General features: G+C 37.4%; 1 protein-coding gene, 3 long non-coding RNA genes and 2 pseudogenes across 19 annotated transcripts; 2 read left to right on the top strand and 4 right to left on the bottom strand.

Moving 5' to 3' along the window:
• The first annotated feature begins 6,774 nt into the window (after positions 1–6,774).
• LOC110896027 lies at positions 6,775–16,074 on the top strand (annotated as a pseudogene).
• Positions 16,054–19,057, bottom strand: LOC110896028 (annotated as a pseudogene).
• Positions 19,058–23,103: 4,046 nt separating this feature from the next.
• LOC110896029 lies at positions 23,104–26,048 on the bottom strand. 6 transcript variants are annotated; one of them, XR_002567582.2, is made up of 8 exons: positions 25,972–26,048; positions 25,415–25,487; positions 24,409–24,640; positions 24,156–24,273; positions 23,885–24,030; positions 23,712–23,795; positions 23,515–23,604; positions 23,104–23,428 (listed from the first exon to the last, which is right to left on the bottom strand). It is a non-coding gene; the product is annotated as an uncharacterized LOC110896029 (long non-coding RNA). The 6 variants fall into 6 exon arrangements; XR_004873936.1 differs by having other exon boundaries at positions 24,156–24,640; XR_002567580.2 differs by having other exon boundaries at positions 23,885–24,273.
• A 77-nt stretch (positions 26,049–26,125) lies between these two features.
• On the bottom strand, positions 26,126–28,873 carry LOC110896030. 11 transcript variants are annotated; one of them, XR_002567589.2, is made up of 9 exons: positions 28,431–28,869; positions 28,294–28,342; positions 27,701–27,857; positions 27,557–27,626; positions 27,438–27,466; positions 27,244–27,352; positions 26,823–26,953; positions 26,358–26,733; positions 26,126–26,224 (listed from the first exon to the last, which is right to left on the bottom strand). It is a non-coding gene; the product is annotated as an uncharacterized LOC110896030 (long non-coding RNA). The 11 variants fall into 11 exon arrangements; XR_002567594.2 differs by having other exon boundaries at positions 27,244–27,466; positions 27,709–27,857; positions 28,431–28,871; XR_002567588.2 differs by having other exon boundaries at positions 27,244–27,466; positions 28,431–28,870.
• A 4,589-nt stretch (positions 28,874–33,462) lies between these two features.
• On the bottom strand, positions 33,463–34,564 carry LOC110897152. The gene is made up of 4 exons (XR_002568490.2): positions 34,269–34,564; positions 34,056–34,196; positions 33,875–33,955; positions 33,463–33,604 (listed from the first exon to the last, which is right to left on the bottom strand). It is a non-coding gene; the product is annotated as an uncharacterized LOC110897152 (long non-coding RNA).
• A 590-nt stretch (positions 34,565–35,154) lies between these two features.
• LOC110893590 lies at positions 35,155–38,225 on the top strand. The gene is made up of 3 exons (XM_022140687.2): positions 35,155–35,298; positions 35,725–37,120; positions 38,089–38,225. The coding sequence occupies exons 1-3, from the start codon at positions 35,155–35,157 to the stop codon at positions 38,223–38,225; spliced, it is 1,677 nt and encodes a 558-aa protein (XP_021996379.2).
• Positions 38,226–54,563: the final 16,338 nt, after the last annotated feature.

The raw sequence follows: 54,563 nt of genomic DNA, 5'->3' as shown, positions 1-54,563 counted from the left end.
TAACAGATAAATACTCTATTTTGAATACATGTTTGTTTTTAACAGAACTTATACGGGAATGTCAAGGAAAAAAATAACGAAATTAAGTTATTAATAAAATATCTAATTAACTAAAAAAAGGAAATATAATTTAGAAAGAGAAAAAAATAACTATTAAAAATAGAAAATAAGTAATAGAGGAAATGTGGTTTAAAAAAAAAAGAAAAAAAATGAAAATACGTTAAAAGGTGAAAATCAAATATAAGTATTACACTATTAAAATAATAAATAATTAAAAAAACTACATATTATTATAAAATTAAAATTACTATTCATGAAACTTTGTCAACAATATATATAATGGTTCGACGAGTAGTGATGGTAATAATATATAAACCTATAATAATTATTCTATTGTATAAATATTGTATAAATAATAATTATGAAAATGGGTGTTAAACTTATCATTCCATTCACATGTTATAGGTAGTATGGAATTTCACGTTTTTCTTCTTGTTGTCGTTCGAACAAGAAAAGTAAGAAACGTTTCTATAAGAAAGTGTTTACTTTATATGTTTTTTTGTGTGATCCTCATTAAAATAAGAGAAGTAAAAAGTGTTTTTGTAAAAACTAGTATAAAGTCGTTGCGTTGCAGCGAGGGATGTCACCCTATGGTAAATGATAACAACAATTACTTAAATACGAAACATACAATCAACAATAACAACAAACTATATGATGATCGACATAGAGGAAGGGTGGAGCGAGTGGTCAACATTTAGGGAGTGGTAAACTAATTTTCTAACCAATAATATCATGTATTGTCCCCACTCCATTCTCAATTTTGCACTCAATCACTAGCAATGGTCAAACACATTGAGAGTGGTAAACAATTTAAAAAAAAAAAATATGATTGGTTGAAAGGGGTTAAGACCCACCATTAACCCCCTCTCTCTCCCACCTCTTTCCTCTTCCCCACTTGGTGACTACTCACCGCCTACACCACCTCTCTCTTCTTCCCAGATCACCAAACATCAACCAGCAATATATCCCCAATCGGTAAACCCCCCTCCCCGAAGCACTCCCCAAAACCACTCCCTCCACCCTAAATCACACCATTGAGTGGTGTATACACATATACCCAACCAATTTACATAAAAAAAAAAAAAAAAACAAAGCACAATATATATGTTCATACCAAATACGTTTTCCCAAATTTTTTTTACATCTATAATAATATATCAACGACATTTAGGTTATGTTTGGGATCCTATTTAGAATCTCTTTATTAACTTACTGATTTTTCTAAAGTCAATAAGTAGAAATTATGTTTGGATAACTCAAAAGAACACTTGCTTAAATGTCTGGTTGGTCTCTGTGGTTTGCAGAAATTGCAGATTTGGTCTTAAGGCTTCACTAATTAAAGTGTTGTTCACAGTGGTTGTAATTTTTGCACTCGGGTGGTCCTTATCACTAACTCATGTTAGGTTTCTCAGTTAAATTAAGTATATGTGAATTGACTAAATTACCCTTTGTTAAATTTGGATGTGATCAGGTCAAATAAATCTTTGGTTTTCTTGAAATCTTGAAATAAAACTCACATCTTTTTATACCCAAAAAGCACCGTCGTCGCCTCCCTTGTAATAAATCCACCACCAAAAACCCTACTTTCTTCCACACCCTATTGGCCTATTCACTTTCATTACCCTAAAAATTTTCTTTACAAACCCATATCCAAGATTCACAACACATTGCTCACAAATCCACATTATCAGATCTAGTACTCTGACGTTTTCCACACCATCGCCACGGCCATCATCAAATCTGGTTGAGGAGTTTTGGGGGCGAAAGATATGCGGTTGCGACAGTAGAGTTGATGGTGGTGAAGTGGTGGTTAGTTGTGATAGGAAATGTGGTTTTGGTGGTGATGTTGACGGAACTAGATCTGTAACAACTAGATCTTGGTCAGATGGTGGTGTTCATAGTGGTGACAGGTGGGGGGCATGGTGGTTGGTGGCGGTGGTTATTTGTATTGTTGAAAATCGAGATTTTTCTGGCTATGGTAGTTTGACTGTTTGAGGTAGAAGAAGTGGAGGTGGGTGGGACCCATAAAAGATTTATTGCTTTAGTTAATTATTTTTTTTTGTTTTTATTAATAAGGGTATTTTGGTCATTTAAAAAGATTTAACTAAGAAATCTAACATGAGTTAGTGATAGGGACCACCCGAGTGCAAAAATTACAACCACTGGGACCAACTTTGTAATTAGTGAACCATTGAGACCAAGTCTGCAATTTCTGCAAGCTACCAACCATGCATTTAACTCAAGAACTTTTGTAAATAACCTTTTGAATAAGGAGTAAAAGTCATTTTGAAAAGTCAGGGATCCCTAACTTTTTGAAGCTCCTTGTGACTTTTAATCAAACAATTACAATATACTCAATCACAAGCTAATCCAAACAACTTATTGACTTATAAAAGAATATCTTTTTTGGTCATTTTACATGAATAAGCTAAAGGAAACACCTTTTAAAAAAAACAACTTATTGACTTACCCACCACATAAGCTAATCCAAAAACTTTTTTAAAAACTCCTTTTGAATAAGTTATAAGTCATTAAGTTCTTTTGACAAAAAGTCCCTTTTAAGTTAAATAAGCAAGGAGAGGATCAAATAGGAAGATTGGTTTGGGTAGGAATTGTAGGAAGCAATAATAGAAGGACATGTGTCAAATAACAAAAAACATAGGGAGAGGCATTATAATCAATTTCATCTCACCTTTTCTTTTTCTCTTTCTCTGTCTATTCAAAACCTACCATCTTTAACCTTTTCTTTACTTTCTCTCTCTATAATCACTACATTATATTGCGATTTTCTTCATCAATCAATGATTCAAACACTAAATCAACGTGTTCTTCAACTTTTTTTGAAGAAACCTAGTTCGATTTCACACAATTTTCATGTTTTTTTTTCTCATGTTTTTAAGGGAATCAATCGATTCATTCGATCGTTAGTGTTTCTAGCATTCAAATTTCGCCAATAGTTGAAGAAATCGACTTCAATATGTGTAAGAAATCTGAAGAATTTCGGCAATCCTTGTGTTTTATGACCTGGGTTTCTGAATTGCGTTTTATGTTCTGGATTTTCGAATTACGTTTTACGATCTGGGTTTTACCTTTGTGAATTGCGTTTTACGATCTAAGGTTTTATCACTGTGAATTGTGTTTTACGATCTGGGTTTTATTATTGTGAATTTCGTTTTAAAATCTAGTTTTACCATTGTGCATTGCTTTTACGACCTGGGGTTTTGAATTGTGTTTTACGATCTAGCTATTCGATTTTTTTTCAAAAGTATAGCAATAGTATAGTCTTTTAAAGATAAAAAAACGCTCGTTTTTATGGTGCATTTTTTTATAAAAAAAATAACGTTGTATGAAAGAGTTATTAACGTTTTAAAAACGGGAGGAATTGGAGTAAAGAGAAAATGTTGACTTTGATGGACTAGAATAACCTTAAAATAACTTACGCACCTTTTTTTTTGTTCAATCTCACCCATTTAATCTTAGCCATTGATTACTTAACAGATGGTCAATATTCATTCCTAACCTTATTACAGAAACAAACTTCCTATAATATTATAACCTTAAATAAGCAATCCAAACACCCCTTATTGTTTTTAGAGTGAATTGCAAATTTTGTCATTTATCTTTGTACCTAATTTCAGACGGTGTCTTTTGTCTTTAAAATTGATGATTTTTGTACTTTATGTTTTAGATTGTTGCATGGTTTGTCCTTTGGCCTTAACTTGGTTTGTTTTTAACGTTAAATGAGATCATGTGCGGTACTTTTGTAATTTTACCCATTTAATTAAAAAAATTATGTTAATTAAAAAATCAACCAAATAAAATATATATAAACCTAAAAAACTCTCTCTCAACATCCTTTCTCTCTCTAAACTCTTTGCCTCTTCTCTCTTTTCTTCAAGACATGAAACTTCACCAACCACCCTCCATCCACTATCATAAACTGCCATCGCCGTCGCTAGATTTGCTGGTCTGTGATGTTTCTCGCCAGTCATCATATGTTGTTGTATCTGGACTCAAACCCTGAGGCATCGATGCTCAAAGACACTCGAAACCATCATCGTCTCCTACACCCTTGTTCAAATCTGGTTAAATAAGGAACGTAAATGGGTAGATAGGGTGGATATGAGGTCGGTGGAGAGGAAAGAACAATGGGCATAGGATTAAAGGGGTGGTTCCGATGGTGGTGGAGAAAAGATAAAAGGGGATTCAGTAGGTGGTAGATGGTGGGATGTGGTGGTAAATAGATGAGAGATAGTAGTTATATATGTATATATAATATCTTTTTTTAATTGGTTGGGTATTTAATTTATTTACATAACTAGAATTACCACCCGCCGCAATGCGGCGGGGATGCGTTAGTTATATATCATATTAGATGAAAGACAAATTTTTCTTACATGACCGCGAGCCTATGTGTAAAACATAGAAAATAATAATTGAGTCGATCTATGACCCACGCATTGCAACAGACCTATCGAACGGAGAAAAATAGACGCGTTGTGTCGGGCCTGTCAAACAGGATAAAGTAGATGAAAAAATGTTGAACTCCACACGCACGTTGTGGCATGTTAACTCGGAAAATCTAGAACGAAACGTTAAACACAAAACTTGCGATAGATGAAAAATATACGGGGTCGAAGTTGCAAAAGTTGAAAAGATTTAGGTTAAAAGTAAAAAAATCAAAGTGGTTAAATCGTAAAAGATGGAAACTTTTGAATTAGAAGTGAGAGTCCAAATTAATCAAAGGGGTTAAATTGTATAGGACGGAAACTTTTGAAGTAGAAGTGAAAAATCAAATTAATAAAGGGGGTTAGATTACCAAGAATTAAAACCTTAAACTAAAATTGTCAAAGGTTGATACTTTAGGGTTAAAAAGAAAAATTCCAATTATTTTTTGAAACACTCCCAAAGCTAAAATTACAACATATCTATGCATAAATAAGTTACTAATTATAGGTTTATAATTAGTACCTCGAAAGATGAAATGACAAAAATACCTTCATGTGTAAGTCACATGACCAGATTTAACAGAAAAAACTAACTAGGTTAGGACTAAATGACATCATGTATAAGATTTTAAAAGATAAAGTACAAAATTTATCAATTTTAAATATAAAAACACCGAGAATCTATATTTATATAATAAAAGAAACCTGATTTTGGACACGTGTCATTCATTAAAGTTGTCTACATTTGTAATTTCCTATCTTTTCATACTTAATATTATTATTTACCAAATTAACACTTTTTTATTTAGTTTACCCTTATCTCTTATTTTATGAAAAAAAAATATCGATAACGGTTTGTTACAACTTATCAAAGTTTTAAACAAGTATTGTTTTTTTTTGTTGTTATTGTATTATTACTTATAAAATGGTTTAGATATGAGATGGATGAAATAGATTATCTTGCAAGGGTTTATGGACGGTTAAAAAGAGTTGAAAAAAATTGATATGACTTTAATACGAAGGAAAGAGAATTTAATAGAATTACATTAGAAAATATAATTAAAGTAAAAAAAATACATTGAAAGTCCATAATTTTTATCAATGGTAAAAGAGCAGGGAGTGGAGCTATGGTTTGGAGCGAGATGACACCCAAGTGAGATGGGCTAAAGCCGAAGGCGGGAGATGATGCAGGTTAAAGGGGATTAGAAACAAAGAAGTGGGACGGAGGCTCAAGATGGAATTTGATGCGACTATTCGAGATAAACTGAAACATCATCTCACCCTCTTACTGGTGAAGCTTTATTGGGGCCTACTTTTAATAAAGGATTCCAATTATTTCTACGTGAAATTCATAAAGACTTTTGGTTATACACTTAATTTCATATATAATCTAATCTAACTTTTAATAATGTATATATGTGTGGACGCTAAGAGGGCAAAAGTGAAATTGCACTAATTTTAACGTTATTTCACTAAATTTGTGAAAATAACGTTAAAATCGGCGGACGGTTAATCATGCATCATCATCATGTGGTGGCGTTGATAGCAGAAAGACAAAAGGGAACATGCACTAATCGGTCTTTGTCCCGATTGCTGAGTGTTATGTGCCTTATGTCCAAAGCTTGATGCAAAACTACTATCGAGTCAGGGGTCTTACTGAAAGCAGCCTCTACATCTTACTCTCCTCAGACCCTACCTTAGCTTTGCTATTTGTGGGATTTACTGAGTATGATGATGATGATGATGATGATTTAGTATATGTAATTAGATTTATTCAACACGTAGAATACACGGGGTTTATAAAAGATATAATTTATTATTTAGTTTATAAAATTACATTTATCCAACCCGTGTAATATACAAGGTTACAAAATTACATTTATTTAACCCGTGTAATACACAGTGTTTTTAAAGATATATTTTTTTTATTATTTAGTATATATAATTAGATTTATTCAACCTGTACAATACACGTGTTTTTATTATTTGGTATATAAAATTACATTTATTCAGTACAATACATGAGGTTCTTAGAGATATAATTTTTTTATTATTTAATATATAAAATTACATTTGTTCAACCCGTGTAATAAATGAGATTTTTAAAGAATGATTGTTTTAATTTAGTATATAAAATTACATTTATTCAATCCGTGGGGTTCTAACCTAGTTTTAAGTATAAAGATAAAAACAAAACTTGTAATTCACTCTTTATTATTTTTAAAATTGTTAAAAGCAAGATGGGTGACAATGATGAGAACCCGATTCGAAAAAAAATCTTGAAGGAGTAACAAGCGTATCATTGGTTTCCACTTTTTTCACAAAACAGAAAGATATCATCATCCATCATCTGTGCGTATTTGTTAGGCAGAAAGAAACAATCAAACTCACACTTTCCATCCTCCCCTCCTTACGTTAGGGTTCACAATGACGGACCAAAACCCCACCGCCGCCACCCCTTCTCCGATCAACGGAGCCGCCGTCAATGGCGGTGGAACCATCTCCTCTGTTATTCCCGGTTGGTTTTCAGAAATTAGCCCAATGTGGCCTGGTGAGTTTCTTTTTTATTCATATATTATTCATTTATGTTGATTGTGTTGTACTGATTTTGTAGCTTTTTTTAGTTTTATGTATTTGTTATTATTGGTAGTAAAGCTATAAAAATGGTTGTGTGAGTCATAAATCATTATGCTGGAACAGTTTTTGTATTATGTTATTTTGGGTTTGATTATATTTTTATATTAAATCAAATAGCTAGTGATTTAAGAAGGGAATATTGGATTTTAATAATCCCAACTATTCGCTGTTGGCCGACAACAGTCCCAACTTTCAAAAAATAACCAATGGCAGTCTTAACTTTTAACATATTGGCCTCCGGACCTTGACTAACAGAACCCTAACGCCGTTAGTCTTCGGTTGCCGGAAAAACGTTTTTTGGTTGGAAAACTCAATATTTTTGTCCTGAACCTCTTTGTAACCTTATTATGGACCTTTGGGAACCTTTTTCTAGTAAAAGCTCCAATTATTAAAGTCGCCGGAAAACTCATTTTTCACCAGAAAACTTATTTTTCGCCGGAAAACTCAACTTCTTTTGGCCGGAAAACTCAACATTTTCATCCCAAACCTCTTTGTAACCTTAGATCGGACCTTTAGAAACCTTTATCTGGACAAAAACGGTTTTCAGGCGACCGAAGACTAACGGCGTTAGGGTTCTGTTAGTCAGGGTCCATTGGTGGCCAACATGTCAATAGTTGGGACTGCCAGTGGTTATTTTTGAAGTTGGGGCTGTTGGCGGCCAACGACAAATAGTTGAGATTAATAAAATCCGATATTCCTTTAAGAAAATTAAACTCTTTTATAATTTGTTAGATTATTACTGGGTCATATGTTAATAATTGTTAATGTAGCTTCTTGGAATGACATTCAAAGTAGCCTGAATGATGACTGTTTCTTTATCTAAGATTGTCAAAGCAAAGGACCTTGCAAATCATATAACTTTACAGCTATAAAAGTTGCGCTAGTCGTTATAGTTTTGTTAAAATAAAAAAATAATATGTGTGGAGTTTTTAGCTTACACATCGAAACAATGACATTGCTTATGCCATAGTTGTCAATAGCGAGCGTAGCAATCACTATAGCGCGCTACGTAGCGTATAGGTCTAGGCTCGCTATTAGGGTTGTAGCGATAGATAGCGATAACAGCGACAATTTTTTTCTTTATATAATAGAAATTAAATACAGCTATAAAATAGCTGGATTTTAAATATTTTTTTTTAAATATACATGTAAAATAGGATATATACCGGGCATTTTGATATAATATACATATATATATATATATATTTTTTTTTCAGTGTATCGCTATTTATAAAATAACCGCCCGTTATTTATCGCTATTCGCTATGTAGCTTATTGGTACCTTATCTCGCTGTGTAGCATATAGGTACCTTATCGCTATTTGTCGCTATTTGCCATTAACAATTGTGGCTTATGCTAACATGTTGGTTGATCGGTTATTTCGATGCATGCATGTTCGATATCCGTCTCATGTGGATGCAAATAATTATGCAATGGTTTGACAATAATTGTTGGTGGCCATTTTTGTTTAAAGAAACTTTGAGAGTTACATGATCAACTTTTATAATTTACATCATTTAAAGCGCCTTAATTTGCATAGAAAAATCTACTCATATGCTATTTGACTTTAAATCTTTAACGTGTTGACTTTCAAGCATCTTTATATAAATTCAAAATTTGAAAATATGTGCACTTAGTGTGTAATAATTGCTTTACAACATAATCTCAGTATTACATGCGATTAAAAAGCTACAATGTCAATTCAGTTGATCATGTGTTAACGACTTAACGTTGTGCAAAGTCAATCATTCATGTTTTCTGGTCGTTTTTTACAAGCTAAAAAAGTTGAACATTTTTAATGAAGGTGGATTGTTTTCATAGGCATCATCATATCATATATTTGATTTTTCGGTTTGTTGTTTCGGCAGTCCATGAAAATAGTAATGTTTGACTCTGTACATGGTTTTAAGGGAGTGGTTTGACCGTTATTCAAATGTCTAATATATTTTTCTGTTTTTACCAAAACGGGAATCGTGTAAACCAACATTAACATCATCATTTTTTATAAGGATGACAAACATTATATATTTAGTTATAGCTTTTATATTAGGCTATTTATATTATAAAAGAGTTAATTGTCATTTTTCGTCCCTGTAGTTTGTCCACATATGACATATGCCAGTTCAAACCAAATTTCATATTTGTACCATTTTCATCCCTGACATTCTTGAGACATGCCATGCCAGTTCCGTCCAAAAAAGCATGAGTTAACTGCCATTTTCGTCCCTGTGGTTTGTCCAGTTATTCGATTCATCCTTAGTTTTTTGGATGGAACTGGCATGTTTCAAAAATGTCAGGGACGAAAATGGTACAAATCTGAAATTTGGCCTGAACTGGCATAATTGAACAAATCACGAGGACGAAAATGACAGTTAACTCATTATAAAATGTTGCACTTTTATGGCACATGGAGTTAATAGCATGGAAAGTTTAATACCATGACAAGCAATTTATAAATAAATTATTTATATTTTTTCGTTGACCGTTTTCTTTATTTTATTTAGGAGAAGCACACTCTTTGAAGGTTGAAAAGATACTGTTTCAGGGCAAATCCGATTACCAAGACGTTATGGTTTTTCAGGTATTTTGTTTTCTAAAATCTAATGCAATCTTCTGTTACTAAAAGCTCATAACCATGTTTACAGTAAGGTATATTGCGACAGTTGTCACTTTTTTTAAGAGTGAATTTCAAGGATTGTCCTTTATCTTTATACCCATTTTCAGGCGTTGTCCTTTATGTTCAAAATTGACGAGTTTTGTCCTTTATGTTTTCATATCCTACACGTTTTGTCCTTTAGGCCTAATCCAGTTAGTTTTTTCAGTTAAATTTGGTCATGTGCTTTGCACATGAGGGCATTTTTGTCAATTCAAAGGTAAGTTCAACGGCAGATTTACAGCTCAAAGCTTCTGCAACCTTTGAATTGACAAAAATGCCCTCATGTGCAAAGCACATGACCAAATTTAACTGAAAAAACTAACTGGGTAAGGCCTAAAGGACAAAACGTGTATAATATGAACACATAAAGGACAAAACTAGTCAATTTTGAACATAAAGGACAGCGCCTGAAAATGGATATAAAGATAAAGGACAATCCTTGAAATTCACTCCTTTTTTTAATTTGTATTGTATTATTATTAATGTGGAATTATTTTCTATCTGACCATTGAATTATTTGAATTCTGTTTGTTTTAGTCTGCAACATATGGAAAGGTTCTTGTGTTGGATGGTGTAATTCAACTTACAGAAAGAGATGAATGTGCGTATCAAGAAATGATTACTCATCTTCCACTTTGTTCAATTCCCAACCCTAAGAAGGTTTGTTATTACAGTTTTTTTTTATTGTCAATTCTGTTTTAAAACTTTTTGGATATGTGGTCGGGTGCGGTGAGTTTTTCGGTAACTTGTTCTCATGGTTACCAAAAAAAAAATCTATTATTTGGATTAATTTTACTCTACACGTTGCAGGTTTTGGTTATTGGTGGAGGAGATGGTGGTGTTTTGCGTGAAGTGGCTCGCCATTCGTCAGTTGAACATATTGATATATGTGAGATTGATAAAATGGTAGTTGATGTGAGTTATCATATGACCATATGATCTTTAGTATTTTTAATGAATATATTTATAAGTTTATCTGTTTATGCTAAAAGTATTAACTTACTTTTAAATTGTCGCGTTTTAGTTGCTGTGCTTTTTTTTTTGTACAAAATATAGAAAAAAGATGGTTTAGTCCTTTAGTGTATCTTTTGGGTCATTTTGTAGCCAGGAGATTTAACTTTTTTCTTGAATTATATATAAATATTATCTTTTGCCCTACTTGCAGTGTGCACATATAATGTGTATACGTGTGGGCGCTCGAGGGGCAAAAGTGAAATGGTACAAACTTTAACGTTATTTTACTAATTTCGTGAAAATAACGTTAAAAGCGGCGGATGGTTAATCATGCATCATGAAGTGGTGTTGATAGCTGAAAGACACGGGGGTACATGCACTAATCGGTCTCTGTCCCGATGGTTTGAGTGTTATGTGCCATAGGTCCAAGGCTTGATACAAAACTACAATCGAGCCGGGGGTCTCACTGGAAGCAGCCTCTCTACCTCTACGGGGTAGAGGTAAGGCTGTCTACATCTACCCCCCTCAGACCCTGCCTTAGCTTTGCTATTTGTGGGATTTACTGAGTTTGATGATGATGATGATTTGCATCCAAAATTTGACCTTTTGACGGCCATTTTTTTGCATATAATTATATTATAGTTCAAAAAGGTATGTAAGATAATGTGAATTATTTTTATTTTTTGCAGGTTTCTAAACAACATTTTCCTGATGTGGCTGTTGGATACGAAGATCCCCGTGTCACCCTCCATGTTGGTGATGGTATACACATGCAACAAAAATTTGTTTAATAACATCAAATTTTATATGCAATAAGCCAATAATATATAAATACCTTGATTTTCTTGTGATTTTTAATCTATTAGGAGTTGCTTTCCTAAAGGCTGCCCAAGAAGGAAGTTATGATGCTGTTATAGTTGATTCTTCAGATCCAATAGGTATACCCCCATAGAAGTTTTTTTTTTATATTAGAGTAAAATGTCATTTTCGTCCCTGAGGTTTGACCAGTTTTGTGACTTTCGGCCAAAGGTTTGTTTTTTTTTTTTTTTCGCATCTGGATCCGAAAGGTTTGAAATCTTGCCATTTTCATCCAGCTCGTTAACTTCATCCATTTTTCTCTGTTAAGTCAAGGGTATTTTCTTCTTTTTTGTTAACTTAAAGGCAATTCGGTCTTTCGAATACTTGTACATTATGCTAAATGCTTGTACATAAAGTGAAAAAGACCAAATTGCCTTTTAATTAAAGGATAATTCGGTCTTTTGAATACTTGTACATTGTGATAAATGCTTGTTCATAAAGTGAAAAAGACCGAATTGCTTTTTTAAGTTAACAAAAAAGATGGAAATACTCCTGACTTAACGGAGAAAAATGGGTGGAGTTAACGAACCGAATGAAAATGACAAGATTTTAAACCTTTTGGATCCAGATGCGAAAAAATAAACATTCGAACGGAAGTCGCAAAATAGGCCAAACCTCAGGGACGAAGATGACATTTTACTCTTTATATTATAAGGTAATATCTTTGATGACACATCATCATGTTTTAAAATGTAAAAGGTAGCCAATAATTGTTAATGAGCCAGTCTAACCCGACTCACGTATTGAATAAACTTGATTCAATTTGGGAAACTTAGGCGGTGTGTTTTCTAACTTCAGGGCCCGCAGAGGAATTGTTTAAGAAGCCGTTTTTTGAGTCAGTTGCAAAATCGCTTCGTCCAGGTGGCGTCATGTGTACTCAGGCTGAAAGCATATGGCTGCACATGGATATCATTGAAGGTATTGTTGAAAATTGCCGTCAAGTGTTTAAAGGTTCTGTTAACTATGCATGGACCACGGTTCCTACATATCCGAGGTATACTCTTTCTCTTGTTCGCTAGTTTCCAAGATCACTTGAAAACTTCATGTTTGGATACTCTTTTTCTAGTTCGTTTTTTTATTTCGGCAACAATGGTATTTAGAGGTTAATGAGTCAAAAAATGTTTGGGTTGAAATATCATTTTGTAAATATGTGGGTGTTTGTTTACCTCTTAATGAGGCTCTTAATGGTTCAGACTGTTTGTTTCACGAACAGATGTCTGAATGGTTCAGACATTTGCCTCTGAATGGTTAAGATTTATACAGAGTCTGAATGGTTAAGACCTCTAATCTGAATTGGTCAGACATCTGCCTCTAAACGGAAGCATTATACAGGGTCTTAATGGTCCAGACCTCTTACTGGTTCAGACCTCTTACTGGTTCAGCACTTAACCATTCGGATGTTGCCAAACGCTGGCTGTGATAGGGGTGTCGAGAATTCGATTCAGATTCGAAAAATTTGAAATTCGACTCAATTCGATCCGATTATCAAGAATTCGATTCAATTTGAATTCGAGTCCACTAAACCGAATACGAAGCAAATACAAATTGTACATATTTTTTTATTGTAATTATACACACATATAACTTTAATTTGGGCTATAGTATAAATTAATCCATAAGTTTTATCTCAGTTCTAAAATAGCCCATTTCCAAGCCCAAATAGCCCATAATGAATTTACATATTTTAAATGAATCTGAATCAAAATGAATTTATCCGATTCGAATAATGATCGAATACAAATTGGCGTTTTAATTTGAATACGAATTCGAATCGAATTGAACAATTTTTTATCAAGTTCGAATTGAATATGAATTCAAGCAAAAATAAAAATTATTCGAAAAACTCGATTCGAGTAATTCGAAAATTCTTTATATTTGATGAACACCCTTAGGCTGTGATAGGTTTCGTTAACCCTTCTTATTTCATTTAAAAATTGTAACCATTTAACATGTTTGTTTGACTGTGAATACAAAATCATTACGATAGTAGTTTTATACCTATGAATGATGTTAGGCGGTTGAATCATGTATGCATAAAAAAGTAGACTTTGGGCGACTTCCAACCTGTATGTCCTGTTTTCTTTTTAGCAAATGTTTTTATACGACTCACATGACCTGTTTGAGATAAGATACGGCTCTACCCAACCTTCATAATTTACTGGGCCGGAATTGCCACAGCCCACTTGTAATAACGGTCAGATCTTCCATTTTTTGATGCATTTGTTTCTCTTAGTAGACCCACAAAATGAAACCATTAATCACCTGAAAGGATTGAAGCAGTATTATTTCTTTTGATGATTGTATTTTTTTCCAAGTTAAATGCCATTTTAGTCCCTGTGGTTTGGGTCATTTTGCCAGTTTAGTGCAAATGTTTCATTTTTCGCCTTTGGGTCCAAAAAGGTTTAACTGTTGCCATTTTAGTCCAATGGGTTAACTTCATCCATTATTTTTGTTAACGAGAAGGGCAATTCGGTCATTTTATATGGCCGAATTGCCTTCCTAGTTAACAGAATTACATATAAAATGACTGATTTGCCCTTCTCGCTAACAGAAAAAATGGATGAAGTTAATCCAGTGGACTAAAATGGCAACGGTGAAACCTTTTTGGACCCACAGGCGAAAAATGAAACCTTTGGACTAAACTGGCAAAGTGGCCTAAACCACAGGGACTAAAATGGCATTTAACTCTATCTTTCTAAAAGTTCAAATTTTCATTTCATCATTCTAGTTTTTTTAATAACATATGTCACTATATAAACGATAAAAACATTATCTGATAAAATGATTCACAGTAACAAAGGTGTTTTGTATTGTTTATTTAATAAACAAATTCCCATAAGTAGCTGGTTTTCTTATTTATTGTGGAACATGTAAATATTATATGAAAACTTTAGTGTTCTGAAATGGTAATTAAGGAGTTAAATGTCATTTTAGTCCCCCAGTTTGGTTCAAAGGTTTGAAACGTTGCCATTTTAGTCTAAATAGTTTCAAACGTTGCCATTTAGTCCACCGAGTTAACGTCATCCATTTTTTCGGTTAACTAGAAGGGCAATTCAGTCATTTTTTATGTAATTCTGCTAACCAGAAGGGCAATTCGGCCATATAAAATGACCGAATTGCCCTTCTCGTTAACAGAAAAATGGGATGAAGTTAACCCAGTGGACTAAAATGGCAACGTTTCAAACTCTTTAGACTATAATGGCAAGGTTTTAAACCTTTGGACTAAACTGGCAAAATGGCCCAAACCACAGGAACTAAAATGGCATTTAATTCTGTAATTAAGATATGAACTTTAGAAGAATATATATGAGTGAAAATGTACTGCTCAAAAAACAGAAGCAAGATTCGTTCTTTCGGACCCTGTATTTTTTTATAATTATGTACTTATTTTTCTTTTTTATTTGCAATTATTTTAACCATTTTGAAATATTTGAATTTTGAATTTATTTTTCAGCGGGGTCATCGGCTTCATGTTGTGTTCAACTGAGGGACCAGAAGTTGATTTCAAGAACCCAATAAACCCGATAGATGTACAGGAAAACCAAATCAAGTCAACGATACCCTTGAAATTCTACAACCAAGAGGTATTTTCTAAATCATTCTTAAAAAACATATTCACACTTAGAGTAAACTTCTGTTTTGCTCCCTGTGGTTTGGTCATTTTAACGGTTTTGCTCCAATAGTTTAAAAATAGCCATTTCCCTCCCTGATCTTTCGAGTTTGTCGCCAGTTTGCTCCCTAATCTTTCTAGTTTGTCGCCAGTTTCCTCCCTGATGGAGTTAGAGGCTGGGAGCAAAATGAAGATAAGTTAGAAAAATCAGGGAGGAAAATGGTTATTTTTAAACTATTGGAGCAAAACCGTTAAAATGACCAAACCACAGGGAGCAAAACGGAAGTTTACTCTAACAGTTAAGAGGGTGTTTGGGATTGCTACAATTGGTAATAAAATGCAATTTGATGGTTAAAATCCGTATGAAAATGCAAGTTGTTTACATTTTGCACTTATTTTATGGTTGCTAAAATCCAGATAATATGAAATTAATTTCTGTTTAGTGCCGCTTATTGCGGCAATGAAACACAAGAAGCAGATAAACAGTTAAATTAGTAATCACATTTACCCTCTTAATTTTTCATCGTCTTTAACTCCGTTAACACTATTCAACGGTTTTCCGACTTACAGATTCATTCAGCTGCTTTTTGTTTGCCTTCATTTGCAAAAAAAACTGATTGAATCCAAAGCCGAAAAATAAAATACATAAAAAAAGAAGTTAGCGAAAGAAGGCAAAATAGCTCGTGTGAAGTTTCTCCCGGTTGTTGATTGAAGATAACCATCTTAGATCGATCAAAATCAGAATTCAAAATAATTTTATGTTTTTGTTTTAGTAATATCTGATTTTATTTAAAATTTCCAGCCCATGATAATCAAGATGCATAGTATCACTTATGTTTTGTGCACAATTTGTTAGCCCGCATATCATCACCGAGAAGAATGTTGGATGGTTTAAGATCTCTATGAATAAAACTTTGTTGCGCTAACCCATGTAAATACTCGACACCTCGAGCAACATCTAAAGCGATAATCAATCGCTTTGTCCATTCGAGCGGTTTGAAATCTTCTTTTTGCCAATCGAATAAAAACCGACTAAGCGTCCCTTGAGGCATATACTCGTAAACAAGAAGCCTCTCGTTTCCGTCTAAACAGTACCCGAGAAGTGCCACCAAATGCCTATGTCTTAACCTTCGTTAAAACTGCAATCTCGGATTTAAACTCATCAAGCCCCTTTTCACTCATGACACCCGATTCCATCCTCTTAACCGCGATCTTTGTCCCATCGTGCAACTCCCCTTTGTAAACTGTCCCGAACCCACCTTTCCCGAGTATGTTATCTTGACTGAAATTGTTCGTGACGTCTCGCAAAACCTGGATCGAAATCACCATATTGCCCGCTTCAACAACATGAATATCACTCGGCCCACCAGTTGTGCTTGAACCTGCGACAGTAATCTTAACCCCATCACCATCCGAAGTCGAATGGCGAGGATGTACACCACTAGCACGCTTCCGTTTACGCGTGTACAACACGCAGACACCTAGCAAGGGATTAAAAAGGAGAAGTGATGTACAAGATTGTAATTTTGACACGTGTATAAATTTTAATGCGTTACGTACAAGGGATTACAAGCCTTTTTAGAAGAGGGGTAAATTAGGGAAGTAGACAAAATATTAAGACGCGGTAGGGGCTCTATAGGGAATTCATCCATGGAATACATTTATGTGAGTGGCTCGAACCGTCCATCTGAACATTCAAAGAAGAGAGGTTAGTGAGTGAAAGGGCGATGGGAGAGTAGGGGAAACCAGGCACGGCCGGTAGTTCAAAACCCTGGTCGGTGAACTCGGCTGGAATCGTGAACGAATGGGATGCTAGTGATGGTGTCACTTGGTCGGTGAACGAATTGGAACGGTAGTTCAAAACCCTTGGCTGAATTAGGATGGTGCTCGGATGGAATCGTTCCGGCGGTCGTACCCTGTTCGTCTCCTCCTCAGGTGCTCAATTCATTATTGGTTTCATCAATATAGATGGGTCATTGGATTTCTCTTTAATGGGCCGGGGTTTTGGCATACTTATGGTAAAATAAGGTTAGTTGGATTGTGATACTGTGGTGGTAGCTATTCGATTGTGTTTCTGTTGTGATCTGTAAATTGTCATTGTAAAATTTAATGGTCTTTATTTGGGAAATTAATTTTTGCCTGGTTCATGACATGGTGTTTGTCTGCAATTAGAATCTCAAGTGCTGGTACTTTGGTGAGTTTATATGAATAGAATGCTATCAAATTATTACTTTTTTTTTTTTGTCTAATGTTAATAATAAAATTAGGATGTACACCACTAGCACGCTAGCAAACCAGCGACCACCACCAACCCGCCTACAACCAATCCCACAACCACCCCAGTCTTCCCACCACCCCCACGATCACCGCCTTTTTGACCACCAGCAGGTGAAACCGGAGTCGTACTAGGCCCGTCCTTCTCAATATCAACATTCCCATCGGTTCTCACCTTCACACTCTGCTTAAACTCAGGAACCCGCCCATAAAGCTGATTGTAGGAAACATCAAGCTCTATCAAAATCGGCAAATCCTTAAGCTCATCTGGAATCATCCCCGAAAGGTTATTGTCCGCAAGAAGCAACCTCTGCAGCGACTTAATGGCCGCGAAATCAGGAGAAATACACCCGGTTAACCCCATTCCTTGTAAATTAACCACAGTAATATTCCCACTAGCTGAACATTTAATCCCTAACCAAGGTTCACAAGGATCATTCCCCTTCCAATTTTCCGCAAAAACCTGCGGATACCCAACCGATTCCACAACCGCAAGCAACTTATTAACCCGATCATCACACCCAACACCCGGATCGGGCAAACAAAAACTATTCCTACCTGATATATCGACCTCAACCGACTTACCAAAACTCGGTTTCGGTCCCTGAAACATATTATTAGTCAAATTCACAACTTTAAGAGACCGTAACTCGGTTAACGACTCCGGAACCGGACCGATTAAACTATTATCTCTAACACTAAAGGTCTGCAAGTCATTCAAAGCCGAAAAATCGGGTAAGGTGCCGGTAAACATATTCCCGTGAAGCCAAACTTCAGTTAATTGAATCATGCTTTCTAAAACATCAAGGGTTCCGTTTAACTTTGACCGGCTGTTTTGACCGTTTAACCGCAAGCTTTGAATAGAAGAACCAAAAAACGAGTTGGGTAACCCGCCCTCAAGCGAGTTAAATCCTAAATGAAGAGTAGTGAGCTTGGAGAAGTAGTCGCCGCCAAAGAAATCTGGGATGGTTCCGGTAATGTTTGCTGACGTGGCGGAGAAAACTTGTAAACTTGATGCAGATTTTAGAGTTTCTGGAAGAACCCATGACGAAAAGGTGACGTAATCGAGGTAAACATGTTTTAACGAAGACATACCGGTGAAGAAACCGGAAGGGATTGAGGTGAAATTGTTGTAACTGAGTAGGAGGATTTGAAGCTGAGTCAACCCGGAGAGACTCGGAAGCGGACCAGTGAGTTGGTTGTTTTGAAGCTCGAGAACTTGAAGTTCTGTTAAGGTGTTGAGGGTTCGAGGCAGAGTGCCTTGGAGGTTCTGGTTACGGAGTTGGATCCAGGTGACCCGGTTGTCTCTAGAGCATTGGATTTGTTTCCAGTTGCAGGGGTTGGGGTCGGACCAGTCGAGTGATTTTGGAGTGAGGTTGGTTTTGAGGGCTTGCATTACAGCAGCATCGTTGGGGGCAGATTGAGATTGAGAGTGTATGATTGTGGGTAAAATAATAATAATAATTAAAGAGAAGAAGAGATGAAAGGGTTTGGTCATTTTTTTGAAGATGGGGGGAATTAGGTTGATGGGGGGGGGGGTTGAGTTGAGTTTTAAGAGAGGGAGAAAGAGAAAGTAGTTAGTAGGATGGTTCAATCATCTCGGAACAGAGTTATAACTATTTATAATTGGTAAAACGAATCAAAGCTAAAGTATATGAAATTTGTCCAATAAAAAATCAACAGAGAGTTGTAACTTTAATAGTTGATTTTTTTTTTTTTTATATTATTGCTTTAAGGATCCTCACCTTAGGCTCAAGTCACCAACATTATTATTGATGCTATCCATTATTTGCCTTTATCTATTTGTGGAAAAAAGTAGAGAAAGTAGATCTCAGCGGTAATAGCAAGTGGGAATAATGTCTGTTTTTGGTTGGATTGCTGGGCAGGCTCAACACCCTTCTATCTAATGTTTCCAGATTTGTTTAAAGTTGAAAAGGACAAAGATTGTGTGGTGAGTTGAGTTTTAAGAGGGAGAAAGAGAAATGACAGGAGTTTAACTGGGAAGATTGGAACAACTTTAGCTTATCTAGTTTGGAAGAATGTTGATCACCTTTATTGTCTCCAATTATTGATGCATTAACCCACTTATATATATTCTGTAATTATTATTTTCATATTCATTGTATTTATCCTTAAATTATGGGATTGATAAAAACCCAAAGAGGGAGAAAGATCAAATTAGTGTTCCTTGTTTCTTTTGTGTTTTTCTTTTCTTTTTTAACCAACATATTAAACTATTTTTTATATTTCTATTAAATTAATCAGGTATCTTTTTTATTCTTTAACAATTTATATTTTAAAATTTTTTAAGCCAGTCTAATATTTTTTATTCGATATTATGTTCTGTTCTTTTCCTTAAAGAAATATGATGGGTTTTTTTTTTTTTTTTTTTTTTTTAGATGTAACTGTAGGAAACTTGTTGAATTGTTTTGTTTCATACAATTTCCGTTGTTTAATATGTATTTACAAATTAACTAATTATTATGCTTAGAAATTTAAACTCATTATCATACTTCTTTAAAACTAAATAAATAGTTTAATAGTAATCCAATAGAAAAGAACCTAACATAATATTTCGTTAAAGAAACAATATTGGATTGATTAAAAGAATATAGACCATTAAAGAATGAAACAAAATAAACCATTCCACGAATTATTGCCTTATTGGATTGGATATTTATTCTGCATAGAAATTCAAAGAACTGAACGTAATATGTAATAAAAAACTGAATTGATTAAAAAATAGATTATTAAGGAATAAAAAATAGATAATTGATTAATCTAATAGAAAAATAAAAAAAAGTTTAATAAGTTAGTTAAAAAAGAAAAAAGGCAATCACAAAACAAATAAATAACACTATTTTGGTAAATAGTATTTATGGAACACCATTTAGGTAAATATTTTTTCCCTCAACACTAGTATGGGAAAAAACTCCAAGGATTCTATTATTTCATGGCATCAGAGCAAATTATGGGATTGTAGTTTCTATATAATGAAAACCCTAAGAGGAAAAAGGATCAAGAATCCTATTGTTTCAATTAGCCTTCCCAAAAAAAAAAAAAAAAAAAAAATTGATGCATTAACCCACTCATATATTATAATCACAAGTTCAACCAAAACACATACGTGTCAGATTTTCATTCCTGCATCAGTAGAGCTCCAATCCCAATTTGACAGTTATTTTATTAATTTTCACAAAAGCAGACCTAAATTAGGTGGGTTTGTTTTTTGTATTTACCCTTGTTTTGGTTCTTGTCATTCATAGGCGAAGCTTGAATTTTTTTAACGGAGGGGGGCCAAAAACGTATATACCAAAAAATTTCTATAGAACCGGGGGTCGAAAACGTGTATACCAAAAAATTTCTATACGAAAACTACATATATAACACTACTGACCGAAAAATTCGGGGGGTCGGGCGCCCCTCCCGGCCCCTTCAAAGCATCGCCACTGTTGTCATTCATTCATTATATAAAAAACTAGTTGATGCCCCGCCCGTGTTGCGGGGCGATGACCGAATAATTCTCAATCAATTAAAAAAAGACTACTATAATTTTGCTAGAAAAAAAAACAAAAACGATGATAAGATCGTATTTTTGGGCTCAGGGCAAAACTGTAAATTTTCAGGACTAATGAGCTAGTGTTAGGCAACTCCTTGACACAGGAAGAAATTAAATCGAGTCAACCAATTAAAACAAAAAACCTTTATAGTTTTGCTAAAAAAACTAAAACATTGGGAAAAACGTAATTTTTAACCGAGGGTCAATCATAATTCTAATTCGGGGATAAATCGTAAACTAAATGGACCAACGGGGGAGTGTCAGGAAGCTGCCGGCAGGACTGTAATTTTACACTGGGGGCAAACTTGTAATGTCACCAGGAAAACAAACAAAAACGATGGGGGAAAATGTAAATTTAAGTTGAGGGCAAAATCGTAACTTGGCTATGAGAAAAAAAAAACTAATGGCAAAATTATAAATTTATACGGGGCAAAATCGTAATTTTGAACTGAGGGCAAAATTAGAATTTTTAGCTGCGAGTAAAAGCGTAAATTTATTTTTAAGTGGGGGTAAAAATATAATTTTGAACTGATGGGAAAATCATAATTTTAAGGGAAAAAACTAATGGCAAAACTGTAAATTGAAACGGGGCAAAATTGTAATTTTTAACCGGGGGCAAAATTGAAATATTTACCTGGGAGCGAAAGCGTAAATTAATTTTAAGTAGGGGCAAAAACATAATTTTAAACTGATGGCAAAATTGTAATTTTAAAGCAGGATAAAATCGTAAAATTGTTAAGCTAATAACACTATATCTTTACCACTCATTTAGCCCAGTAAAGGGCGAATCGTATTCCCTTATCGGTACCGATACTTAGAGTTTATAGTTGTTGATTATGCTTATCTTCATCATAATTGCCCTTCTTTTTTAATAAATATATGGATGGAATCTTTGGTTTCAATGATACTCTAAGTAGTATAAAGCTTAAAGTTGAAAAAAAAATTTGTACAAAGGTCTTTATACTCTTTTTTAATTTAATATGATTTTAGTTGATTTCAAAAAGATGATTTGTAAGAGATCTTAAGTCTAAAGACTAATAGTTAAAATAAATTTATTTATGGAGTTTTATATTAGATTAGAGGTATAGAAAGATTATATTTCCTCGCTGAAATTCTCGTTTTCCAAGTAGTTTAACTAGAAAAGGGTTCTGCGTTTAATTGTTTTCATTATTCATTTTATTCTTCTTTGATTAATAAAAAATTCGAACAAATTGTTAAAGTCTATTGTGTTTTCGTGTGATACCCATTATGTTTGATTCAACAAATAGAAAGTTTAACGTATTAATTAGTTTCATTAAATCATGTAATATACGAAGTTTTTGTAATTTATCTTATATCTCTTTACAAGCCTTTTTTTTTTTTTTTGATGTGCACGCATGCTTTCTAGTTAATAAACGATTTACATAGAAGAAGCATTTTTTATTAAATAATAATTACAATGTTACGATTTATCATCATTTAAAGTAGCCTCTCGTATGTATCTTTGTTGGTTTCAGTACTACACGTTATGCATGTTTTAAGTCTTATAGTAAAGAGAAGTCTCTTGTTGGAATGCGGGAAATAATTACTCTAACGATAGTTCACATTGTTATGGTTATTTAGTTGAATTGTATCTCTTAAATTGTTTAACATACTTAAACCATGTCTTACTTACATAAAGAATATCAATAAATGACCATGTAGAACACATTGTTTTTCATTCATAAATCAGTTATCATTAGTCGTCCGTTTTTATTATTACTAGTGGTAAGCCCGCGCGCGTTGCGGCGCGATAAACAGATTCTTTTTATAATTCTAATCGGCAATACAGGGCGGAAACATAACTCAAACCTTAAAACGATAAATAAATCATATATAAGTTGTATATCTATATTACCGATCCGATAGGTGTAAAAGAATACCAATCCGTGTTAATAGAAAACCAATGACCAAACATTTAATTAAGAAAGGGTTAAATGAGGTACTCCATTGAAGATGTGAACCAAAAGTTGGCCACCAGTACCAGCCGACTAAAGAAAATATCACTCTTTTCTTTCAAATTAACTTTTTTTTAAGAATTAAACTCCATTCTTATCATACTTTCTTTAGCATAAACATAATAAAAAATGACAACCTTTGATCTAACTATTATTTGTTAAGGTTTGATCATAATTAACCATACATAGCGAGTCAATCTTATTGAATTCCAAGATCAAAACTAAGCACCACCCACGTGCCTGTGACATAGTGATTTACCTCCCTCATGTTAGCTGTAAGATCGACTGGTGGGGGTGCTTAGCTAACATCATCTTAATTATTGAATTTCCAAACACATAGAGCCTGACTGCACCAAGATGTTAAGCTCCTCGGACTCTGCTCAATAGTGACAACTAAACCAATTGGTCAGTACTGTCCAGACACATATATATGTATTTTCTTTGTTTGTTTATAGCCGGGGTTTGTCTAGAATATATACCTGAAAATGATGGCTAGGCCTAGTGATAAGGAAAGTCCATCATACAACTTGGTTGTGAGTCTCCGACACCATGTTCTACTTGCCAGCCCTCTGTTTCATTTTTAACAAACCAAAATGTAAATCCATCAAGTGCTCCAAAGAAATCATCTGAAACAAACACACACTTATATTCTCTAGTTTTTTGTTTTTTAATGTACCTGAAGGAATACAAGTCACCTGATCCACCTAATGTGCGCATTGGTGCATCGTCCCGACGTAAATCCGACATAACCTCGTTGTCGCTTTCATATTAATGAGTTCCATGATCAGAAAAAGTGTCACCAAAAGAACTAATTCGAAATTACAATAAAATCATAATAAAAATACTTACTTCAGGCACAACAATCTGATTAGTATCAGAAGTCTCAATTAACGGCGTATTAGTCATAAACCATGGTTGCTGAGAAGACGCCTTTGCGGCTATCTTCCCCTAATTCCACTCTGTTTTGATAACGCCCTCAAACAAACGTTCCGTCACTGAAATCGCACAATTCATAGAGTAATTGCCAGGCTTCAAACATAAAAGCGACACATGCAAAAGCATACAACACTAAAAATGAGTATAGTAGGGTAGAAATGTATAGTAGGGAACCGTTGTTCACCACATTCACTGATAGTCATCCGAAGATTGGGTAGAAATGTATAGTAGGAAACCCGCGCGTTGCGGCGGAGCCGAGATTGGGTAGAAATGTTTCGGTCGGAATAGGAACGGGTGAAATACTGACCAACCAATTCAAGAACCGATGCAGTTTGCACAATTCATAACGAAATTATATATATTTAGATAAAAAATAAAGCATACATAAAGAGGAAATCATTCTTATAAAGAATAAACTGGCATAAGCAAGCACCAACCTCATGAAGTTTACTCCTTCTCCCTTTAGAGTCTATGGGGAAACGTCGCAGCATGATATATAATATAAAGGCGTTGAATATACAAATAATCCATGAAATTTGACAAGGCGAAGAAAGAAAATCGAAACAGATTAACTAATAATACATGTTAATATAATATAAGCCTAGAAGATTTACAAGATTCACCTCCCTCCATAAACCAATAATCCCATTGCTGTCATGAATGACACAACTGCATAATACAGCATAAATGAGCCACACAAACCACATAATGAGACTAAGTGGGAGTTTGTATGAGTGTTTGGAAGTGCCTCTGTAGTTTGAAGTTGTAAATATCAGATGGTCATGTTTGTGAGTATTTGGGAAATTTTAAGGAATTAACTTATAAAATGAGGAAAGAGGACATTCTCTATGCAAAGAGTAAAATTCTATTAACTAAGGTTAAAATCAGGTTTAAACATAGATAACCAACTTTGTTTCAGCTTCATACGATACTCATTATATGATCCATAAAATAATGAAATAATCAGAAGCCAAATTTGTTTATCTAAATATTAAAAACTGTTTATTGCGGCTACAAGTTGCAATAATCAGATCATCAGTTATAAAACATGAGTCTAAACCCCTAACTAAATCAGATCAAAGACTCAGTTTCATTCAGTTCTCAGATATTACAGTTTGGCGAAGGTTCAAAATTCTTTGAAAACTTATGAGTTTGGTCCACTTGTGGTTTTAACAAAAAAATGAAAAAACAACTAATCTTTAATCAAAAATATATATATATTCTCTATTGTAATATTTTTAAATATAATCCAAGTTTCGTTTGAAAACAAATAATTAGTAACTTGTTTTTAATGCTACTTTCACGGTTCCAAGTGGACATTGATGTATCAACACAATTTATTTATTAAACTAAGTTGGTTTTAGAGATGTTGAAAAGGGAGTAAAGTTTCAATCTCTAAAACACAAGTTTGTGATATTAAACAATGAATAGAACTACACAAACCTGCAATAAATAGCTTTCTCACAAAATGAACCGTGATGCTGTCATCTACCGAGAGGTATATCCAAATACAAGCCTGATAGATATAAAACCATAATTATATAAACAATTAGATATAAAACCATAATTATATAAACAATTAGATATAAAACCATAATTATATAAAACAAAATAGTACCGCAACTCAAATTATCTTTTCTAGAGGTGGCAAAATAGGCATGTTATTGAAGAAGTCAAAATAGTTCCAGTCAGGTCGGTTTGAGTTGGGTGGGGCGGGCATGAACGCATTTTGTTAAAAAAATAAATATTTTATGATAAATAATTTTTAAAAGTCATATTATTTCAATGATCTAAGTTTTTTAATAAAGTGATCTCGGAGACTTTATGCTCTATGCTCTCAAAACATACGCGTTGGTCAACATTTGACACATTTGCTTTTGAGGTAACTTTTTTTACCTGTTTGACCCGCTAAGGCAAAACTTAGCGAAATCATGCGGTTTAAAAGTATATGGGTCAAAATTTCCAACTCAAATAAACATGAATGTGTACATGTAGCTAACCTGAATGACATAAACTCCCACATTAACAGACACATAAGTCATCCTGAGTTTATCTATAGGCCAACTTCTAGACTGCTTAAAATAAAAACAAAACAAGATTATATCAACAAATTACATATAAGACTGAAGAAGATAAGATAAGTTTCACATTTTCACATGCCTGATGATATATCTCAGCCCAGTATCGGACAAGGAGAGTATACGTTGACAAAAAAAGTAGTCCCGGAACCTCTAGAAGCACCCAGATGCAAACCTAGCCACAAAAATTTGTAAATATCACGTTATTGTTTAGTGTTCGCGTTTTGAAACAATTTTTGTGACTTGTAGTTGCATTTTATAAGTTTTTATTGTTTGGATAAACTTATTATCAAATTCAACATGCTCACCTTAGGATGCAAATGTAACACTATTATCGCCAGCAGCAACCGCCAAAAGGTTTCCTGTTAAAGACCAATATACCCTCCAAACAGGAACCTTGAAGTCATACAACACCTTACCATTCCAATTGTCACCTTCTTTTTTAATAGTCCATATCAGAACAGTATCATCCACAGAAGCGCTTCCAAGGTTCAGGGCCCATACAACAACACAGACCCAATCAGTGTGCATTTGTAAGGCAGGAATACAGTCCATTTTCCAGATCCCGTTACACAGTTTCCATACTTTAACTGTGTTATCACACCCACCAGAAGCCTGTTTAATCTCAACCCGTTTGTAGCTCAGTTGCTGCATCCCCTTCCCATATGAAAGTATAGGTCACACCTGAATATAAGTGTCCAATTAAACAAAAGATTAATTCATAAGAATAATTAACAATAAAAAATATAACATATTCTAATGAAAACTCATACCATGCGGGCGTACGCCTTTCAACTCTAGGATCCTCGCCATAATATTTATCTGAATTCGGCTCGTATTTGTAAGTCGGTGGAAAATTTAATGCGCCTTCTGTCGACCCGTCAAACGCAACTCCTGGTCTTAGCTTCAAATTTATGGTAACGTTATTAAATAATCTCAAAATTTATAAGGAAAAACTTCGATGCGCTCGTTAGCTACGGTTCTCAATTTCTTCCCACTTACTTATGAAAGGGTCAGGTCGGTTTGTATTTTGTTAGCTAACGGGTCAAATGGATAAAATCTAAGAATTTTGGATAAAAATGAAACGGGCCAAAGGGGTCAAAAGTTTTTCAACGTGTATTTTTACGCATACAACCTCATAATCGATTTATACAAGAAAATCAAAGTTACGAATATAGTAATATCATAACTTACTTGATCACTCTCTAGCAACTTGGACCATGCACTTTTGGAAATCAAATCGCGTGTTTCCTCGTACGACAAATTAAAGCGGTAATTAAGATCACCCAGCCATATAATTAGTCTAAAAATTACAAAATCAATTTGTAAGCTTTACACATGAAATAAGCAATAATAGAGAAAACAAACCACATATCTAAATCCTGTACTTTCTCGTGATCCTTAATGCTCCTCGGAACTGCAGCATTTGACAGTGAATTAAAACGCGTTCTTTTATATATTTCATCCACATCGGCATTCCTTTTAACAATATCAATGTCCCTCTCACCAGACGTTAAATGAGTGCATATGAAACAAAAATTCGTCTGATATATAGACATACTCACTGATATGGACCCCTGAAAAAAAATCACCAATAACTTTTATTTCGAGAAATTTATGCTAAAAGTTAAAAAAGAAAGAAGAAACGAACCTTGTTACCTATGTAGCCCATTACACCGACGCCAACGGTTGATACATGCACGTTCTGTGTATGCTTCCGCAAGCTTCTATGGACCCAAATTGACTCCGGTCAGTAACACCAACATCAATCCTTCTAACATCTATCTCTGACATCTATCTCTGCTTGTCTACAAAAACAATCAAAATACATAAATCTCAATTTCCCAAGAAATGTCATTCAAGCATTTTCACAAACACTTGGTAGGCACTTGAAAAAGCTATCACATTCTCACAACCAGACAGCAAGCACTTATAATTTCAAAACCACCCACCCTGATTTCTTAAAATGCAGATCTGAATAATTTCACAAAGATGTGCTTTATATAATCTCACCATAGAAAATTAGAAATCAAGGGATTTGTTGCTTACTAATGTATGATGAATGATATAGTGAATATGAACTATTAATCTTGCAGTTTCAAGCTTAAGCCGCTCAGGTAATCAGTATAATTATTCATAAAACTCTGATGAATTAGTTCAAAAGAACTAACTATTCAAATGTGAATATACTAACCAACTAATTAAGTATAAACATTACAATCATAAGATCAAAGAACAACATACCTCTGATTAAACACAAAGAATGACTTTGACGCCATTGTAACCAATAAAACTATTAACAACATACAAAGATAGATTTAGGGCTACAAATTATCGATTTAAGGCTTACCATCTTCCGGAAATCGAATTAAAGAGAAAACCTTTTTGACAGAGATGGCAGTCTTGCACTGAAAGGGCTCGTCGGAACCCTAATCGTCTCGCCAGAAATCTTCACAACGCCATGTTAGTTTCTGTCGCCGTAAAGTCACTCCAACTCGACCTGAATCAAACATGTGAAACATGTGAACCACAAGATTCATCTGCCCGAATCCTAATAACCCTGACTTGCGACAGAACCCTAAAGCCACCGTTGTTGGAGGATGACGCGTAGGGTTTGTTCTATAGATGGTTGAACACACTGCCATGGTTTCGATTACACTCAGATGGTTTCATTCTTCAGGAGGTTTGGAAGAGAAGGAGTGACAAAATGTTTCCTTCCAAGAGAAACCATCGGTCTCTCTAAGTTGTAATACCTGTGAGGAATAGTCGAAGAAGGAAGAGACGTACAATGGGAACCGAAAAGCTTTAGACAATTAACGCAGGAGGAGGTTTACTATTATACCCTTGTGGTGTCTTAAAATGTTGGTTTCTTTACAACTTTGCCCCTATAAAACAAGCTTACATTAGTTGTACATATTTCTTTAAGAGTTGGACGCAATATAAAATTACATTTGTGTACGTCACTTCTCCTTTTTATAATAATATAGATATAGATTATTATTATTATTATTATTATTATTATTATTATTATTATTATTATTATTATTATTATTTAGTTACCTTGTTATATCAAATCATAATTACTTGAATTTAACAAGATTCTTAAGGTAATTCAGGATCTGTTAAAAAGTTCTATTTTTCGATTGTTGTTTTTTTCAACTAAGGTAATTATTAAAAGAGTACAACAATAATTGATCTTTCCTTTCGTATCCGATAGAAGTTTTGATAAATAATTTGGAGATAAAGACAAACAAAATGCAATAACAAGCAACGTATTAACTAACTTTTACATGGCAAAAGTATAAAGTGACGAAATAATATACTGCATATTTAGTCCCTATTGTTAGGATATAATAGAAAGTTTATTTGTCTAGCAAGTAATCTTGATTATCAATTGATTTAATCAAGGCTAAGATTAAATGAGGGAAATTGAAGAGAAGAAAGAGCCGCGTGGGTTTGTGTAATGACATTGTACTCAATTCAGGACAATAGTTTCTCTCTCCTCCAATTCTCCCCCTTCATACGACATTATTTTTTTTATAAAAATTGCACCAAAAAACGAGCGTTTTTTTATCTTTAAAACGAGTATACTATTGCTATATTTTTGAATTTTTTTTTTGAAAACCCAGTTGCGTAAAACGCAATGAAAAAAAAACGTAAAAAAACGACTTTTTCTAAAAAACGCAATGCACAAAAAACACAAATAAATGTCTTATTTCTAAAACGCAATGGCCAGAAAACACAAAGAAATATCTTATTTCTAAAATGCAATAGCCTAAAAACGCAATAGCCTAAAAACGCAAAAGAAAGTGTACTTTCTAAAACGCAATGGACTGAATGTGTTTTACCTAAAACGCAATACACCAAAAACACAAAGAAATGTCTTATTTCTAAAACGCAATGGCTAGAAAACACTTAAAATGTCTTTTTTTCTAAAACGCAATAGCCTAAAAACACATAAGAAAGTATACTTTCTAAAACGCAATGGACTGAAAACACATAAAAATGTGTTTTACCTAAAACGCAATGCACCAAAAACACAAAGAAATGTCTTGTTTTTAAAACGCAATGACCAGAAAACACTTAAAATGTCTTTTTTCTAAAACGCAATGGCCAGAAAACACATAAAAATGTCTTATTTCTAAAACGCAATGGCCTAAAAACACAAAAGAAACTGTTCTCTTTAAAACGCAATGAACTGATGAAAACACATAAAAATGTGTTTACCTAAAGCACAATGACTAAAAACACTTCAAAAATGTTTTATTTCTAAAACGCAATGACCAGAAAACTCTTAAAAATGTCTTATTTCTAAAACGTAATGACCTAAAAACACAAAAGATGTTCTATTCTTATAGAATAAATAATGATAGAATCTTTTTGTTTAAATTTTAATGAAGAATGAACGTTAATTTGAATTGATTTGGCTTGAACTTGTTGAGATTATGAACTTTAGAATTTGCAATAAGATGTTCTATTTTTTTATAGAATAAATAATGATAGAATCTTTTTGTTTAAATTTTAAAAGTATTATCTTTGTTTTTGTTTAAAGATAAAAGTATTAGTATTATTTTTGTTTAAAGTTATAAGGATTTTTTTATTATATAACATTAAAATGACAACTAATTACATGTATGGGTATGCATAATGTTATTCCTAACCATATTTTCTTCAAATAGTTGTGGCTCATTATAATATATAGTATAGATAGGTGTCAATTCAATATAAATCGTGAACAAGAAGTTGCATAAAGTTTTCACATTTTGTAATTCACATGTTGTAATGAGAGTATCAATCGAATCCATTTGTTCACCACGTGTTGGTTAAAAACAACACATATCTTGAAAGAATATATCACAATCTATATCTAATAAAATGTAAACTGAATGAATAGTGAAATGAGTTCAAGTTGGTAATATATTTCAAACATATTAGATTATGGGGTATATGGTGGGGTTGGGGTATGGGTTGGGTACAAACGCTTAAGTCACTATTGTGGTTGGGCTTGGATTTCGGTGTTACCCCTTGGGCGGGGGTTTCAACCCAGGCGTTGGGCGGGCCTAGCGGTTTTCCGTGGCCGGCTCTCATTGACTGGGTTGGCTGGCTAGACTTTTTTTTTTCTAATTTTGTGTGTATTTTTATAATAATTGAAAAAAATTTATAACACGTGGCCAACCCACGCGGGCTAGCCACGCCCCGCCATACCGACCCAACATGCAACTAACCAGCGGTGCCCAACGAAGTCCACGTGTCAACCCATGCCCCAAACCCCCGCCCCACCATACCCCCACTGTCTTAAAGAACCAGGTGCGCAGGTGAGTGTCAAAGTAGACCACGCGTCATCTGAGGGTGGTGTTGGGTTGTTCATATACGCAAGTGAGATCTAGAGAAAGAGAGAGAAACGTGAGAGAACGATGAAAAGATGAGAGAGAGTGACAGTTGCCAGCCATTTTCTCCGGCCGACCGCCTTGGTACTCCAACGAGCAGCTCCAAGCTCGAGTATCACTTACCCAGCTAGAACAGAGACAAACAGAGTTAGATGGACATCTCCAGTGGGCCTGGGTTTAGGGTTCAGGCGACCGTCGCAATAATAACATAAATTTTGCTTATTTCTTCATACTTTCTTGCATATTTCTTTCAACTTTTAGTTATTTTTCCTAATTTTCATTTAAACATATGGATCGCAATAATAACATAAAATTTTGAAGTATATTAATATGATGAATACCTTTTTCAAACCTATTGATTTTTTTCTTGATTTCTGTACATATAATTAACATATGTTTTATGTTTGGAATTCTCCTAACATCGTGGGGTATGGTGGGGCTTGGGTTGGGGGGCATGAGTTGACATGTGGAATTGGAACCCCCCCCCCCCCACTGGTGAGTGACGTGTCCGTGGGGTATGGCGGGGCTTGGGTTAGGGGCGTGGCTTGGCAGTTTATTAAAATTCAAACATGCAAACACCCGCTATGACATGGCGGTGAACAACGAATAGGAGGCCGCCACATCGGATCTCAAGTCCGCCCCACACCCGGCTTCAAACCCAAGCCCCAATGGCCACACCCCAACCCAAGCCCGCCCGGGGTGGTGGCTTGGGCGTTTTCCCCCAACCCAAGCCCCATACCCCATAGTCTAAAGTGAATCAAATGAACAGTAAACTACAAATATAATAAAATATTTTATAAAGTTTTTTGTATAGTTTTATTATCTTAATATTATAATAATTGTTATCTCCTTTACTTTTTAAGTCTGATAAGCTTGGTGTTAACCAGTATGTATATCGAAAATAACGGTTCGTTATCGGTACATGAAGGTACAAACCAGCACCAGCCTGGTATATAAAACACCAAAAGTCGGTACCGGATTGAGTTTGATAATCTTTTAGTTTGAGAAATTTGGTATTGTTACCCAGTACCATTTGCTCATCCCTGATCATGGGTACCGTACGAACATCAACGGTATCGTACAACTTTCTTTTAGTTTCAGGGGTAGAGATGAGCTCGGTGTCAACTGATACCGAATCGGTATTAGTACCGAAAATACCGGTTACAATATCGGTATATGAAGGTAAAACCGGTAGCGAACCGGTACTAGGAACGCCAAACGTCAGTACCGAACTGGTACTTAGGATCTTTCGGTTCAGGAAATTCGGTACCGGTACCCATTGCTATTTGCTCATCTCTGACTACGGGCTTCTACCGAACAACATCATTACCATACAACTTTTTTAGTTGATTTTCTTTCGGTTATTTTTTAGTGTTTTTTCTACATTTTATTCTTGTCAGCAATTCTGTGTGCTCGTAGCGATTTCAAACACATATAAACACAGAATAAATAACAAAAAAATTTCGCCGCAACGCGGCGACGGTTTTAAAACTAGTCTAGATAACTAGATAATATGGGTTTGGATTTGGAAACTGATTTATTTATTTGTTCTTATTATTTTATTATCATTTGTGTGATCTTCTTTACTCGTTGTACTTATCCTTTAAATTTTAAGATCCTTTAAATTTTAAGTTAAAGGGAATTTGTATTGTTTATATATAAATTTTTAATAATAAAATAAGAAATAAATAGGCCTAATATGACGGTTTAATATATTAGGTCTAATATGACGGTTTAATGAAGATTTCATAAATCCAAATATCAAATATGGCGGTTTCCATAAAATTGTCTTAAAAGCCTTTTTCTAAACCGTCTTATTTGCTCTTTTTTTCACTAGTGTCAAGTTGTTCAATCCTAGTTTCCTTCATTGTGGATCTTCACACTTCAAGGTAACACTTATGACACTTTTTTTAATTTATTATTTAATGAAATCACTAATTTAAGTGGTTTTGTACATGTATTGTATTATTGTTACACATATATAGTTTTTTTTCTTGTTTCATCTAAAATTGTGTTTCGTAAAAGCTTCAGTTGCGGGAAAACAAATAAGTTATGACTTTTGAATAGGTCCTAGATTTTGCAAACTTGCGGGAAAACAAACCGCTTCCACAACTAACATCCACTAAAATTCCACCTGCTGGCTTGAAGTCCTCTTGAGCCATCTTGAACTGCACGATACCAAAAAAAAAATATTATTTCAATAACATCAGAATTTTTATAGAAAAATTATAGATCATATAGAAGGTTGTATGCATTTAAAAAATAAAATATGGGAGACTTAGACATGCTTTGACGCATTCCCGTTTATGAAAACTTTACGATTTTGTTCGTTTGACCCGTTTGAGATATAAACATAACCCGAATCATCCCATTCAAAAGTAAATAGGTCAAAATTGTCTATTTTATATATAACAATAAGATAAATAATAATAAAAAACCTCCTCTTCGGGACCAGGAAGCCAGTAAGGTTGAAATTTTGACGCCATCCACGTTCATACAAAAATGAAACAAGTGGGCTCCTGATGAAGGTACAAGACCAATGTTAGAAGATATAACTCACAGGATGTTGTAGAATAAAGTCCACATGATACCTAATTGAGTACACAGATTAATACGTACCGAAATAACTCAGTCCGAGAAGGTTGAGCTTCAACATATTCTTTTGCACCAGCAATTAGTGTAAGATCGAGATGCATGTTTTTACTTGAATATGATTTGTTACACTTTACACACTTGAAACCTGAACGATAGATTGCCGGCCTGCAACGCGAAAAAACAAAACTCAATCATCTGCAGTTAATTAAAGAAGCAATAAGAAAACATTGAACTTACAAATTGGAGCCAGGAGGGCCTTTTCTTAGGCTATGCGGTATGGTGATGGTCCTCCTTAGAGGATGATACGCCACGTAGGCGCCACATCATAGTTCCTTGGAGGATGCTCCTTTAAAAGGTAGAATCACTGGAAATGGAGGATGGTCCTACCCCACCATATTAACCGTTTTATTTTAATTTATCTACTTTAAAAAAAAAACCAAACATTAGCACCTGTAACATGTAATTAGCATATCATTCGAGATAGACGAAGCATGTAATCGGCAACCAAAACAGGTAAAACAGCATATCAGATTAATACTACAATCCAATAAACTCTTCAAAAACCACAATGACAAATATATATAAACAATAAATAACTTCTACTTCATTCATCATGTTTAAAGATGCCTCTGGTGTCAACTTGCTAATGGCACGTGCACAGAAAAATGAAATGCTGTTATCGAAAGAAATTTCGACCCCAATGAATATACCATTATAGTAATCGAAGCTTCGGGTACTTCAAAACAGAAGGAAGTTTAGGAGCAAGTAAGGTACGATGATGATGATGAAGAAGAGGCCAGGGTGGAGCATATGATTTACGGAGGAAGGAAGATGTGGTGGTTGCCATTGTCTTACATCTTCACGTTCACTTTCCTACATCTCACCTAAACAACCCTAAAACACAACCGTTCAACAAAATCACTTTCAGGATCTCTAAAGTCTAAGCTATAAATGTGTTATAATATAATTAACTTGACGCTGCTGAAACGCTATCTCCGTAGCCGATAGGCATCAACCCAGTGAAGCATTTGATTTATACAGTCAGGATAAGAACTGTGATATCTGACCATTCTTCTCGTTTCAAAGCCTGCAACTGGCATGAAATCCAATCAGATCTAACCATATGCGGCGAAAAGTTGAAGATGTGGTTCGGGTTTTGGTGGGGTTTCATTGGCAGTGGACGGTAATAGTTTGGTTGTTACAGGTTGTTGCAATAGTGGGTGTGGTGGTGGGAGGTGTTGGGTTGGTGGTTGTGGCCCTGGTGAAGGCTAGCTGATAGTGAGAGAGTCAGACATATAAATGTGATAAAATACAACAATATAAATGTGTTATAACCTTTTGAATATAAATGTGTTATAACCTTTTGAATATAAATGTGTTATAATATAATTAACTTTTTAATTTTGGTTTTTTATTTATTATAATACTATAACTAAATGAGTAAAAAGACTAAGATACTTTGTCTGACCAGACTTAACAAGAAAAAATATCTGAGTTAGGCTTAAAGGACATGTTGTGCAAGATTTTGAAACATTAAGTACAAAACCCGTCAAGTTTTGTGTTAAAGGATACCGTCTGAAATTTGATACAAACATAAAGGACAAAACTTGTGCATTAATTTTCGTTGATTCATCCACATCATACTTAATATTTCAATTCAAATCTATTTTTTTTGTTTGGTTATGCATTTCAGATGGATCATAACTATTGGATGTATGAAATTAGACGTACTGACCCAAGATTTGTGACCAACATGAAACTTTTTCTTAAGATTGCTCAAGAGGATAGTGTGAAAAAAGGAAACGAACTTGTTCCGTGTCCTTGTATGGAATGTAAAAATTTTACCGACTTCAAGGATAAGGATATACGAGACATCGAGTATCATTTGTTGAGAAATGGATTTATGTTTAATTATACTTGTTGGTCAAAACACGGGGAGTCACTTGCTAATCGTAGCGCAACCTCAATAAATTTAGGCTCTAATTATAATGATGAGAACAACGCCTCGCATATTAGAGATGACAGTGATAATTTAAACGAGGACTATGATAATATAAATGAGGTCAACGATAATTTAAATGACATGCGCAATGATTTGGAAGCTAATGCTGATGACAGTGATCTAGAAAAACTACAACAATTATTTGCCGATGAAGAAAAACCGTTATACGTTGATTGTACAAAATTTTCTAAGCTTAGCGCTGTGTTAAAACTCTTTAACTTAAAGACAAAATACAATTGGAGCGATAAGAGTTTTACATGTCTATTGGAGTTATTGCACGATATGCTACCCACAGACAACGAGCTACCCATATCTGTGTACCAAGCTAAGAAATTGATGTGTCCAATGGAATTAGAGGTGGAAAGAATACATGCATGTCCCAATGATTGTATGTTGTATAGAAATCAGTACGAGAAAGCTCATACGTGTGTTACATGCGGTGAATCGAGGTACAAACGTAAAAATGAAACTAATGATTATGATGACGATGTGACGAAAAACGGGCCTCCAGCTAAATTATTATGGTATTTCCCTATTATACCGAGATTAAAGCGTTTATTTGCTAATCCTAAAGAGTCAAAGTTGTTGCGTTGGCATTCCGAAGAGCGTAAGGATGATGGAAAGTTAATAGATGTGGCAGATTCACCTCAGTGGAGAAACTTTGATTACGATTATCCCGATTTTGGAAACGAGGTTAGAAATATACGATTTGGCCTTAGTTCAGACGGTATAAATCCTTTCGGAAACATGAGTAGTTGTCATAGTACTTGGCTGGTTCTTTTATGCATCTACAACCTTCCTCCATGGCTATGCATGAAAAGAAAATACATAATGATGTCATTGTTAATTCAGGGTCCAAAAAGAAAATACATAATGATGTCATTGTTAATTCAGGGTTCAAAACAACCTGGTAATGACATTGATGTTTATTTGTCTCATTTGATTGATGACCTTAAAACCCTATGGAGCTCAGGTGTAGACATGTACGATGCTTATGAAAAGATGAGCTTTAAGTTACGCGCCATGATTTTTTGCACTATAGGTGATTTCCCAGCATACGCCAATTTGTCAGGATATAGCACAAAAGGTAAACTAGCTTGTCCTGTGTGTGAAAACGAAACAAGCTCTATAAGATTAAAACATTGCAAAAAAAACTGTGTATATGGGACATCGACGATTTCTTCCACGAGATCACCATTATCGAAGACTCACAGAAGAGTTTGACGGAAATGAGGAGCTCGGAAGGGCTAGGAAAGATTTTGATGCATTTTCACGAGTAGAAAATATGAATACCGTTCTAGGAAAAAGATCTCGTACCGAGACCAGAGACAATTGGAAAAAGAGGTCATTTTTTGGGATTTGCCTTACTGGAAAAGTTTGGAAGTTCGACATTGCCTAGATGTTATGCATATTGAGAAAAATGTGTACGATAGTTTGTTGGGCCTATTGCTAAACATTCCTGGAAAAACTAAAGATGGGATTAATGTTCGTAAAGACATGGAAGAAATGGGAATACATAAAGACCTTGCCCCTGTTGAGAGAGCTAAGAGTATTTATCTCCCACCGGCATGTTATACCATGTCACGCTCGCATCGCCGCGAGTCGCTTGAGAGCCGCCTTTGTATTTTTGACCATGTGCGTGTGGTGGAGCACAAGGGTTGCAAGGACCAAGTAGGTTGGTGACGTGGCATGCAGGCGCATGACGCAGGTGGGTCCACGCACAGTGGCGCATGACGTGGCAGTGATGCGCGTACGTGCACGAGTACACGTGGCATGGTGGCACGCACTCGCACATTGAGCATGGGCAATGAAGTGACGTGCGCGGCGCACCAAAGTGAGCCAAAACGGCACGACTGTGTGGCGTGCTCGTAGAGGCTCACACGTGACGTGTCGCACACGCGCATGAGCGTGCAGTTGCGTTTCAGCATTCGAAACTGACGAAGTTAATGCGTTTGACTGTGAATTAAATAACGAATTAAAGTGCATTGATGACGTTCAATGCAACTTAATTCACCCATTTAATTCATTTTTTCAGTTTCTACTTCGAATATGCAGTAAAAATAGGAGATCCCTTCTGCAGAACCAGACACCGAAAATCACCAACTCTCTACAATCTTCTCACACAGAATTCTTCTTCAAGCATTCAAGGTACACCTTCGGGTTGGAGTCAAGACCGGCAGTACAACTGCTAGGGCCGTTGTATCCTGGAAACAAACATGTTCTCCAAACAAACGTGTTCTCCTGGGAGACACGAAATTTGTTTTAAGTGACCCGTGTCTAACACGATCCTCAGCCAAGAACACCAGATTTTATTTAATTCTCTGTTCTTGTTTTTACTTTTACTTTCAATTGTAATTGTAATTCAGTTTTAGTTGTATTATGTATTTGTTCAGTAATCAAGTTAATAAAAGAATTTATTTATTTTGCACGAACGGATTCCTACAATCTTAAAACAAATTTTTTAAAACACCATTCGTGTAGAATCACAAACATATTCTGCTGTGAATTCGAATCAGTTTTGAATTCATACAGTTGTGTTTTAAAAAAAAACAGATTTTCTTTTCTCTGTTTTGATTCAAAGTAGCGACTTTGTCAAAACAAAACTCTGCTTCTACTCCTTTCTGACGCTGAGTTCTAAAAATCCTACTGTTGTCGTCTTCAAAGTTGGACTTAGAAGCTACACGGCTGGTTTTTTCGCACTCATAAAAATAATAAATTAGCGTATTTATTATTTTGGAAACAGTTTATTAACTTGTTTTCTTGGAACATTTCAGAATGTCGACTGAAAACGTGAACACCAGCAACACAATGTTGTTGTCAGCACTCCTGCCAACACTGTGGGAGCGTCCACAGTGGCAAATCATGCTGAAAGACCTGAGAAGTTCTCGGGTCTCCACTTCAAAAGGTGGCAACAGAAGATGTTCTTCTATTTGACCACCATGAACCTTGTGAGGTTCTTGACTGAAACCGCTCCCCAACCAGCAGAAGGGGAGACTGACGCTCAGGCTCGCGGTAGAAGCTTGGAAGCACTCAGATTTCATATGTCGAGGCTATGTACTCAACGGCCTTTCGGATGCGTTGTATAATGTGTACTACAATGTCAAGACTTCCAAAGATTTATGGGATGCCTTGGACAAGAAGTACAAAACGGAGGATGCTGGCACAAAGAAATTTGTGGTAGCCCGTTTCTTGGACTACAAAATGGTTGATAACAAGACTGTTATGAACCAAGTCCAAGAGTTGCAAATTATACTACATGACATCCATGCTGAGGGAATGGTACTTAGCGAGATATTTCAAGTGGCAACCATGATTGAAAAATTGCCTCCTTCGTGGGTAGAGTTCAAAAACTACCTAAAGCATAAGCGAAAGGAAATGACAATTGAGGAACTTGTCGGCCGTCTTCGTATAGAAGAGGACAACAAGGTGGCCCAAAAAGGAACCATTTTGCAAGCTTCGGCTAAGGCGAACATGGTGGAAGTTGGGGAATCCTCAAAGGGCAATAAGGGCAAGGGTAAAAACAACAAGGGAAAAGCAAAGGTTAACAACCTTGGACCGAAAAAGGGGACTGTGAAAAAGAAGTCTGCGCCTTTCCAAGGTACTTGTTACAATTGTAACGAGACGGGGCACCGTGCTAACCAATGCAAGAAACCTAAGCGTGAGCGTGCGCACATGGTTGATGAGGATGGTATGCCTCTAATTGCAATGATAACCGAGGAAGCAACAATGATTGAAGAAGTTAACGCGGTGGGTGAAAACCCAAAAGGATGGTTTGTTGACACGGGTGCAACCCACCATCTTTGTGGAGACAAGGCTCGTTTCTCTACATTCAAGGAAGCGTCGGGTGAAGAAAAGCTTTATATGGGAAATAAAGCAACCGCAAGCATCAAAGGGGAAGGCACTGTCATCCTGAAGATGACGTTTGGCAAGGAGCTTACTTTGACCAATGTGCTTTATGTCCCAGAGATATGGAAGAATCTCGTGTTGGGATGGATGCTCAACAAGTTTGGATTTCGTCTAGTGTTTGAATCGGACAACTTTGTTTTTTCTAGACGAGGAATGTTTGTTGGAAAGGGCTATGCCCTTAATGGAATGTTTAAAATGAATGTAATGGTTGTAAACCAAAACAAGAAAATGAATGAAATTTCTACTTCTACTTACATGATTGAGTCTTCTAATGTTTGGCATGGTAGACTAGGGCATGTAAATTTTAATTCATTACGACGTTTAATTAAATTAAACTTGATACCAACATTCCATATCGACTCCGATCATAAATGCAAGACATGTGTCGAATCCAAACTTACGAGATCATTGTTTAAATCGGTTGAACGAATAACCGAACCCCTTGATTTAATTCATACCGATGTGTGTGAATTAAAAGCGGTTCCCACGCGTGGAGGAAATAAGTACTTCATCACGTTTATTGATGATTGTACTAAATATTGCTACGTGTATTTACTTAAGAGTAAAGACGAAGCAAAAGAAAAGTTTATCTTGTACAAAAATGAAGTTGAGAATCAACTTAAAAAGAAGATAAAAGCTGTAAGAAGCGATCGAGGAGGTGAATATATTGCACCTTTTGCGGATTTATGCGCAAAAAGTGGCATTATACATGAGTGTACACCTCCTTATTCTCCACAATCAAATGGCGTGGTGGAACGAAAGAACCGCACATTGAAAGAGATGATGAACGCCATGTTGATCAGTTCGGGAGTGAACCAAGAAATGCGGGGGGATGCCATTCTCTCAGCAAACTATCTTTTGAACAAGATACCTTTGAAAAATAGGGACGAAACTCCATATGAGTTATGGAGAAAAAGGAAGCCTTCGTACAAATACTTGAAAGTGGGGGTGCCTAGCTAAGGTGATTGTACCACCTCCTAAGGCTCTTAGGATAGGACCCAAAACGGTTGATTGCATTTTCATAGGATATGCATAACAAAGTAGTGCACATCGTTTTCTTGTACATGAGTCCAAGAATCCCGATGTACACAAACACACTATCATAGAAGCAAATTCCCATATCGTCTCATATTTTGAGAATGTGTTTCCTATGTTAGGACAAACACAAGCGACTTCATCAACAGCGTCTGATGAAGCGGGTCCAAGTCCATCTACATGGTTAGATGAACCAGGTCCAAGTTCATCTACAAGGGTAGATGAAACACATGAACGACCTGAGGTCGAGGAGGGTGAGCTTAGACGGAGTAAACGACAAAGGGTTGAAAAATCCTTTGGTCCAGACTTCATGAGCTACATGGTTAAGGGTGGACCCAACATCTACCGCGAAGCGGTTACCTCCACAGAAGGACCTCAATGGCAAGAAGCAATTAAGAATGAAATTGATTCTATATTGCAAAATCATACTTGGGAGTTAGTAGATCTTCCACCTGGTTGTAAACCACTTGGATATCGTTGGATATTCAAAAGGAAGATGAAAGCTGACGGAAGTATTGATAAATACAAGGCAAGGTTAGTGATCAAAGGATTTAGACAAAAGGAGGGTCTAGACTACTTTGATACTTACTCGCCTGTAACGCCGAATAACCTCTATACGATTGGTTCTTGCAATTGCGGCTCTAAGAAATTTGGGTTGACAGTACCGTGGGTGGGAATTAGAAACTGGAATACTATTGCAAAATCATATGGGTACAGAGTCTAGGGATTTCACCCCCTGCCCCAACCGATTTCTTCCCTTCTGATTTCTTTCTCTCAGTTTACGGAAGGTGATGGAGCTTCTTTCTCTCAGGTGGAAGGATTGCAGAGGTCGCCAATTGGGGCTTCGACTCTCGTCGTCGGTTTAGATGATCAGAGCTTTCTATCCAGGTAAATTCCTTCAACATTTGTATGTTTAATTTCATGATCATTAGGCAAAATCATTTAACTTGTTTGCAATTTCTGTTGGATTGATGTGTTTGGTTGATTTTGCTACCAATAGCATAAAGTTGCAGGTGTATATTCTTTCTAATTAGCCTCTTGGGTATGATCACATTCACTAAAGTTGAAAACTGATCTAAAGAAAAGTGAAAGTTTCTGAATACCATAAGTTGGATTTGAATTGAAAACATACAATTTTGAATGCAGTAGAATGGTGAGTGCAAGTACTCAAGATTGTTGCTTTCTGCTTTGCTTGATTACACTACAAGTCATAGGAAGGTACTTTCTTGCATATACTCGTTTACTGAAGTCATCTTCGTTCACTACTCGTGCCAGCATTATTTGTTAATGATTCATAGACGGTTTCTCATAATTCTTGTTTTTTATGTTGTAAATGTTACAGGGCTTATGCCGTTACAAAATGGGTCCCGAATCTACCAACTTCAGGGGCTAAGACCGAAGACGTGCTATGAAATCAAGATATCATATCCTGCTTCTGTAGGTAGATTAAACATCATTTTTGTATGCGTGTGTGTCTTGTAAATAAACTAATTATAATACATTTTATACAAGATACCCGCTAGCTTTCCGTTAGAACTGAAGAGAGGAGAATCAGAATTATTGCCAAAGCACCCTAGGAAATTACTGAATACCGAAAAGGTGATATTTAAGAATGATGATGCCGACTTGCAAAATGACCAGGTTTGATCAGCTTCAAGATTTTATTTTTTTTTTCTATTATAGTTTTAACACTTTTACTTAAAAATAGATCGATATGGGTTAAATGTTATCTCTAATGGTCGAATGGGTCAAATATTAAAACTTCCCTTAGTATGAAACGGGTCAAATGGGTTGAAAGCTGACAAAAGTATTATTTAACCTCTTTTATTTCTATCCATGTTTCTTTGATTTGCTTCCCGGTATTTTTGGTTTATCATATTCTGAGTAGAAATTGTTTCGAGGATCTTTTGTTTTACCAAATGATCCTATGATATTTATGGTTTTTGAAGTAATAATTATCAGTTAGTTAATTGAATGAATTAGTCTATAGTATCTTGTTTTCAACATGTTTTCAGTTAGGTTTTTAATTAGCTTCGTTGGTTATGTAATGGTGAAGGTTTTGCGTATATTGATTGAGAAGAAGAATTCTGTGTGAATCGGTTGAGAAGAGCATGCCAAAAGAAAGAGGTGTTCTGCATGAATGTGAATGTGTTCTGTGTGATTCATGGTGAGCAGGTTAAGAAGGTCGGTTGTGGAAGATTATGGGCGTTTGGCGTTCCGAACAATGCAAACACTGGCCAACAACAATGGTGTTGTGACCGTACGACGTGACCGAGTATGTGTGTTAGCGATACAGGTCCGTGAACAGTACTAGCGATTTGAAATCACGATGATATTGGCCAGGACCAGACCTTTATGGTGTGAGCAAACCGTACAAGAAACATTGTGATGCCGGCTGGTACATACAAGGAAGAAATTAGAAGGCCACTGGTGTAGAAGAAAAGGCGACACTATTTGACAAAAGGTGTTTCTACAGTTAACAATCAAGTTCACACTCCTGTTTCTGGAAATGCTGGACGTGTCAATGGTAATTTTAAAAAAGAACAACAAAGTTTCTCCTCAAACTCCAATTTGTAAACTTTGCAGGCTTTTTAACAAAAAAATCCACGCTTGTTATCATTTATTCTCTATATTTGATAATAATAATAACAAAGGCGGTTCGGTTTTAGTCTGAGAGTCGACTCGAAACAAACCGTTTTTATTATTTTGGTTGAAGTGAACCGAACACGTGTTGGTATCGTTTCGGTCATATAACTTTTTTGTGTTCTCTTTTAGTTGCTAATGGTAACGTATTTGGGTTTTCTCTTTTGGTTGCTATACCAAGTTGCGGTACCATATGAACCGAACAATACCGACCGAATTCTCCTTACGTAACAAACCCGCACCAACCGAAGTTGAAGTTTCTTAATCTGTCGTATAACGATCTTTCGGGTTCGATCCCAAACGTAAACACGTTTAAAACGATGGATAGTAGTTCGTTTCTCGGAAATCCTAATCTTTGCGGTACACCACTCGCGAGAATATGCCATCACGCGAACGGAATATCTGAGGGAATGGAATTGGGAAGTAGAAGGAATCACAAGGTTGGTTGGGTGCTTGTACTATGCGCTGTAGTGGATACTCGCCTTTGTTTTAGGTATATTGCAGGTAGTTTTTTTCTGTTAGTATATAAATTTGCACAGGGTGAAAATGTAATAAAACATCTTAAACAAATAAAAATGGTTCCTTTCATGACTTTGTTTTAACATAAGGGTTGAGGCCACATGCATGGTCTTCTTACCCGTGGAGGTGCCCTCGTTGTGGGGGTGATTCGCTTGATTTGCTTTTGCGCGGCTGGCAACCGATGTTGCAGCTTCCGCTCTTTCAGGGCTCGTTCAATCTCCAGCCGGAGACTGATGCAGCTGTTTGTTGTGTGGCCCGAGTCCTTGTGATACTCACAGTAAAGTGTGAGATCCTGGTTCTTTTTGGACTTCATCGGTTGGGCCGGTCGCAGGAATTGTGCGTCCGCGAGGAGGACATCGCTTGGTGACTGGTTAATCTCAGTCCAGTTACGGTCCTGAGATTCTTTCTTTGATGCCCGGTTTTCGCGTTGGGCATTGATTGTTGCCATTGCGTCGGGCTGGTGACTCCGCGCAACATAAGGTTTGGAATCGCTACCGTGATTCCAAGTGTCCCGGTTGCGCTTGTTGTTGCGCTTGTTGTCTTGGTGGGAGGATTGGCCTTTCGCTTGTAGTTGTGCCTTTGTGACGTGCGGCTTAAGAGACCGCTGGGTCTGGGCGTACGTCTTGACCGCGGCCATAACGTCTTCCCATTTCTTTGGCAAGCCTTCTTTGCCGAAGATGGCCATAACCACTTCTTCGTCCTTGACGGCTCGAATGAAATGGTTGCGTGCCATTTCGTCTGCAACGCCGCCTATCTCCAGGCACTCTTTGTTGTAGCGGATGACAAACGACTCGAGAGATTCGTTGTCTCCGCGCCAGATGTTAATGACGTCCATATAATCACGTTCGTGACGTCGCTGCTGGCTAAAATGTGCGAGAAACTTTGCTTGTAAGTCCTCAAATGAGGCCAGTGATCCCACTGGCAAAGAATCGAACCAAGCCCTTGCCAGACCCGTGAGAGTCTTGGGGAAAAATGACAACAGGTGGGCTCGTCCCACCTGCCGTTGCACCCGGCGCCGGTGAAGATGTTCATGTGATCGTCTGGGTCAGATGACCCATTGTATTTCCCAATGTTTAATGAGAATTTAGTCATGGTAACATCGGCGTGGGCAATTTCTCGGACGAACTTGGAGTTTTCGGCCGTAGATTTTGGCCTGTAGGGTTGGCTTTGATGGCGCTTTGCAACGCGAAGGTATGTATTGCGGGGTTCAGCGGGAGGAACATAATTGTGTCCTCCCGTTCTACTGCTAGTAGCATGGGACTCTCCGCAGTATGTATGGTCGTCCGTATCGGTACGGCCATATCCTTCTTGGTGGGACTGTGATCCCAGCCGGCTATGAATGGCGGAGCCGCGGTGGGCTGTAGATGGCCGCCTGTTTTCGCCATGAGGGCCCAAGCGACTATGTATTGGGCCCCTGTAGCGAGACCCGTATGAGGAATAATCCTCATTAATTGTGCGGACCTCACAGTAAAAGGAGCTGCGATCTTCAAGCTACTTCGGGAGGCTGGGTGCGTAGGGGCCCTGCCGTCGTATTGTAAAATACGACCCGCAGGTGTATGCGATGCCAGGTAGGTCCGACAGGTATTTGCGCTTCTGCGCAGGCTCTGTTGTATGCTGCGGCCAGCATAGCTTGTTTTTGGTCATACCAGGCATGAAGGTTCATGCCTGGAGGTATCACAGAAGCATACTGTGAAAGATCTTGTGCAGACGTAAGGGATGCGCCCCCTTGCGTTGATGTGCCAATATGGCCAATATTATAGGCTGGGGGAGCAGTCCCCGTGGGCCCTGGGTTTGCGGGGTTTAGGCTTTCCCCGGTTGCATTGTTTAGACGATCAGACATGATCTCAAGAAAGAAAGAGATGCGAAAAACGAAGTGCTAAGAGTAGCAGTGAGTGCCAATGATGAAACAGTGGTTAACCAAGAGAGGTTAATTCACTGGTCTCGTCAAGTAGGGTTAATCCCTTCTTTCCGAGGATCGGTGGCTTGACCGTCAGCTGGGCTGTCTCCTGCACAGGGAAAACACACCGTGACTCGTAACAAGGAGGAAAGGGTGGGGGGTGTTCCTTGTTACCACTCTCCGGCGTGAGAATCAGTAATTTCCTTGAGAAACAAAGTGTGTGATCGTAGTAGTTGTGAGGGAGTTGAGAAGCGATACCACAAACCTGGTTTGGGATGGGTATTTATAGCCGAGGAGTGAAGGAGGATGGTTGAGTTGACAGACTGACGACGCGCCGCCCTTATGCAGGTGTGTCAGGCTTGTCGGCTGTGGAGATGAAGCCACGTCCTACTGCGGTGTTAGTCTGTTGCTTACGTATGAGCTGACAGGCGACTGTCATTGGTGCCACTTGTTCTGTGATGTCAGTCCCACATCCCTCGTGGGCAGGATGCGGTGCCGCGCCGTATCGCTGCCTGCAGTAACTACTGTTGTTTCCGCGTTCTCACTCTGGCCAAGATTGCGGGATGCGGTGCCAGGCCGCATCGCCACTTGTGGTGACAGTTACTATTGTCCAGATCCTTTGTATAGATGAAAACGTTCACAGGATGCGGTGCGAGACCGCATCGCTATGCGTACACCTTTTTTCATACACAAGGTAAGGAGATATTCACAGGATGCGGTGCCAGGCCGCATCGCTTATGCCTATCTTTATTCTCTCATCACTTGACAGATTGGATTCGACAGCTGTGTTCGTGCGTGCCCGCACGAACACAGATAAGTTCTTGCTCGTGGGGGTTTTTTGATAAGGGTAATGGTCACTCGTGGTCGTGCTGACACGAGATCTGGGACCATACCCCTTCAATCCCCGAAAGGTTATTACCCGCAAGAAGCAACTTCTGCAGCGACTTAATGGCCGCAAAATCAGGAGAAATACCCCCGGTTAACCCCATTCTTTGAAAATTAACCACAGTAATATTCCCACTAGGTGAACAATTAATCCCTAACCAAGATGCACAAGGATCATTCCCCTTCCAATTATCCGCAAAAACCCGCGGATACCCAACCGATTTCACAACCGCAAGCAACTTATTAACCCGATCATCACACCCAACACCCGGATCGGGCAAACAAAAACTATTCGTACCTGATAAATTGACCTCAACCGACTTACTAAAACTCGGTTTCGGTCCCTGGAACATATTATTAGTCAAATTCACAACTTTAAGAGACTGTAACCCGGTTAACGACTCCGGAACCGGACCGGCTAAACTGTTATCTCTAACACTAAAGGTCTGCAACTCATTCAAACGCAAAAAATCGGGTAAGGGGCTGGTAAACATATTCCCGTGAAGCCAAACTTCAGTTAATTGAGTCATGCTTTGCATAACATCAAGGGTCCCGTTTAACTTTGACCGGCTGTTTTGACCGTTTAAGCACAAGCTTTGAATATAAGAACCCAAAAACGAGTCGGGTAGCCCGCCTTCAAGCAAGTTAAAATCTAAATGAAGAGTGGTGAGCCCAGAGAAGGAGTCGCCACTAAAGAAATCTGGGATGGTTCCGGTAATGTTTGCTGACGTGGCGGAGAAAACTTGTAAACTTGATGCAGATTTTAGAGTTTCTGGAAGAACCCATGACGAAAAAGTGACGTAATCGAGGTAAACATGTTTGCCTCGATTACAACATGTTTACCTCGATTACGTCACCTTTTCGTCATGGGTTCTTCCAGAAACTCTAAAATCTGCATCAAGTTTACAAGTTTTCTCCGCCACGTCAACAAACATTACCGGAACCATCCCAGATTTCTTTAGCGGCGACTCCTTCTCCGGGCTCACTACTCTTCATTTAGATTTTAACTAGCTTCAAGGCGGGTACCCGACTCGTTTTGGGTTCTTCTATTCAAAGCTTGTGGTTAAACGGTCAAAACAACCGGTCAAAGTTAAACGGAACCCTTGATGTTATACAAAGCATAACTCAATTAACTGAAGTTTGGCTTCACAGGAATATGTTTACCGGCCCCTTACCCGATTTTTCGCGTTTGAATGAGTTTCAGACCTTTAGTCTTAGAGATAATAGTTTAACCGGTCCGGTTCCGGAGTCGTTAACCGGGTTACAGTCTCTTAAAGTTGTGAATTTGACTAATAATATGTTCCACGGACCGAAACCGAGTTTTGGTAAGTCGGTTGAGGTCGATTTATCAGGTACGAATAGTTTTTGTTTGCCCGATCCTGGTGTTGGGTGTGATGATCGGGTTAATAAGTTGCTTGCGGTTGTGAAATTGGTTGGGTATCCGCGGGTTTTTGCAGATAATTGGAAGGGGAATGATCCTTGTGCATCTTGGTTAGGGATTAATTGTTCACCTAGTGGGAGTATTACTGTGGTTAATTTTCAAAGAATGGGGTTAACCGGGGGTATTTCGCCTGATTTCGCGGCCATTAAGTCGCTGCAGAAATTGCTTCTTGCGGGTAATAACCTTTCTGGGATTGAAGGGGTATGGTCCCAGATCTCGCGTCAGCATGACCGCGAGTGACCATTACCCTTATAAAAAAACCCCCACCAACAAGAACTTATCTGTGTTCGTGCAGGCACGCGCGAACACAGCTGTCGAATCCAATATGTCAAGTGATGAGAGAATAAAGATAGGCTTAAGCGATGCGGCCTGGCACCGCATCCTGTGAATATCTCCTTACCTTGTGTATGAAAATGGGTGTACGCATAGCGATGCGGCCTCACACCGCATCCTGTGAACGTTTTCATCAATACAAGGGATCTGGACAACAGTAACAGTCACCACAAGTGGCGATGCAGCCTGGCACCGCATCCCGCAATCTTGGCCAGAGTGAGAACGCGGAAACAACAGTAGTTACTGCAGGCATCGATGCGGCGCGGCACCGCATCCTGCCCACGAGGCAAGTGAGACTGACATCACAGAACAAGTGGCACCAATGACAGTCGCCTGTCTGCCCATACGTAAGCAACAGACTGACACCGCAGTAGGACGTAGCTTCATCTCCACAGCCGACAAGCCTGACACACCTGCATAAGGGCGGCGCGTCGTCAGTCTGTCAATTCAACCATCCTCCTTCACTCATCGGCTATAAATACCCATCCCAAACCAGGTTTGAGGTATCGCTTCTCAACTCCCTCACAACTACTACGATCACACACTTTGCTTCTCAAGGAAATTACTGATTCTCACGCCGGAGAGTGGTAACAAGAAGCACCCCCACCCCTTCCTCCGTGTTATGAGTCACGGTGTGTTTTCCCTGTGCAGGAAGCCCAGCTGACGGTCAAGCAACCGATCCTCGGAAAGAAGGGATTAACCCTACTTGACGAGACCAGTGAATTAACCTCTCCTGGTTAACCACTGTTTCATCATTGGCGCCCACCGCTACTCTTAGCACTTCGTTTTTCGCATCTATTTCTTTCTTGAGATTATGTTTGATCTTCTAAACAATGCAACCGGGGAAAGCCTAAACCCCGCAAACCCAGGGCCTACATGGACTGCTCCCCCAGCCCAAAATATTGGCCATATTGGCACATCAACGCAAGGGGGCGCATCCCTTACGTTCGCACAAGATCTTTCACAGTATGCTTCTGTGATACCTCCAGGCATGAACCTTCATGCCTGGTATGACCAACAACAAGCTATGCTGGCCGCAGCATACAACAGAGCCTGCGCAGAAGAGCAAATACCTGTCGGACCTACCCCGGCACCGCATACACCTACGGGTCGTATTTTACAATACGACGGTAGGGCCCTACGCACCCAGCCTCCCGAAGTCGGCGTGAAGATCGCAGCTCCTCTTACTGTGAGGTCCGCACAATTAATGAGGATGATTCCTCATACAGGTCTCGCAACAGGGACCCAATACATAGCCGCCTGGGCCATCATGGCGAAAATAGGCAGCCATCTACAACCCACCGCGGCTTCGCCATCCATAGCCGGCTGGGACCACAGTCCTACCAAGAAGGATATGGTCGTACCGATTCGGACGACCATACATACTGCGGAGAGTCCCATGCTACTAGCAGTAGACCGGGAGGACACAATTATGTTCCTCCCACTGAACCCCGCAATACATACCTTCGCGTTGCAAAGCGCCATCAAAGCCAACCCTGCAGGCCAAAATCCGCGGCCGAAAACTTAAAGTTCGCCCGAGAAATCGCCCACGCCGATATTACCACGACTAAATTCCCATTAAACATTGGGAAATACAATAGGTCATCTGACCCAGACGATCACATGAACATCTTCATCGGCGCCGGGTGCAACGGCAGGTGAGACGAGCCCACCTGGTGTCATTTTTTCCCCCAGACTCTCACGGGTCTCGCAAGGGATTGGTTCGATTCTTTGCCAATGGGATCACTGGCCTCATTTGAGGACTTACAAGCAAAGTTTCTCGCACATTTTAGCCAGCAGCGACGTCACGAACGTGATTCTATGGACGTCATGAACATCTGGCGCAGAGACAACGAATCTCTCGAGTCGTTTGTCATCCGCTACATCAAATAGTGCCTGGAGATAGGCGGCGTTGCAGACCAAATGGCACGCAACCATTTCATTCGAGCCGTCAATGACGAAGAAATGGTTATGACCATATCCGACAAAGAAGGCTTGCCAAAGAAATGGGAACACGTCATGGCCGCGGTCAAGACGTACGCCCAGACCTAGCGGTCTTTTAAGCCGCACGTCACAAAGGCACAGCCACAAGCGGAAGGCCACTCCTCCCGCCAAGACAACATGCGCAACAACAAGCGCAACCGGGACACTGGGAATCGCGACAGCGATTTCAAACCTTATGTCCCGCGGAGTCACCAGCCCGACGGAAGGGCAACAATCAATGCCCAACGCGAAAACCGGCATCAAAGAAAGAATCTCGGGACCGTAACTGGACCAAGATTAACCAGTCACCAAGCGATGTCCTACTCACGGACGCGCAATTCCTGCGACCGACCCAACCGATGAAGTCTAAAAAGAACCAGGATCTCACACTTTACTGTGAGTATCACAAGAACTCGGGCCACACAACAAACAACTGCATCAGTCTCCGGCTAGAGATTGAACGAGCCCTGAAAGAGTGAAAGCTGCAACATCTGTTGCCAACCGCGTAAAAGCAAACCAAGCGCATCACCCCCCACAACGAGGGCACCTCCACGGGTAAGAAGACCATGCATGTGGTCTCAACCCACATGATTAATGGAGGAAAAGGAAAGTCGCGCAAGGCGGCTAGAAGACCGGACAATGACTGGAAAGACGAACAAGTTGTCTTTCCAAAAGTCCGAGGCGGACCGCGCGACAGGCGCGCCGTCGTTATCACAGGCTACCTGGCTCACTACTCCACGGAGCGACTATTCATCGACCCGGGCAGTACTTCTGACATCATATACGAGCAGTGCTTCAACAAGTTTGATCAAGAAGACAAAGATCGGTTGCAGCCGGTAGACTACCCTTTGGCCGGATTCGCGAGGGAAACCGTATTCCCCCTGGGCCAAATCAGTTTCTTCGTGCGCCTCACCAACAGAAGGCACACACGAATAGAGGAGGTAAACTTCATGGTTTTACCCCATACCTCCAAATACGACGTACTTCTCGAGAGGGAGTCCCAAGGCGACTTCAACATGATTACATCCGTCCCCCACTCTGCCATCGGTTTCCCAACCGAGACGGGGGTTGCGATAATATACGCCCGCAGAGAAGTCATGACCACGGACGAGCTGCGTCCGACCAAGATGGCGAGGCCAACTCCCAACACCCAACCGGAGAAATGGGTTCTTAACGCAAGACACCCAGAACAAACAGTCACGTTGGGTCATGCCTTGTCCAACAACATCAGAGCGCGCCTGAAGCAGCTCCTCTTCAGGAATCAAGATATTTTCGGATGGACACCCGCAGACATGACAGAGGTGCCACGCGAGGTCGCGCAACACTTCTTGAATACCTTACCAAGTATCAAACCAGTGATCCAAGGCCAACGCCACCTTGGATCTGCAAAGAATGAGGCGATGCATGAGCAGGTCAAAGAACTGCTGCACACAGGCATCCTGTGGGAAGTCAAGTACAAGACTTGGTTATCCAACTCAGTCATGATAGAAAAACCAAATGGGAGTTGGCGCATGTGCGTCGTCATGATAGAAAAACCAAACGGAAGTTGGCGCATGTGCGTCGATTATAAAGATCTCAACAAATCCCCTGTTTTTTCTTCTTCATAAAATTCACATTCCTTCCGTTCGATCTCACCATTCTAGATTTGTCTGAGAAACAATGGTGCTGCTGGTGATTTAAACCCGTACGGTTCGATCTATAGATTTGAAGTAAGTTCAATTTGCTTAAATCATCATCATTGTTATTCCTCAACGAAATCGTTACAGATTAGGTTATTTCTTAGGTTTTATTGGACAAATCTCTAAATGAATCATTTGTGATGAAACATAACCTAAACGAAGATCAATGGAGTCACTATGCATCAATCAATTGGTTCTCATTTCAATTTCATCATTGTTTCATGTTAGTTTCATCACAAACAGATCTTTTTTGTTTTTGTTTCGGTTGTGTTAACGTGTAGGCCGTAGATCTGCTTTCTAGAATGTGATTTACAGCTGGATTCGTTAATAACGACTGAAATCGAAATTTGATCTGGAATTAGGTGTAGATTTGTAGCATGTTTTGAGGAATTTGATCCATTTCTGAACACGCTAGCTTATGTGTGATTGTAATGCCAGGTTTTAACCTAACTTCTGGTTATCATACGATTCACAAAAGTTGCGACTCGTAGATTCGTTTAGTTATTTGTCAAACTGATCTACATTCCGATCAGCAATATCATTGTTGGCGCTACATAGGGTAAGTTATGTGTTATTGTAAATTTAGAAGTAGCAAGCAATATTGAGCTGGTGATTGGTGAATTGCATGTTTAATAAAATCTAGAGCATATACGTGAATTGCTGATGGAATGGAATGTGAAAGAAACATAAAAAAAAAAAAAAAAAAACAACATTAAATCTCAACTTGAATTTGAAGGTTCTTTGATTTTTTAGTTAAGCAAGTCACTAGTTGTCACCTATTCTTGTTATTTGTTAATTGTCACATTTAATCTTATTATTATTATTTTATAAATTTCTTAGTTAGTAGTTTGATATTGTTCGAATCTTTTATAAAAGCAACCTACTGTAAGGTGAAAGTAGTGCATCTTTTAGTGAATTTGTTAAATCTGTTGTGGTTGAGCTTGATTCTATGCGCGGGAGAATTTCACTAGTTTTTCTTATAATTGCGTGTTTGTGCTAACATTATTTGTCTCATAGTTTTCTTTATTGTTCATCATAACATATTAATACAAGTAAATGCAAATAATGTGCTGGTTTATATAATTGATGTGCTGATTAAAAGTATGTGTACAACCACCACTAATATCATGATTCGTTCATCCTTTTTTAGAAGGATTAATCGCACAATGTTTCTTCCTTTTTAAGCTTCTCCTCTTTGATCAATGGGAATATCTAAAAAGCTTAGATGGATGATTAAAACAAAATCCCACTACTAGAACGCATCTACGACAATTGATTTGCAACTTTTATTAATGGGGATCGCACCTTGTGGATAATTTTTCTCCTTCATAGACAATTGAGGGAGCCGGTTATGGGGTAATGAAAATAAGGAGATATTCAAGGGATTATGGTTGAAAATGAATTTTAATTTAATTTTATTATTTATTAAATATAATTAGTACAGTAACTAAAATGCCCTTATAACTACTAATTTGTAAAACTAATACTAATGGGCTTATGTGTAATTAATATCAATCCTTGATTAAAATTTTAGAAGGCCTAGATCTGTTCTTATTGTTCTTACAATTAACACAGTTTGTACTGGATCTCAACTCATTAATTACATAGTAATATTCAGAAGGACATACATGTATAAATACGAGTGGTTTTTAAAATATTTAATTATGTTAGTTACATGTACATGTTTAGGCTGGAGGGTGTGGTTGGAGCCCCCTAGAGGCTTTATCAGGCCACGTCAACGCCACCTATGATCCACCTCAGCCATGTAGCCCCCTTTAATTTGCATGGTGTGTAGCGGCGGAACTAGCCCAAAAAGTTAGGGGTATCCTAACTTTCTTTTTAGGCTCAGGGGTATCCTTTATATAACGGAAACGAAGTTGAGAGATATTTTTACACTACGAAAATGAAGTTAAGGGGTATTTTTACACTACGGAGATGGGGTTAAGAGGTAGCCCGTGCTACCCCTAATAATACTCTAAGTCCGCCTCTGATTGTATGGATGGAGCCCCCTATTAAACAAAATTAAAAAAAAAATTCATTGGTTTAAATCAAGTGGGCCCCGCCTGATAAAGCCTTCTCCCTCGTTACCATGATTGAGCCCCTCCTATAGCGCCCCCCTTTAAATCTACGGGTGTGGAGGTATAGCGCCCCGGGGCGCTATAGATGATGAGTTGGTGGGGGTGGCACCCCCACACCCTCCGGCCTTATT

Source organism: Helianthus annuus, chromosome 12 (genome assembly GCF_002127325.2).
Source record: "Helianthus annuus cultivar XRQ/B chromosome 12, HanXRQr2.0-SUNRISE, whole genome shotgun sequence".
Lineage (NCBI taxonomy): Eukaryota > Viridiplantae > Streptophyta > Magnoliopsida > Asterales > Asteraceae > Helianthus > Helianthus annuus.
Note: the sequence above shows the minus strand (reverse complement) of the source record. Positions and strands in the feature narration are given on the sequence as shown.

What these genes read in the sequence shown, in the direction of transcription:
- LOC110893590 (XM_022140687.2), top strand. Translation starts at nt 35,155, where the DNA reads ATGCGGCGAAAAGTTGAAGATGTGGTTCGGGTTTTGGTGGGGTTTCAT. An exon ending in TGGTTGTGGCCCTGGTGAAG is followed by an intron (nt 35,299 to 35,724) that starts GCTAGCTGATAG and finishes TATGCATTTCAG; the next exon opens with ATGGATCATAACTATTGGAT. An exon ending in GTCAGGATATAGCACAAAAG is followed by an intron (nt 37,121 to 38,088) that starts GTAAACTAGCTT and finishes TCGAATATGCAG; the next exon opens with TAAAAATAGGAGATCCCTTC.